The sequence below is a fragment of the Capsicum annuum genome, chromosome 4 (genome assembly GCF_002878395.1).
Source record: "Capsicum annuum cultivar UCD-10X-F1 chromosome 4, UCD10Xv1.1, whole genome shotgun sequence".
Classification (NCBI taxonomy): domain Eukaryota; kingdom Viridiplantae; phylum Streptophyta; class Magnoliopsida; order Solanales; family Solanaceae; genus Capsicum; species Capsicum annuum.
Genome location: NC_061114.1, coordinates 382,056 through 447,515, shown reverse-complemented (window position 1 = coordinate 447,515; position 65,460 = coordinate 382,056). Strand labels below are relative to the sequence as shown.

Sequence of the window (65,460 nt, the reverse complement as noted above, 5' to 3'; positions counted from 1 at the left end):
ATTATGGGGTGGTAGTGATGAATATGAAAAAAAAGTGTTCCGTCTTTTACTTTCTACCACCTGAATATGAAACTTTTCCTGTGCAGACTTCGGAAGATTGTGTTTCTAGGTCTGATGATTCTATTTTTAGAATAACATGGTATGTTACCCTGTCAAGTGCTTTCAAATTATCGGCCAAAGGTACAAGAGAAAGTACTAATAGAGTTGAAAAGTTTTCTTATTGATGTCTTAGTAAGAATTTTTTTTAAAACTGTCTTCTGAGAATGTAGTAAACCAAAAAATTTACAGGTAAATGCGAATGTTGGTTTTCCAAGAGCTGTCAGTTCAAGGAGTTAAATTTCTTCCCTTATTTCACCGAGTTAAATTTTAATCTTCGAGTTATTTTTCCCATTGATTGAGAGATTAATTTTCCTCAGAGTAAAGACTTTAACCTCTTTTGAATGTTACTTTTGCTTTGTTAGGTTACAATAAGCAAAGTGGATGATAAGAGACATGTTAAATTTACTTTAAACTATTGTATATGTTCATACCATAGTTGCACTTTGAGAAGTTGGCATTAATTTTGGCAGTTAGTTAATGCTGTTAGATCCATTCATTTGATTAGATCTGATTGATCCCATTCAATAGTGTATTGGTGGATATTGTTATTGTAGGTCTCTTCGTGTAAGACATTGCTTAGGACCAATGGGTCACACTATAGGAGCACTGCTTGAAGCTAATGTTATGTCTTATTAAGACTTTGGTCTCAACTAACTTTCGATTTCCTGGGATTAAATCTCCCTGGCGATAATCTTGAGGCTGGGGGATTATCATATATATATTTTTACAGGCTTACGTTTTTTGGATTATATTCAAATTTATGTTGCTTTGTTTAGCAATATTTGTAGTTAACCTAATTATATACAATCAATAATTGTGTGTGGTTGCAGTTATGATTTAAAATTCTGAGTAAGATGATGGGCAGTCATGGGTGATTTTGTAAGGATGGTAGTGGCTCATTTTCCCATTTGCTAATAATTGTGATGTAATCTCAAACCACTCCTTGAACACTCCAAATGCACAGTGCTGTGGCTTAACAAGGAAGTAGATTTTACCAGGTAAAAACTATTGCAATAGAGAAAAAAACCACATCTACATTGTTCCAAGAGGTAAATGCTTCAAGAAGGATTCTATCATCGGAGTGCCTTATTGCTTGAAGTTTCAACTGTCAGGCACGAAGTCAATTTCTTGATAACAAGGTGTTTGGGTTCTTACGCTTCAACAGATATTGTTGTCAAGATTTTGCTTAATTATAAGTTCATTCAAGTTAATGTTTAAAGTTGTTCGGGTCATATGGTTTATGCGGCATTGTAACTATTTTTTATATTTTGTCAACATTCCATATTGATTAAGTAAATTTTTATAATGTCGTGACTTAATGGCGATGTAGACATGTCAAGATTTATATGAAATGCCTTACTAATGTTTCTACCATAAACCTTTATTTTTGCTATCTAATAAACTGGATATTAAATTGAACAAGAATGTTACTGTAGACACCTAATTTCGTCCCTCCCCGATAACATTTTTTACCCAATTTTACCCTATCCTACTGTGTACCCTCATCCATGTTATTATACCCTCACAAAATACAAAAATAAAAACTTTAAACAAACCCCTAACCAACTTTACACCTCATCCTAACAACCTACCCTACCCCATACCCCTATCTTCACCTACCCTACCCTCCACGTGACCCTTAACCCCCCTTTCCTTTTTCTTGTCCACAAAGAAAAAAACATGGACTAAAAAAAAAAAAATAAGAGGAACCTTCCAGGAAGGGTAGTACTCATTCTTTCTCCATTATAGATAACAAAGGGGCCCACGTGATTGGGGAGAGAGGGGAAAGTTTCCCTTTTTCTTTATATACCTACACTAATACATACAGAGGGAGACTTTTGGGAAATAAGAAAAAGGAAATAGTGAAGGGGTCTTCTTCCTGGAAAACATATACATACACAGACGCCATTAACCCCCTCACAACTCCCTCTCAATATCGACACACACAGTCTCACCCAAAACCGCACACATACACATAAGGAGAAAAATGATGTGAGAGACTCTGAGAGAGAAGAAACCGTTCAGAGATCGAGTTATCCCAGCCACACTTCATCGAAAATAACTTCACCATCTCTGGTTTAACTCCAAAACCTTTTGGAAACCCAATTTAACCATATCCCCGGCCTAGAACCAAGATCGAACAATGAAATCAGTCTGAAATCTACCTGAACGGGTTGATTCCAGCTGGTTTGGGTCATATTTTAGACGGTTTGGGTTAGACTTTGGTTCGTTCAGGTTAGTTTCAGTGTGTTTGGGTTAGATTTTGGTCCGTTCGGGTCAGCTTCGTCTGTTAAGGTCAATCCCGATAAGATATTAATTAATTTCGATGGAAAAGTCGTAGTTGGACCCCGTCTGTTCGTGTCGCAGGGTATGTGTTGAGTATTCTCAGTCGCTTTGCAGATTTGGTATTCGAATCAAACTTCGAGTTTGGTTTTCCTTTTGTTTCAAGTTGGTTTGTCGTCAAGGTTTCTATTCGGGCTCTCGAATTTGGATTTCTTTAATTCTATATTATCAACAAAATCAATTCTTTGAAGGTCCATCTCTTAACTTTACTCTTTCACTATCTCGAATTTTGGTTGATCTCGTGGTTTTGTGGTTGTTTGAGTATTTTTAGCAAATGTTAATTATTGATGTGGATATGAATGATCGGTATGCTTAAATGTTTGAATCTTTATTGGGGTATGCGTTGTTGATTTTGGATTTTGAAAAGTGACTTGATAGTCGAGTGGTTTAATAATGAGGTTAAAAATGGATTTGGGGGGTGAGAAATAAAAAATTGACAAAAAGGATAGATTCATTTTAATTTTGATTTACTGTCGATATGAAATGCGATATTATCATGCTACGTTGAAACGAATAGGGTAATATAGGTGCGGATAGGCAGAAGTTAGGAGAGATGTGTTGGTTCAATGCGGTGAATGTTGAAATGTGTGTTGAATGGTTTTGTTTTATCACTTTTGGATCAATTGTACTATTTGGACCGGGAATGCCCCGAAGTATCTGTATATCTTTATTCACCGGTGAATGCCTTGAGGTATTTTGTACTCGGAGGACGTTCGTGATGAAGGCTCGAGGCATCAGTTAAAGCACGGGAGTGTAGTTAGTATTAGTGTAGGTTAGATAGGATTTATTTTTGTATTTTTATTTTTGGACTGTATAAATTGGACTGGACATTGTACTATTGATTCTTTTTTATTTTGTTTGTTTGTTTGATTGTTTTACATGTTTTGTGTGGGTTGTACATTCATCGTGTCAAAATTAGCCGATACGCTTCACCAAGCGACCGTGGTCGAACCACGGGATTAACGGGTGCCTAACACCTTCCCCTCGGTCAACAGAATTCCTTAGCTGGAATCTCTGTTTGTAAACCAATTTAAAGAGTCAAATGGTTTTGAAAAGGATTTTCCAATGGTGACTTGGCACACCAGATTATAGCAAGTGGCGACTTTGATATCAAATGTAAAAATAATCCTTCTTCGAAACAAATCATTTTCTTTTGTCACTTAATAATAAAAACTCTTTCAAACCCAAAATGAATCTTTTGGATGTCGAAAAAGGGGTGTGACAGCTCTGACGAATCTGCTATGGAACTGTTCAGAATTCGAGCTTATTTTGGAGTCGTATCAGCTTTGTTTGGCAATATAGGTGAATAAACATTTTTTTTTGTTTTGTTTTGTGTTATTGTTTTATCATTATGGAATGTTTTCGTGCTCTTTGTGTACAGTATTTATCCTATGTGTCACAGCTTTTATATCTGGCATCATGTGTCTACCCCTCGGCCTTCTTTCTGCAACAAGTCCGTAGTACACGTGTTATACATGACCTTTAGTTGAGTCACCCTTATTTTAGGGGGAGGGGGAGCCGTCGGTGTTATGGAGCAGGTGGAAAGCTGTCACAGCCACTATCGACCATACGCTCCCCCAAACAGCGTTGTTAGTGAACCCCAACGTAGGTCAGTCTTTTGGTCATGCTTATGTGCATCATATTGAGACCTAGTGAGGCCCACTTGATCCTTCGTAGGAGAGTCACCTCTAAATCATCCCTATGTGCTAAATGTTGCATCTTTGAGGATAACGTGGTCATTTGACGGACTGATTTGGGAAAAACATGTGTTAGAAGTAAAGTGTATGGGTAATGTAAAAAAAACAAGAACAAAAAAGAGTTTCGTAGTTTTTAGAGTTTTTTATGGCTTTTATTTTTCACAATTCCAAAATTCAAAAGGACTTTTTTACCTTTCGCACTCATTTTCTCAAAAACATCAAAAAGATTTCCCTTTGTCTCGTTTAGCATGCATTCACAATTTGAAAACTTCAAAAAAGATTTTTTCATTCATAGGATGTGTTTATAAAAGAAAAATACAAAAAAAAAAATGTTAGAAATTTTTTACATTTCGTATAACGAAAATACCAAAAAGATTTTTCTTTCATAGTTGTTGATGTCATTTTTCTATGAAGTATCAAAATGAAAACTCAAAAGATTTTATTAACATGGTTCATCGTTTGTCTTTGGTCATATCTCTTAAGTCAGGGTCTAGCCTGTTATTTAATCATTAATTGTCCAAGCTGCCCAAACTACGCAAGATCTGATTCATGTATAGCATGATACGTAGGCAACCTACTTTTGGGTTCGATCTAATCATTTTGTTTTGTTTTGTTGTTTTTTATTTTTTATTTTTTAAAAGAAAAGCAAAAGCCATAAAGAATGATAAAATGAAGGTAGATAGTGAGAGAAGAAAAGAAAGAAAGGATGATGAGACAAGAAAGGGAAAGAACAGAGACTAATACAAAAGAGGGAAATGAAGGCGAAAGAAAAGAGGTGTGGATTTTATAGGAAAGAAACAAATGAGCGTAGATAGAAATAGAGATGATGTTGAAATGACCTCGCTACCCTCAAAGGCTGGTAGAAATGAACTTGAATCTAGGACAATTTTACTAATGTGATTCCTATGCGTGTTGTGTGCCCTAATCCTAACGGATGTAGTCTTTAATGAACATGTTCTTTCAGATAACAGTGGTAGGTTTACAGCACTCTGGCTACTTTCCCGTACTTCAATAGATCTAAAGCAAATCTCGTCATGCCTAGCAGGGAGATTGAAAATTCGCTCATTGACCCAGATCAGGATCCCAGGGAAGAAAGTTCAGAACGAAATGATGAGGTATTAAGCCTCAGGCAACAATTAATAGATTAGCACTGAGCATGGGCTAGTGGCATGACTCCTCCTTCACTCCCTGAAGGTCTTGGGAATATATATTACTGCCCACCGCTCTCTCAAGCGCAATTCAATACTCCCACTGAGTCACCTGAGTATGCGCCAGGATTCACTCTGCGACATTATTATCTTGGAAATTTTAGTGTGCCCTTGGCAGCTCCCCAACCAAGACCCGCTGCTCAGCCGGCGCCATCGATCACTCCGGTGTTCGTGGCTCCGCCACCACTTAAAGCTCCCACATATGTTGTGCGTCTGATAATGGGGCTTCCTCGGTCTGCCAGTGATCTAGTATTGAAGGTTCCAGATAGTCAGTATTATGCCCTGGAGCCTACTTTGAGAATGAATGAACCATATAGGTACACTCAGCTACCTGTATTTACATATGAAATGAAGAAACCTGTCCCAATAGAGGAACGGAAGGTCATAGCACAAAAATTGAAAAGTGTGGGACAGACAATGAAGAATTTGTAGGGAATCGAAGGTTATAAGAGTGTTTCCTATAAAGATCTTTGTATGTTTCCAGACATCAATCTTCCCATAGGTTTTTAAAATGCCCAAGTTTGAGAAGTATGCTGGGCACAGTGATCCTGTAGCACACTTGATACGTTATTACAACCAATTGAGGGCCACAGGGGGAAGGGAAGAGTTGCTTATGGCATTCTTTGGCGAGAGTCTTTCTGATCTGGCTTTAGAATGGTTTGTCGATTAAGATATCGACAAGTGGAATAGCTGGGATGACTTAGCTTCTGAGTTTGTCCAATATTTTCAGTATAACATTGACCTGATTTCAAATAAAAAATCCTTGGTCAACATGAAGAGGAAAAGCACTGAAGGTTTTAGGGAATACGTGATAAGGTGGCGTGAATAGGCCACCAGGGTAAAGTCTCCGATGAAGGAATGTAAGTTGGTAAAGGTCTTCATTCAGGCACCGGATGAGACTTATTTTCAGCATTTACTTCCGGCGATGGGAAAGTCTTTTATTGAAGTCCTCAAAATAAGAGAGATAATAGAGGACATTATCAAGACCGGCCAAATAGTGAGTTTTGCCGTGTTGAAAGCCACCACACAAGGAATTCATAGTGGATCTGGAGCATTTGGAGGTAAAAACAAGAAAGAGGACGTGGCAATTGTCGTAGCTGGAACCCATTCCTATCCCAAAAGACCGCCTCGCCCCTATCCCCAATCCCAAGCCCAAATCTATGCCCAAGCTCTATATATTCCTCCCCACAATTACTACCCTCCATAAAACCCATTATACTCTATTCCACCATCCCCGTACCCAGTATATAGTGCACAACCATATGCCCAAGCCCCTTTTTACCCGCAATGGCATGCGCAAGCTCCACAAAATCGCCCATTAGGTCCGCTAAATTACCAAAACCACTCTAGACCCGGTTTCCAACCCAAGCCTGAGTACAAGAAAGAAAAGGTAGTTAAAAAATCAATTCACACCTCTTAGGGAGTCATATGCTAGCTTGTTTGATAGGCTGAGCAAGATGAAAGTCTTAAGCTCAATTTAAGGAAGGCTTACAAATCCACTCCCGAGGAATCTCGATTATTCATTAAGGTGTGCGTACTGTTCTGACATACCAGGCCACGATATTGAGAAATGCTGGCATTTAAAGAAAGTTGTCTAAGAATTAGTTGACATAAATCAGATACTGGTCCAGGCCCAGAGGCTCCAAACATTAACCAGAATCTGCTGCCAACCCATGCTGAAACCAAAATATTAAAATTTATATATGATGGGAAAGAATCTACAAGGTGTTATAAGCCTATTGTCAAGATAGAGTCCAATGAGGAGAAATCAGTGAATGTAGCAGAGCCTTTAAAATCAATGTTACTGAATCAGGAACGAATAAGAGAAGATAAAGCCCTAGAAAGCACAAAGAAACCACTGATAATAGTGCAAGGTGCCAGAAGAGATGTTGATTCAAGTCAGGATAAGCCTAAGTTAATGGTGGTAGGAGCTCCGGGTAAGCCCATCCTGATAGTGAAAGAAGCACTAGCAGCGCCTATTGTCATCCAACCGGTGACCCATCCTCCGATAGTTGATACGAAAAGGGTTCCCTGTAAGTATAAGCGGACTCTGGTGACCTATCAAGGAAAGGAAGTAGTAGAAGATGTAGATGAGGTAGAGGGTTTGACTCGGTCAGGGAGATGCTACGTGCCTGAAAGCTTAAGGAAGTCCAAGCCAGTGGTGATTTGACCTTTATCTATCAAAAAGCCCTTCACCGAAAAAGAAGCCAAAGAATTTTTGAAAAAGATGAAGTTGCAAGAGTATTCAATAATAGATCAGTTGAAGAAAACCCCTGTTCAAATTTCCCTCTTATATTTGTTGTTGCACTCCAAGGAACATCGTGATATTATACTGAAGGTATTAAATGAAGCATATGTTCCTAGGGAGATTACAGTAAATCAACTTGAGAAAATGGTTGGAAAATCTTTTAAGGTTAATCAAATCAGCTTCTCAGACGATGAATTACCTGTTGAAGGTACAGGGCATAATTGGGCCCTTTACATTACAGTGAAGTGAGAAGATATCTACTTCACTCATGTTATGATTGATGGAGGTTCAGGTGCAAATATTTGCCTTATTTCTACTTTGCAAAAGTTGAATATTGGTGCTGAGAGAATCAGGCCCAACAATGTATTTGTTAGGGCTTTCGATGGTGCAAAATCAAACTCCATTGGCGAAATAGAACTAATGTTGATCATAGGGCCTGTTGAGTTCGCCATAGAGTTTCAAGTATAGAATATAGACTCCTCTTACAACCTGTTATTGGGAAGGCCGTGGATCCACAAGGCCAAGGCGGTTGCATCTACACTGCACCAGATGATTAAGTCTGAGCATGACAGGAAAAAAGTTGTTATTCATGGTGAAGGAGATTTATCCGCCTGCGAAGATTCTCCCTTGTCTCTTATTGAAGCAAATAACGTAGAGGAGACATTTGTCTATCAAATTTTTGATACAGTGCCGGTAAATCATATCCTTGAAGGAAAGGTTATACTGGGACCACAATTGTCTTCCACTTCTATCATGGTGGTGAGTGAACTTTTGAAATACGAATTTGAGCCAAGAAGGGGGTTTGGGAGCATCTCTGCATGGTATAGTTCGTCACATATGTCCAAGTGAGAACATGGGCACTTTTCGTCTGGGATTTGAGCCCACTATTGAAGATCTGAAGAAAGCCAGGGGAAGGAAAAAGAAAATATGGTCACTCCCTCGCCCAATGCCACTACTCAGGGAATTATTTGTTATGAGTGGTATCACGAAGCATGTGGAATTTGAAGTTGAATTGGTTGATAACTTCCAGAATCTTCTTATTGAGGTTGATATGGTCAAAGAAGGAGAGGGTACCAGAAAAGCAGACGTACAATTCATAGGTCCAGCTATTCGGCTCAACAATTGGGAAGCCACTCCTCTCCTTGCCAGGAGGGAGTTTTTGTAGTTTGTTTTATTTTTTCTTTCTGTTTATCCAAGTTATTCCAGGGTTGTAATTCGGATTTTTTTTTGTGTTATGTTGGAATCTATGTTTAAACCCTCCTATCTTTTATTTTAATGAAGTGCAATGTCCCTTTTGTTTGGTGTCTAATATATTTTATTTTTGTTTTTTTCTTTATAAAGTTCTCTTTATGCTGATTCTAATGACATGACATACATGCAGAATTTTCAGCCTGATCTTAAAATCCAAACTAATCAAGATGTAATGAAGCAAGAGAGGGAATATGATGAATAAGAGGCAATAAAAGAAATAAGCAAAGAGTTGGAACAGTTTGAAGACAAACTGAATCCTAATTTGAATGAAATTGAGCCAATCAATCTAGGGAATCTGCCGGTAGTCTAAATGCCCATTGGGGTAAGTAAGTGTGATGTGAGAAAGCCGTATAATTAGATAAGATTGTATGGTTATAATATAAGCTTAAGGTTGATCATTTCTATTACGTGACCTTACCCTTTAACCTTCTTCTCATTGGTAGTTGTAAACTAATACTACTTGTGAGAAAGAATGTAGTATATTTTTGAAGTATTTGGGTAGAATTTCCCAATTTGAAGGGTTCGTATATTTATATTATGTTGCACTCTTCATTGGTTGGAAATGATTGATGCTAGACTATAGGCTTGAATTTAAATGGTGTGGTGGTGAATAGGGGCAAGAGATTGATGATACATGTTTCGTGGGATTAGATTTGTAACCTTGATATGTTGAAATAGTACGTGCTAATAGATTATGACAAGGAAAACTGTATGGTCATGATCGATTATTGTGGTTATGAAGTTGTAGTGTACCAGTGTTTTCTGATGTTTATTTCATAGTTTCTAAGTAAAGATTGTGTGTAAGGTTGGTTGTAAATCATGTTTAGCACTAGACATTAAGTTTGAAACAATTGATGGCCATGGAGGTGGATGTGATGATTCCTTGGTTAAAGATACTAGTTATATGGAAGTGATCTATAGGCTTGAACAGTGTATGCAAGTGCCTAAGTTTATTTGATTTGTAATGAAGTATGACGTTGTATATGTGATGTAGAAGTATGCCCAAGGTGTTATGAAGCTGTAGTATTTTTTCTAAGGCTATTACATGTTGTGTGTGGCTACTAGTACCGTTGAGTTGCTAGGTGGAAAGAGACTAGATAGATGGTATATGGTGTTCTAAATAGCCAAGTTAAGGACCTTTGATTGATAGCGTTGAGACTTTTGATATGAACTTGACTCTCATGGTAGAGAAAAATAAGTTTGAAGTTGCTATGTTGGTAGACTATTATAGAAATAGAGTGGCTCATTTAAGACTTAGTGATACCCATGTTAGGTATTATAATCTAAGCTCGAGTCCTTGAAAGTTGTGCTAATAGAAATAAGAGTAGAGGCACTAGAGGGTGTGCACTTCAACTTTGGGGATACTGATGAAGATTTGAGGTTAGTAAGTGTTCGAATTATAGATGATTACTATTGGGGTTACAGAATGGTAGAGTGTGCCTAGGAGGTAGTATAAGCAGTGGGCGTTCCACTCTCATGTGTGGTCTTTCAGGTTAAGTTTTATTAATTTTCGGTATTGTCATATTTCAGAACCCAGAGTGTAGTGAGTGTAGTTAAGTTTATAGTCTATTAAGGTACCTCCCAAAACTTAGATGATGGCTTGAAGCTAAGGGGGAGATGACTAAGCGAATAACCAAGTAAGACTCTCAAATTCTTGTAGTGATGTCATGATGATATAGAACATCAAAAAGTAAGGGTGAATCTCAACCCATTCCTATCTCAGTATTTATCAGTGATCCTAATACCTACTCATGCTTTACGATTTAGCTCCATAATTAGTTCACGTTCATACATATGATAGAGTCATGTACTCACACTTTATAATGTGCTCTATTTCCATAACTCATGTTTTACGCCTAATGATTGGCGAGAATCAGCTTATCACCATGAATACCCTAAATTCAGAGCGCTTTGGGGAGTCCCTGTTGTTGTTTTGCTATTCCTCAGGCCTCAGATGAGTGTCAAGCTTCATATAGTATCATTCCATTCCTCCAGATCTTATGTTCTACCCTTTTTGTGACTCCTCCTTATGCGATGATAGTGGTGGTGAGTAATTAGTCCTTGTTGATGGAAGATCATAGTACGCTTGTTTAGATAAGGCCATAAGTATGAAGCAAGATTTGGGGCCAAATTTTTATTTATGTGATGGTTAGTGGAATTTTGTATGTGTATGTTCTTGGGGTAGCTTGTGGGAGTGATATTGATAGTGGTTAGAGAATATGTGAAGTATGACTTTATGAGTGTTTGCTTTGAAGTTCATATGTGCTTATAAAGATAGGCTTGAATGACATGTTTGTAGACACGTAATTTTGTCCCTCCAAAAGATTAATTTACCCAATTTTACCTTATCCTACCATTTACCCTCATCCATGTTATTATACCCTCACAAAATACAAAAAATAACAAACTTCCTTACAAATTCTATCCTATCCTAACCCCTTTATATCTCATCCTAACAATCCACCCAAACAAAAATAGACACCTAACCCTTATCCCTCCAATTAAAAAAACGACACCTCACCACCCCTCCATTTCTTGTCCACAAAGGCAAAAAAATATAAAAAAAAAAGTGATGTTTACGCATATGTTTCCCGAACTACGTAAGATATGATTCATGTACAACATGATACGTAGGCAACCTATTTTGGGGTTTGATCTAATCATTTTGTTTCGTTGTTTTTCATTATTTTTCCTCTTTTAAAGAAAAACAAAAGACATAAAGAATGATAAAATAAAGGTAGATAACAAGAGAAGAAAAGAAAGAAAGGATGATGAGACAAGAAAGGAAAAAAGAACAGAGATGGATACAAAAATAAAATAAAATAAAATAAAATAATAATAAAATAAAATAATAATAAATAATAATAATAATAATAACAACAATAAGTGTAGATAAAAATTGGGATGATGTGAAAATGACCTCGCTACCCTCAAAAGCTGGTAGAAATGAACATGAATTTAGGACAATTTTACCAATGTGATTCCCATGCTTGTTGTGTGCCCTAATCCTAACGGATGTCGTGTTTGATGAGCATGTTATTTCAGATAACAGTGGTAGGTTTGCAGCACTCTGGCTAGTCACCCATACTTCACTAGATCAAAATCAAAGCTCGCCATGGCTAGCAGGGAGATTGAAAATTTGCTCATTGACCTGGATCAGGATTACAGGAAATAAAGTTCAGAACACAAGGATGAGGTAGTAAGGCTCAGACAACAATTGATAGATTTACACCGGGCATGGGCCAGCGTAATGCTTCCTCCTCCGCTCCCTAAAGGTCTTGGGAATATCTCTAATTGCCCACCGCTCTCTCAGGCGTAATTCTCTGCTCCTACTGAGTCACCTGAGCACGCGCCAGGATTCACTCCGCGACATTATTATCCTAGCAGTTCTGGTGTGCCCTTGGCAGCTCCCCAATCAAGACCCACTGCTCAGCCAGCACCACCGATCACACCGGTATTCGTGGCTTCACCACATGAACCTCCCATTTATGTTGTGCGTCCGAAAATGAGGCTTCCTAGGTCTGCCAGTGAGCCAGTATTGAAGGTTCCATATAGTTAGTATTATGCCCCGGAGCCTACTTTGAGAATGAATGAACCGTATGGGTACACTCAGCCGCCGACATTTCCATTTGATATGGAGAAACCTGTCGCAATAGAGGAACATGAAATCGTAGCCCGGAAGTTGAAAAGTTTAGAACAGGTTATGATGAATTTGCAGGGAATCAGAGATTATAGGAGTGTTTCCTATAAAGATCTCTGCATGTTCAAAGACATCAACCTTCCCCTCAGTTTTAAAATGCCTAAGTTCGAGAAGTATTCAGGATATAGTGATCCCGTGGCACACTTGAAACATTATTGCAACCAGTTGAGGGCTACAGGAGGAAGAGAAGAGCTGCTCATGGCCTTTTTGGTGAGAGTCTTTCTGATCTGGCTTCAAAATGGTTTATCGATTGAGATATCGACAAGTGGAACAACTGGGATGACTTAGATTCTGAGTTTGTTCAATATTTTCAGTATAACATCGACCTGATTCAGGATGAAAAATCCTTGGTCAACATGAAGAAGAAAAACACTGAAGGTTTTAGGGAATAGATGATAAGGTGGCATGAATAGGCCGCCATGGTAAAGCCTCCAATGAAAGAAAGTAATTTGGTAGAGGTTTTCATTCAGGCACAGGATGAGACCTAGTTTCAACATTTACTTCCGGCAATGGGAAAGTCTTTTATTGAAGTCCTTAAAATGGGGGAGATGATAGAGGACGGAATTAAGACCGGCTGAATAGTGAGTTTTTCCGCATTAAAAGCCACCATACAAGTGATTCAAGGTGGATCTAGTGCATTCAGAGGTAAAAAGAAGAAAGAGGACATGGCGACTGTCGTAGCCGGAACCCACTCCTATCCCAAAAGATCACCTCACTGCAATCCCTAATCCCAAGCCCAAGTCTACACCCAAGATCCATATATTCCTCCCCACCCTTACTACCCTCCACAAAACCCTTTATATTCCATTCCACCACCCCCGTACCCAGTATATAGCACATAGCCATATGCCCAAACCCCTTCTTACTCGCAGTGGGCACGCAAGATCCACAAAATCGCCCATTCGCTCCACCAAATTACCAAAACCCCTCCAGACCTAGTTTTCAACCTAGGACCGAGTATAAGAAAGATAAGACGGTCAAAAATCAATTCACACCTCTTGGGGAGTCATATGCTAGCCTGTTTGATAGGTTGAGAAAATTGAAGGTCTTAAGCCCAATTCAAGGAAGGCTTTCAAATCCACCGCCGAGGAATCTCGATTATTCTTTAAGGTGTGCGTACTGCTCTAACATGTTAGGCCATGATATCTAGATATAATGGCATTTAAGGAGAGTTGTCCAAGATTTAATTGACATAAATCAGATGCTGGTCCAGGCCCCAAAGGGTCCAAACATTAACCAGAATCCGCTGCCAACGCATGCTAAAACCAATATATTATAATTGATATATGATGGGAAAGAGTATTCAAGGTGTTATAGGCCTATTGTCAAAGTACAGACCATTGAGGAGAAATCGGTGAATGTAGCAGAGACTTTGAAAATAAGGTCATTGCACCAGGAAGGAATGAGAGAAGATAAAGCCTAAGAAAGCACAAAGAAACCCCTAATTACAGTACAAGGTTCCAGAGGGTATGTTGATTTAAGTCAAGATAAACCTAAGTTGAAAATGGTAGGAGCTTTGAGTCAGCCCATCTTGACGGTGAAAGGAGCACTGGTAGAGCCTATTGTCCTCAAATCGGTGACCTAACGTCTGATAGTTTATACGAAAAGGGTTCCCTGGAATTATGGGCGGACTGTGATGACCTATCACGGGAAAGAAGTAGTGGAAGTTGTAGATGAGGTAGGGGGTTTGACTTGGTCAAGAAGATGCTTCATGCCTAAAAGCTTAAGAAAGTCCAAGCTAATGGTGAGTAGACCATCATCTATCAAAATGCCTATCACTGAAGAAGAAGCCAAAGAATTTTTGAAAAATATGAAATTTCCAGAGTATTCAATAATAGACAAGTTGAAGAAAACCCCTGCTCAAATTTCCCTCTTATCTTTGTTGTTGCACTCCAAGGAGTATCGTGATATTTTACTGAAGTTATTAAATGAATCATATGTTCCTATGGAGATTACAATAAATCAGCTTGTGAAAACGGTCGGAAAAATCTTTGAGGTCAATCAGATCAGCTTTTCTGATGATGAATTGCCTCTTGAAGGTACAGGGCATAATCGAGGCCTTTACATTACAGTGAAGTGTGAAAATTTCTATGTCACTCATGTTATGATTGATGAAGGTTCAGGTGCAAATATTTTCCCTATTTCCACTTTACAAAAGTTAAATATTGGTGCTGACAGGATCAGGCCCAACAATGTATGTGTCAGGGCTTTCGATGGTGCAAAATCAAACTCCATTGGAGAAATAGAACTAATGTTTATCATAGGGCTTGTTGAATTCGCCATAGAGTTTCAAATATTGAATATAGACTCCTCTTACAATCTATTATTGGGAAGGTCGTGGATCTACAAGGCCAAGGCGGTTGCATCTACACTGCACCAAATGATTAAGTTTGAGCATGACAGGCAAGAAGTTATTCAAGGTGAAGGAGATTTGTCCACCTGTGAAGATTCTCCCTTGTCTCTTATTGAAGAAAATAACGTAGAGGAGACATTATTCTATCAAATTTTTGATACAGTCCCAGTGAATCGTATCCTTGAATGGCAGGTTATACTGGGACCGCAATTACCTTTCGCTTCTATTAGGATGGTGAGTGAACTTTAGAAATACAGATTTGAGCCAGGAAAGGGTTTGTGAGTGTCTCTACATGTATAGTTCATCCCATATGTCCGAATGAGAACATGGGCATGTTTGGTCTGGGATTTGAGCCTACGTCTAAAGATTTGAAGAAAGCCAAAGGAAGAAAAAAGGAAACATGGTCACTCCCTCGCCCAATGCCACTACTTAGTGAATCATTTGTTAAGAGTGGTGTCATAAAGCATTTGGAATTTGAAGTTGAATTGGTTGATGACTGCCAGAACCTTTTTATTGAAGTTGATATGGTAGAAGCAGGAGAAGGTACCAGTATGACAGACGTCAATTCGTAGGTCCAGCTGTCCAGCTCAATAATTGGGAAGTCACTCCTCTCCCCGTCAGGAGGGAGTTTTGGTAGTTTATTTTGTTTTTCTTTCTATTTATCCGAGTTATTTCAGGGTTGTAATTCAGATTTTAGTTTGTTTATGTTATGTTGGCATCTATGTTTAAACCCTTCTATTTTTTTATTTAATGAAATGCAATGTCCCTTTTGATTCGTGTGTAATATATTTTCTTTTTCTTTTTTTTATATACAGTTCTCTTTATGCTGATTCTAATGACATGACATGCATGTGAAATTTTCAGCCTGACCTTAAAATCCAAACTAATCAAGACGTAATGAAGCAGGATGGGGAATATGATGAAGAAGAAGCACTAGAAGAAATAATCAAAGAGTTGGAATAGTTTGAAGACAAAACGAATCCTAATTTGAATGAGACTGAGCCAATAAATCTAGGGGATCAAGAAGATGTTAGGGAAACTAAAATCAGTATACATGCTTTGCCACAGCTAAAAGATGGAATGATTCAAGCATTAATTGATTATAAGGATGTTTTTGCATGGTCTTATGATGATATGACTGGTTTAAGCACTGAATTAGTGGCTCACAAATTGCCAACTGATCCCGCATTTTCTCTTGTCAAACAAAAGTTGAGAAATTTTAAAACTGATGTAAGTATAAAAATCAAAATGGAAATCATGAAATAACTTGAATCCAAATTAATTCGAGTGGCTCGTTATCCCATGTGGTTATCCAATATTGTTCCCGTACCAAAGAAAGATTGAAAAATTTGAGTGTGTGTTGATTATCGTGATTTGAATAGAGCAAGTCCAAAAGATGATTTTCCATTGCCCAACATCCATATTTTGTTAGACAACTATGCTAAAAACAAGGTTGCCTCTTTTGTTGATTGCTATGCCTAATATCACCAGATCATTATGGACGATGAAGATGCGGAGAAGATGTCTTTTATCACACCATGGGGGACCTGTTGCTATAGAGTTATGTTGTTCATTTTGAAGAATGTTGGAGCACCATACATGAGAGACATGACCACTATGTTTCATGATATGATGCATAAAAAGATTGAGGTCTACATGGATGATGTGATTATTAAGTCAAAAAGTCAGGCCGACCATGTTAAAGATTTAAGAAAGTTCTTTGAAAGGATTCGTAGGTATAATATTAAGCTCAACTCAGAAAAATGTGTATTTGGAGTTTCGTCTGGAAAGCTGTTGGGGTTTGTGGTCAACTGTCGGGAGATTGAATTGGATCCCTCAAAAATCAAAGCCATTCAGGATTTACCCCCTCCCAAGAATAGGATGGAGGTAATGAGTTTGCTTGGTACACTGAACTACATTAGAAGGTTTATTGCTCAACTCAAAACCACTTGTGAGCCCATATTCATGTTGCTGAAAAAGAGTGCTACAGTAAAATGGACTGAAGAATGTTAGGAAGCGTTCGATCGAATCAAAAGATATTTGTCAAATTCGCCCGTGCTGGTACCCCCAGAGCCTGGTAGGCCTTTAATCTTATATTTATCAGTGATGGACAATTCTTTTGGTTGTTTCCTGGGTCAACATGATGTCACAGGCAAAAAGGAGCAGGCTATTTATTATCTTAGCAAGAAGTTCACCACATATGAGGCCAGGTATACTCCTCTTGAAAGGACGTGTTGTGCTCTAACTTGGGCAGCATAAAAGTTGAAGCATTATCTCTCATTCGATACTACTTATCTCATCTCCCGCATGATCCTTTCAAGTATATCTTTCAGAAGCCTATGCCGACTGGTCGATTAGCAAAGTGGCAAATATTGCTTACCGAGTTTGACATTGTATATGTGACTCAAACCACCATAAAAGCCCAAGCCTTGGTAGATCATCTTGCTAAGAATCCCATCGATGAAGAGTACGAGCCATTAAAGACATATTTTCTTGATGAAGAAGTGTCGTGTGTCGATGAAGTCATTATAGATGCTGATCTAGGTTGGACGTTGTTCTTCAATGGATCTATCAATATAAAAGGAGTCGGAATAGGTGCGATTCTTATCTCTGAATTGGGATAACATTTCTCTATAACAGCACAACTTTGATTCTACTATACTAACAATATGGCAGAGTATGAAACCTGCATTCTTGGTTTAAGGTTAACTGTTGATATGGGAGTCCAAGAATTATTGGTGATGGGTGATTCGGATTTGCTCGTCCATCAAATTTAAGGTGATTGGGAGATTCTAGATTTGAAGGTCATCCTGTATCGACAATGCTTGCAGGAGCTATGTCAACGGTTTGTGTTAGTAAAATTTACGCATATTCTAAGGATTCATAATGAAATTGCTGATATTTTAGCCACTCTGTCTTTAATGCTCCAACATCCTGATAAAGCCTACATCGATCCAATGCATATATAGAGTCATGATCAGCATGCTTACTGTAATGCGGTTGAATAAGAGCTCGATGGACAACCCTGGTTCTGGATATCAAGCGATACATTCAGTCAGGAGAATACCCAACATATGCCACAAATGATCAAAAGAGGACTATTAGGCATTTGGCTAGTGGATTTTTCTTAAGTGGGGGAATCTTATATAAGAGAACCCCAGATATGGGACATTTGAGGTCTTTAGATGCAAGAGAAGCCTCAGCAATCATGGTTGAAATACACTCTGGAGTATGCGGGTCACATATAAAAGGTTATGTCTTTTCAAAGATGATTCTTCGAGCAGGTTATTACTGGCTTACAATGGAGAGGGATTCTATTCAATTTGTTCGAAAGTGTCGTCAATGTAAGGTGCACGGTGATATGATACGTTCTCCTCCTATTGAGTTGCATGCAATGGCCGCTCCATGGCCATTCATAGCTTGAGGAATGGATGTGATTGGACCGATTCAGTCAAAGGCATCAAATGGACATAGATTCATTTTGGTAGCCATTGACTACTTTACAAAGTGGGTAGAAGCAGTAACTTTCAAGTAAGTGACAACGAAGGATGTGGTAGATTTTGTTCATGCCAATATTATTTGTAGGTTTGGAATTCCTAGGATGATCATTACAGATAATGCTGCCAATCTCAATAGTCATTTGATGCAAGAAGTCTGTCAACAGTTTAAGATCGCACATCAAAATTCTACTCCATATTGCCCAAAGGCCAATGGTGCTGTAGAAGCCGCCAACAGGAATATAAAAAGGATACTACAAAAAATGGTACAAGGGTCTAGAAAATGGCATGAAAAGTTTCCGTTTGCATTCCTAGATTATCGCACCACTATTTGCACTTCAACAGGGGCAACTCTATATTTATTGGTGTATGGGACAGAAGTAGTCATTCCTGCAGAAGTTGAAATTCCCTCTCTTCAATTCATTGAAGAAGCAGAGATTGATGATGACGAATGGGTCAAAACCCAACTAGAACATTTGAGTTTGATTAAGGAAAAAAGGCTAACATCTGTGTGTCATGTCCAGTTGTATCAGAAGAGGATGGCTCAAGCGTATAACAAAAAGGTCCATCCCAGGAATTTTGAAGTTGGTCAGTTGGTATTGAGACGTATCCTTCCTCACCAGGTTGAAGCAAAAGGCAAGTTCTCCCCTAACTAGAAAGGTTCTTTCGTTGTGAAGAAAGTGTTTCCCAATGGAGCCTTATATTTGATAGATATTGAAGGCACAATGACAGAAATGGCCATCAATGCTGATGCGGTCAAAAGATATTATGTATGACATTTGATCCTTTGTTGATTTTATTGCATGTTTAGTACTTGCATTTTTAACGATTGATATGATGAAGGCATTTTATTTTTCTATCCGAACATTGTGTCATCCTTTGTTTACCCATTTGAGCTTCGTTTTATTTTTCATTCATATCCCTCTTTTGGAATCAAAATAGAGTCAAAGATAAATGTCAAGAAAATAAGAATAAAAGAAAGAGTTCGAAAATTAAAAAAATGAAATCAAAACAAAGAACAAGCTGATGGAACTATGTGCGACTTGATTCTCCTCTCTCGGGAGTGAGATACTTAGGATACCCTATTTCGGGCTCGGTCCAACCAAATAAAGATTAAGATTCACCCAATCAACAAAAACTGGGCATGTGTTAATGTGTTGTTTGAGTCGATTCCCAAAGTTGTAAGTCCCACCCCCACTTCAAGGGTCATTTGAACCTCTTGCCATCCTTTTCTAAACTTATCCGAAACCCAAGTTACAACCAAATAAAGTCCTTCAGATCAATTTTTGATAATGTTAAGGCTAAGCACGCAATGGATATGATGATACATCGTGATGTACCACGTGTCTCCCTCAGCATAAGAAATCAGGAAAGAAATACAAAATGAGAGAGTCTTATTGGTGAAAACCCCCGTAGGCATCATAATGTGATGGTGAGTTGAGAAAAATGAAAATGAGAGAGTCTTATTGGTGAAAACCCTCACGGTCACCATAAGGCGATGGCGAGTTCAAGAGAAAAGTGAAATGTGAAAAGAAAGAGATTTGTTGGCGAAAGTCTTTTAAGATGTCGTCAATCGAATGTGATGTATAAGTCCAATGGATTTAAAGAAGCGGCTCAGCGGTAAAGTCACGAACTCAACAACAAATAGGGAGTTTGGATAGGAAGATTAGGTAGCTTAATCCAAAATGCATGTCATACTCATTGGAGTTGGTTGTCGCATTCAGATAAGTTTTCTTTTTGAATATGGGACATTGCCATTTTCTTTCATTTACATATTCATGATTTTTGTCTTCTCATGTCATTTATCAAAATAAAAGTCGCCATCATTTCTGTACATTTTAAGTCAAGTCTGTGTCAAAACAAGTGAGAAAGGATTTCAAAATTTACTACCAGTCTTTTCAATAATATGAGGAAAAGCCAAGGACCAGCACATGAAAGAAATATGATTGTAATTCAACACGAAGCAAAGGAAGTCTATCAACCGACAGGCTATTCGATTCGTGGAAGCATTCAGATTAGGGAAAGAGTGCACCTCAAGGGCATGGTAAAATGGAAACCCATTGTTCGAGTCAGACCTCATTTCCCTCAATCTGGATTCGGGGCAATAACGCGGACAGATAGGGAAAGTGGCAGCGATTTGGAATAAAGATGAAAGGAACGCGTGCTGGGGCAGATACCTGAGAAGCCAAGAGATGTAAGCCACCACTAAGTTTTTAACTGATAAATTTTCTTTGTTGAAATAGGGGCAAATTCGTTTCACTTAATTCAGCTACCATTGGAAATGCACATCCGTGGGATTTTAATTTTTGTTCAGGACACTCCTGAAAAATGGGATTTTACGTTTTGTTCAGGAACCTCCTAAAAATGGGATTTTGCTTTATGTTCAGGACCTCCTGAAAAATGGGAATTTACTTTATGTTCAGGACCCTCCTAAAAAATGAGATTTTACTTTACGTTCAGGACGCTCCTGAAAAATGGGACTTTACTTTCTGTTCAAGACCCTCCTGAAAAATGGGATTCTACTTTCTGTTCAGGACCCTCCTGAAAAATGGGATTTTACTTTATGTTCAGGACTCTCCTGAAAAATGCGACTTTACCTTCTGTTCAGGATCCTCCTTTAGAAAATGGGACAGTGCTTTCAAAGATGAAATATTAATTTACTATAATTTTTGTTCGGGATAATGTTCGTTCTAGTTTTAATTTTGGGTTTCAGGAGCCAGCCTGAAGAATAGGGTGAAGAAATGAAAAGTCAAGCAACAAAGCGAAGCAAATGAAAAGTCAAGCAACAAAGTGATGAAATAGTAAGTCAGGAGCCCGCCTGGAGAATAGGGTGAAGAAGCAAAAAGTCAAGCAACAAAGCGAGCAATTGAAAGCCAAGCAACAAGTTGAAAGAAATTGCAAGTCAAGAGCCCACCTGAAGAATAGGGCGATAAAAGTCGAGTCAAGAGCCAACAGAAGTTGTATTAATAGGATTTTGTAATTTCATTTATGTGTTAACTTGTAATTTTCATTTGTGATGTAATGACAGAGCCGCGGACCGGAACCTCGGTGGAACCTCACTCGACTCTCCAACTCGGTATAGTCCGCTTCTCTTCCAACCCTTTGAGATACTTGTGATTTTCTCATGACTTAGGTAGATAGGGTGTCCGACAGGAGTCAATTGTCCTTCTTTCTTTTACACCTCTCTTTGAATAATGATCGGGACAAAATTCGGTCTCGTTGTTTACTTCTTTGCCTGAAAACACTGCGTGTTTACATTCAAAGGGGGCATGATGTAGACACATAATTTTGTCCCTCCGAAAGTTTAATTTACCCAATTTTACCTTATCCTACCGTGTGCCCTCATCCATGGTATTCTACCCTTACAAAATACAAAAATCACAAACTCCCTAACAAATTCTATCCTCTCCTAACCCCTTTACATCTCATCCTAACAACCCACCTAAACAAAAATAGACACCTAACCCTTATCCCTCCAATTAAAAAAACAACACCTCACCACCCCTCCATTTCTTGTCCACAAAGGCAAAAAAAAAAGGATAATACATATACACGAATAAAAAGGCCCACAGATTTGGCCATTCATATCAATACATAAATGGGGGATCCATTTTTTTAGGGGAAAGAATTCATCTTTTTTTTCCTTTTCTTCTTCACACGACACAGACACAATACAGATTCACAGACTACATAGAGGACTCCATTTTTATTTTCTTTTCTTCTTCACTGGAAATTCGACTCAACACCCATAGATTCACCATGAGTACACACTCACCTCACCAAAAAAACTGATCCCCCAAAGAAGAACAACATACATATACATCATACACGCCAAAATTTCATAGAAGACAATTCCATTCCCATCTTCTTCCATAGACATAATATACGCATAAACACATCGATACATGCACAGCTCGGAGATGGGAGCTGGATGGAGAGAAAAACATATAGAGAGGAGGCACAACAACAATACACACATACCTTGACTGGAAAAATGTCACCCAGATCGAAAAAATAGAGTGAACAGTGAGTGAAAGAGAGTTGAATACCTAAAGGAAGATGTTTGAGATCCGTTTGTTTTCTTTAGGTTTCCATTGAAATATCACACTGACAACTGGTTATTGTTCGTCGAGGGGTTGCTATTCACGTCTAGTTACTGTTCCGGCGATACAGTCATCAAAAAACATCAAAGCATACTAAAATCCATCAAAACAGGTTGATTAGGTCTTCCTCCAGCTGATTTCGCCGGAGCTCAGTTTCTATCGGTTTTGGTTTTCTTTTGCTGGATTTTGGGGGTTTGGGGATCTTTTGTTTCCTGATTCATTATCGACATCGTGCTTTGAGGCCCTCATGATTAAATTGTGCCAATATTCGGAATTTGGGATTTCATATCGAGGTTTTTCTTTAGGTTTGCAACCTGTTCAATTGGAAATTTAGAACACTGATTTGGTTTTGTTCATGGTTGGGGTTCCCGTTCGAGTATTTCGGTTTTTGTACTTCTTTATTATCTATGAGAACATTCTATTGTGAGTTGGAGTTCATCACTGTTGAGGTTCGGTTCGAGGTTTTCGGATGAGGATTTTATCCCTTCATTGAAGTATTATTGAATTTCAAAATCTTTGAATTGATCTCCAATCCTATTCCCTCTTTCTGTTAGTTCATTATTCATTATATTCGGATGTATCAAATTGTATGTTATGCCTTGTTTGATCTGTGTTGGTGGTGAATCTTTAGTTGTTTTTGAATCGTGAATTAATTGGGGGATGGGGTGGGTGAGAATTGAAAACTTGACATAATTGGTGAATTTTGGTTAGTTTGATTCATTGGTTGTTTGATCTGAAATGAACGTTAATATGTGGTTTAGGCAAACATAGTTTGGGTAGGCAAAGTTTAGAATTTGTGGCTTCGGTTGAATGTTGGAAATTCTGTGGAATGTTTGAAATTTTGTTGAATAGTTTTATTTTCCCATACTAAAAATGTATTCATTTGGCCGAGGGATGCCTCGAGGGATTTGTATTGATTTACCCGGGGAATTCCCCGAAGTATCTTGTATATGGAGGACGTTCGTGAGGAAGGCCCGAGGCATCGGTTGAGGCATTGGAGTTTAGTTTAGGATTAGTTTAGAATAGGATTTACATTTTCACATTTTTCATTTTTCGGGATTGTATAATTGGACTGGACATTATAATTTGGATTATTTTGTTTTTGTTTGTTTGAGTGACTATTTTTATGTGCTTTGCGTGGTTTATGCATTTGTAATGTCAATTCAGTCGATACGCTCTGCCAAGCGACCGTGGTCAAACTACGGGATCGAGGGGTGCCTAATACCTTCCTCTCGATCAATAGAATTCCTTAGCCAGAATCTCTATTTGCAAATTAGTATTAAAGAGTCAAAACCATTTTGAAAAAGGATATCCATGGGTGACTTGGAACACCGATTATGCCAAGTGGCGACTCTGAATAAAAATGTAAATAGTCCTTTTTCGAAATAAATTTTCATCTTTGTCACTTTAATAATAAAAACCCTTTCGAAACCTAAATCAAATCTCTTTGGGGTTAGAAAAGGGGTGTGACAATGTTGAGATTGTTGTAAAGGAACGTTATATGAGCTAGCGACTTCATAGTAAGAGTTCAGAGTAGTCATTGAAGTGGTAAGGCATGTTATACTTAGGATGTGATCTTTAAAGGAGATATAGAAGATTGCATCATATGATTTAGAATAATAGCATGGTCTGGCATGTTGTATTTTTGTGACTTAGAGTTAGGCTTGATCACGGCGAAGGGATTAAGTTATTTCCAACATTAGTAAAAAGATTTGTCAATGCTCATATGAAAATTTTAAGTTGAGTTGAATGAATATGATCTTTAAGGAGAATAGTATAGTTAAGTGATATTCGAGAAGTGTTCTAAGCTTGAAATTAAGAAGTTGTAATGCCAAAGGTCTGATAATTCTATCCTAATTTAGGAGTTATATGCCTATGTTCCAGACTGCAGAGTAGTGTCAATGTGGTGATTCCTCAGTTGGATGTCTTGTGTAATCCATACCCAAGATTCATGGCTCCCTATAACTTCTAGAATTTCTTTAGAGAATTGTACTGAAGAGATACTCCAATTAAGTATGAGGGTGTAGTATAATTTAGTCTGTATGGATAATAAGTTAGTTTTGCAATCAGATTTGCATGACTTGTTTTCTCGTCTTTGCACTTATTCATGCTACTCAAAATCTCAGACATGCTACTATTAAAAGATAGAGTATACCAGTAGTTACGAGTATAGCCCAGTTCATGCATCATGCATTAAATTTAGATTCCAGATGTTCAGCTATGATGCAATTCATAGGTGCCCTGTGCATCGCCTCAGTTTTCCGAGTATCTTAGTGAATTGAGCATTCATAGAGGGACATAGGGTACCAAGGAGAACACACCCCATTCAGTTGTATGCATAGATTCTTATTACAAGCTTCACATCAGTTATTATTGCGTATTTAGCCATACTTTCATACGTTAGTTTAGTCAGATATGCATGCATTAAAATGCATGTTCAATAGAAAAGTTTAGCATATCAGTGTATTTAGTCTTGCATTCATGAGAACAACTCGGTCACAGATCCATGCATCATATATGCATGATTCATTATGAGAATTCAGCCTATGAGTAGCTTCAGTTGTGTATTCCATGCCTTGGATATGCATGTCTAGCATAAGCATTTAAAACATCAGTAGTTCCAATCTTATAGTCATGTTTTCGATCAGTGTATTCTTTATTAGGGAACATTTCATGTCCGCTTTATCCCATACCCTTAAGAATTCAACATTCTATCCATCATTCGGGGATGAATAATCCCAAGGGGGAGATAATATAACACCCCGCATTTCGGGCTAGAATAAAAACCATGACTCTGATGCATTGATAATTCCAGAGCCTTAAATCCTATGCCAATTTTGCATGTTTATGTAGAAAGTGAATCCATTTGAGCATGAATTTAGACCATAGAGGTCCTTCAACTCAAGGACGAGTTGAAACTATTTTGATCGATTAAGTTTTAGTGGATGTTGTAATTTGTGTCCGCTTCCATTGACCATAACTCTCTATATATATCGAATTAGAGAGCCTACTATATGTCAAATGATAGGTCTTCGATTTAACTTTCCAACGATACTAATTTTGCTAAAATCCGACACCCGAGAAAGAAGTTGTGGCCTTTCAAAGTGGTATGCATCGCCTAACCAATCGCACATGACCACTGGAAAGAATATGCAGCGCCTATGTAAATATAGGCGATATCATATGTGGCGCCTACGTAAATATAGGTGATATCATATGTGGAACCTATGTAAATATATGCGATATCATATGCGACGCATATCCTATGGTTTCAAGTGACTTAAACACTTTATTTTTGGGGCAAAATGGTCCTTTTCCCACCCTTATTCAGCCATAAACACAAAATTCAGTCCCCAATTCTCCAAAATATGTCCACATTCATCTAAAAATTCTCAAGAACACTTACAAGGTTTTCAAACTAAAAACCCAAATAAATTAAGATTTAACCGTGGGTTTTTAAAATTGATTAGAGATTCAAAATCCCCAATCCACAAGCTTCAAGAAGCACCCATTATTTTCCAAAATAGAGGTACGCGGGATTTTTCTAAATTCTCATGGGTATAGAAAAATCATGTTTTAGAATGGGTTTTTTTAATCTATGTATATATCCATGTATTAAATGTTTTAACATCATTATTTTGGTATTTTGACCTTTCCCAAAATGATTTGAGAATATGAATGTATGTAACAATGTATTTAAGAAAGAATTCTTGTTGAGTATGATTTTCGGTGAATTCCCTCTTATTATGAATTTTTCAGCTTTCTCATAGCATATGAATTTCTTTTTGCAATGCATCCTTGAAAAGCACTATATGAAATGATTGAACTCTTGTTATGATTTAAAGGTGATTTTAAATCACTAAAGAGGGAATCTAGCATGAATGTTTAATGTTCATAATACATGTAATGAAAGAGTGTAGGGATTTGCTAAAGTCACTAGACCACCATATATTGATGAAGTTTTTGCATTATTTTGACTTGAGTTTCGAAACACGAAATCTTCTATATCAGTTGCATGTTTTTGGTGGTCTAAATTATACTTTAAATTAAAGATTTAGCTTATTGTATTATGGCTGAGAAATCATGACTTGCAAGTCTTGGTATGACGATACCAATTCAGACCAATGCCATATCAGACTCAGACTAATAGATATTTCAGACTATTATTATTTTAGACATTCAGAATGTTGCATGTACATAAAAGGTTAAAAATGGGCATACAGAGATGTTTGGTGGTTCCTTGAAGAGGGCTTGAGTTCAAGCAACTCATTGCCTAAAATCGTGGGTTGTCGGCCTAGGTATATTACCATACACTGACTTAAGTGTCATGTGGCGTATCAGATTCAGGAACTCCAACCCTTGCGGCATACTCGGGTTGGATGTTTCCCCGCAGAGTCAATGGAGGATTCCATATCGCCCGTGGAATATCAGACTTGTAGGGGATACCACCTAACTCATAACTAATATACAGATCAGAATTTGTGATTTACAAATAGGTTACATATTTTCAGAAGGTGCCCATGTTTTTTTCTAAAACTATTTTATGCATAATGTTTGATCAACATTTTCTCTAACTTATTATATATATATATATATATGTTCAATTACTCTATCTTGGATTGCTTCGCGTGCCAGTACAATTATGCTGACCCCTCCTTCCTCCCAGGTACTAAGGCGCAGTCTAGGGGTCCAGATCCTCAGTAGAGTCTTCTTTACTTCAGAAGGCCTAGTCATTTAGGTATTTATTTCAGTATGACTTTTGGTCTGCTGGGGCCTTGTCCCAGTTATTCAGATAGTATTTTAGTAGAGATTTGGCAGACTGTTGCAGATGTTTATTAAATATTGTTGGGCATATTTTTAGGAGTTTAACTGCTTTAAATTGTTGACCATGTTTTTGTATTATTGTGTCTATTCTGTATTACTTTGATCATATGAATTATGTGCATGATTACCAGATAGACAGAGGGTGTTCCGGGCCTTCGGGTTCGGGAATGCTCGTCACGGCCAGGGCCCCGGTTCGGGTCGTGATTGATATGCTCTCAACATTAATCATGTTCCGAAAGAAGTTGAGGATAAGATAAATACAACAGTTGAAGTTAAGCTGATAAAGGAGTCCTACCTAGACAAGGGGATTGAATACAAGAAGGGGTCTAACTAACTGATAGAGTCCGATGAAAGAAGACAAAGACATCTGAAGGACTTGATCAGAGTTGGCTTAATAGAGAGGGTGAATTTCACAATCACTCTTGCACTGAAAAGAATAGCACCAATTGGAAAATTAGTTCAACATCTTGAAGAAGTCATAAGTACAACCTGTTCCTTTTACTTAAAGAGTTATAAACTTTATGTAATAGGTTATCAAGTTGTATTGTACTTGAATTCTAGTCTCAGTGAAGTAAAAACTGAGTTAGGATTAGTGTCTTCAAGTTGGGGAACTTGAATACTTGGGAATACTTATCTTGGGAAGATTTGTGTTATTGTAGAAATAGGAGTTAGAGTTTAGTTCATAGTTTACAATATTCTTGAAATTTGTTGATTGTTGAGGCTCAAGAGTTTTTGTAGAATAGGGGTAAATTCCTGTTGAGTGCAGATCGTGGTTTTTTACACCTCTTTAAGCAGGGTGTGTTCCACGCAAAAATACTGTGTCTTTTAGTTACGCAGCTTGAGTGAAACACATTAGACTACATGTTCCTTTAATAGGCAACTACTAGAGGAAAATAACTAAATCAGTAGGGTACACATTCTAACAGTATGCTATACTACTAAAAAAGACTCCTTCTCAACGTGATCAGCAACCTGTTTTCCTCTGCCAACGCTCTGTTCAAAAATTTTATCACCTAATTCTCAACGTGATCAGCAACCTGTTTTCCTCTGCCAACGCTCTGTTCAAAAATTTTATCACCTAAAACGCCTATGTTTCCAGGTAGCTGCTGCCCTGATTTGATATTTGAAGCACCGATCAAATTATTAGCGGCATTATTTTGGACCTTAACATGATTGTGACCCCTAGTAGACATAACCAATGCATCAAATCCTGGAAGATCTTCCTTGTTTGTATCCTTTTCTCCTGAGTATCACCTTGATACTGCTCGAAATCTATAGGATTCTTTGCAACTTGCTTGTTTCTGAGAAATCGAAAATACAATATGCCAATCCACCTTAACCATATCTAAAACTTAAAATAGCTGTGCCTGATCAGACATGATCCATATGCAGGTAAGTCAATTTGTCAAGTTGAAATGCCGTTTACCAGCAACTATCTGTCTTTCCCTTTCAAATAAATCTCGGCCTTACTCCTCTTTGAAAATTTCCACTTTGGCAGGCTTAGCTTTAGAATTCTGTTGGCATCCATTGTGTTAGTGCAGATATGAACGTATCCTAACTTCCATAAGATGTGAATTCCAATATTCGAACTTTACAACTTCGAAAACTTGATGAAGGAAGGACATTGTTTGGATAGTATTGGCCCACTTATTTAAGGTACCCAGGATTTAGTTAAAAGGGAATAGTGAGATTTATTGAAGATCATGCACAAATCAAATGCTAAAAAAACAAGCAATCTATACATGAATCCAACAATTTAGCAAACATTTGCAACAAACAAGTGATTTGGACAAAAGATTCCAACAACATGCTCAACATGCAAGAAGTTGAATCATGATCTTCTGTAGCATCCCAACAACATCTTTCATGTTTGTCCTTTCTTCCGGAGATTCAGTACACAATCTAATGCCACTTCCATGATGGATGCCACAACATCTAGCTCCTTCTGTAAGCAATTATTCGTTGGTGCTATCAAGTTGGCATCTAGAACGTCCATTATTGCCTCTGGGAGTGAATGACTCACCCATTGCTTCAAGCTAAGATCTCCCTCAAAATCATTAGGCTTTCTCCGGGTAAACGTTTCCAGCAACATCATCCCATAACTATAGACATCGCATTTAGTAGACACTAACCCATCTTGCCCATACTCTACAATCAAACAATTAATTTAAAGATGTAACATGATTCTTGGTGGAAAATAAAAAGAATGGGAAAATAACTGTTTCAGAGAAAAATTAAGCGACATACCTGGCGCAATATAACCCAGTGTTGCTAAGGTTTTTGTGTATAAATCACTCTCATATTCACCAAGAAGTTTCGAGATGCCAAAGTCGCTTAGGCGGGCAACCATATCCTCATCCAGCAAGACGTTACTAGGCTTCACATCACAGTGAATGACTGGCAATGAGCACCCATGGTGATGATATTCCAAAGCACATGCCACATCTATCATTATGCTTAGTCTCTGCTTGATGTTGAGGAAGTAGTTGTGTGAATACAAATACTTCTCAAGACTCCCATTAGGCATATAGTCAAGCACTAAAGCCTTAAAATCAATGTTGGAATAACTAGTAATGACTTTTACTAGATTCCTATGGCGAAGGCTGCGCAAAACATCGCATTCTGTATCAAAACTCCTGAATGCTGCATCCAGTTGCAAATTGAACACTTTAACAGCAATGGCAGTTCCACTTCTGAGAATGCCTTTGTAGACTGAGCCAAAACCTCCAGAACCAATCAGATTACTCTCGCTAAGAGCATCAGTTGCTTGGAGCAGTTCATTGTATGAAATTCCTTCTCGTGTTATGGATAAAAATGAATCTGCTTGCTGAGGGGCTCTATTACCTCTTCGATACCTTATCCATACAAACACAACGGTGGTAGGACCAAATAAAAATGTGATTCCCAGCAAAAGAAATGAAAGTAGCAACTTTTTCCTATTTGATCTGTGCTTTGATGAAGTGGGGCATGGTGGGACATTAAATCTTGAAGAACCACACAATGCTTCATTGTCGATGAAAAACTCACTCGAGAGGTTCTTGTAAGGACCCCCTTAGGGTATTTCACCGTACAACTTGTTGACAGAAACATTGAAATACTTTAGGTTCTGGAGTTTCTCCAAAGACATGGGAATAGTTCCCGATATATTATTACCAGAAAGGTCTAGGAATTCCAAACCTACCATGTTGCTCATTGAGTCAGGTATAGATCCTTGCAACTTGTTGTGTCTCAAAGAAAGGTGCACCAGAGTTTGTAATCCTACAATTTCTCTAGGAATTCCATTTGAGAATTGATTCATTGACAGATCTATTAGAGTTGCAGCCTTTAGATTTCCAATTTCTGGAGGTAAAGTACCTACCATGTTGTTTGACGATAAGTCAAGAACCACAAGATCTTGAAGGTTCCCTATGCATGGTGGTATATTGGAACTCAATTTATTGTAACCCAGATGTATCTCCCTAAGGGAAGTAACGTTCCCTAAACAATTTGGAAGAGGTCCTGAAAGTTGATTTTGACCCAAGTAAATAGCACCCAAATAATTCAATTTACATATATGATATCCAATAAATCCTGTAAATTTGTTGCTACTCAAGTTGAACCGCTGAATGTCTCTCAATTTGCCAATTGATGTTGGAATCGATCCGACCAAGTTATTTCCAGAAATCTAAGGTCTAACAAGCTGCTTAAGTTCAAAACTTCATTTGGAATGCGCCCTTTGATTTTGCAATTGTTGGCATAAAATTTTCTAAGAGAGGTGGAAAGGTTCCCTGTGGAGGCTGGAAGCATGCCATTTAGAGGGTTGGAATATAGATAAAGAATTGTTAAATTTCTGTTATTGGATAAGGAAGTCAGGAAGCTTAATGATGAGTCACTGGTTAAATTGTTTCCCCCTAAATTTCGATACTGTAGATGAGTCAAATATCCAAGTGAGTTGGGAATCAAGCCTGTGAGTTGGCTGTATGAAAGCTCTAGAATAGTAAATTTTGAACAATTGTAGATGGAATGAGGAATAGTCCCTACAAGATTGGTTAAGTTGCCCAAATAAAGCACTTCAATGTTGGGTAATATAGAACCTATGTTTTGTGGGAGGCTTCCTGATAGATTGTTGAATGTAAGATCAATTATTCTCAGCCCTGATATGTTGAAGATCTCCATATTAAGTCGACCACTAAAACTATTATACCCAAGAATAAGTACCTCCAACTCAACGAGATTGCTTATCTGTTTTGGTATTTCACCTGTCAACACGTGAAGAAAAAATGAATACGCCTGAGATGAACTAGTTAGCTCAATGCTTATCTATGTGATTCATGCTTTAGTTTGACCTGATGAAAAGGTGTGGACAGGAACTCAAAAAATTGTTATTGATAAAAGTTGTAAGAAGGATGTACATATTATATAATTTTTTCTCCATGAAAACTCTTAATTTAATTTTCTATGAATTTCTGATTGTGCAGGATTGTATTTTTCGATGGACTCAAATATATAAACTGATACTTTATTAGAAGTTAGCTAACTACCAACAGGAGTTCAAATGTACTAGTTATTTCTTTAAACAGATTAATTTTAATTGGTTAAAACAGGAGTTCAAGTTTGTTATTACTCAAGAACAAGCCCTGCAGGTCTCTCAACTTGCCAATTGATGTTGGAAATGATCCGACCAAGTTATTTCCAGAAAGATCAAGGTTAATAAGCTGCTTAACTTCCCAACTTCATCTGGAATTCGCCCTCTGATTTTGCAACTACTGGCGTAAAGTTTTATTAGAGATGTAGAAAAGTTCCCTACAGAGACCGGAAGCAAGCCATTTAGAGAAAGGTATGTTAAATTTCTACAATTGGTTAAGGAAGTCAGGAAGCTTAATGATGAATCGCTGGTGAATTGTTTCCCCCCAAGTTTAGGTACTGTATATAAGTCAAATATCCAAGTGAGTTTGTTGCGTGAAAGCTCTTGTAAAGTAAGTTTTGAACAATTGGAGATGGAATGAGGAATAGTCCCAGCAAAATTGGTATAGGCCAAATAAACGCTTTCAACGTTGGGTAAGATAGAACATATGTTTGGTGGGAGGCTTCCCAATAGATTATTTTTTGAAAGAGAAATCTCTCTCAGACCGGATATGTTGAAGGTCTCCATATCTATTTTTTGAAAGTGAACCACTGAATCTATTATTCTGAAGATCAAGTACCTCCAACTCAATGAGATTGCTTATCGCTTTGGGTATTTCAGCTGGAAACACATAGTGGATTACCTGTGAGTTGGTTTAATCTATTTCTGCTAAGATTTAAGAATTGCATCTTCTTTAAGTTGTGAATCTCCCGTTGTAGAATCCACTAATATTTTAACTTTTATATTGTTGGTGATACGAAAGTATTAAAAGAAAACAAGAAAAAAATACATGTAGAAGATAAATATATGTGAATGGAGCCATTAATCTGGCTTCTCTCCATACCTAATAACACCAAACTTAGCTCACTTGTGCTGCAGTAGATCGACATAATGAAATATAATCCTCAACAACATGAAGCATTCATAAGATTAAAACATACCTGTTAAATCATTTTCTGATGAAGACAATAGTTGAAGCTGTGAACAATTTGACAAGCTTGTAGGTATATGACCATGAAGCTTGTTTCCGGATAGATAAAGCCCTTTGAGTATTGGGAGACCATTGCATAAACCATTGGGAAGACTTCCTGATAAGCTATTCATTGTAAATGCTATATTTTCAATTCTAGAAATATTGAAAACTGTGAATGGTATAGAACCCGTAAGTTGATTTTATTGTACGGATAGCACTTTCATGTTGTGAAGATTGCCGATCCCTTCTGGAATGTTTCCTTGAAGTGAATTATGAGATATCTCCAAAGTCTCAAACCTTGAGGCATTTGAGAGTGACAGAGGAATAGAACCTATGAGCTTGTTACCCCTTAAGTTTAATTCTCTAAGGTTTAGGAGACTTCCAATCACTTTAGGTGTTTGGCCCTCTATGGAATTGTATTTCATATTCAAAATCTCAAGTTTGGAAATATTAGAAAATGAAGAAGGAATGGGACCAGTGAAACTATTATTTCCTATATTTAGAACTTGAAGTTGGTATAAAAACCCAAACCAAGAAGGAATCTCCCCTCTGAAGCTATTAAAACTTAAATCAAGAAACTTAAGCCGACGCAAGTGTGTCATTTCTTGAGGCAAATTTCCATGGAAATTGTTGCTTCCCAAGTCGAGAGAAACAAGAAATGTGAGGTTTCCAAGATCACAGGGAATCTTGCCCGTAAGAGCCATGTTAGAAAGATTCAAGGAATTCCCACGTTTGTGACGAGAGCCACAAGTGACTCCAACCAAATGGCAAATGGACGTAGCGAAAGACCAACTTTCTTCCAAGAAATGAAAGGGGTCTGAAGCGATTTGGGATTTCAGAGAAAAAAGAGCCAATTGATCAGTAGTTACGTTGGTTTTGGTCATCGCTGAACTGGCCATAACATAGTGAAGCAACAAAGATGTTAAGAGAAAAGAGGTGAATGCTTTCTCCATAGTTGCATAAATTATGGCCAATACTGTTGCTGTTTAGAGACTTTAAATAGCAATGTTATCTCCTTTTTAAGATACTTTTCATTCAAAACTCTTTTAAATAAAATGTGTTTTTTTTTTTTAACAATTTTGCATAACATTTTAAATTATCAGCTCGTACAAACTATACATTTATAATAATTTAGGATACAAAGAAAGCAATTCATTAAGAAAAGTATTTTCTTTAAGTATAATTTCTCGTAACAAACTCACTATAATCTGAACTACACGTATATCATCTATCAAGATAGAATTAGAAATGGCTCATCCGTGTCGTCTTGTAACAGTTTGGCTCATTTATGCCGCTGCGGTTAAAAATATGGCTCATCTATGCCTCTGTCATTACTAATTCTAAGCTAAAAAATGGCACATGTCATAGTTGAATTTTCCTGCTATATTAGGCATGGGATGGAGCGAGTTAAGTAATAATCACAACTTTTGCAAAAGTCAATTGTGCGCATTTTTTAATAAAATTCTCCACCAAGACAAGCAAAAATGATTTCTATGGTTAGTGGTAGATGCATCACAGAGATATTAAGTTTATCTAAATCCAGTATTTTTAATGTAGAGACAAATTTATGTGTAAAAAATTATTAAATTGGCACCAAAAGTAAGTTCTAACTCATAGTTTTACAAATACAATCAGTTCAATACAAAATTCTTTAAAAATTAAATTCATAAAATTTTAATCTCGAATCCGCCTATGTCATTAAATGTAAGAATGACATATAGTTGGTATTTGACTTGGCAAAAAAAAACAATTAAGTGGCAGACCATGAAAGAAATACTACATAGTTAGTGCTTGACTTGGAAAAGAGTCGTTCAATAATTTTACAAAGAAATGTACAGTTAGTGCACATGATATGCTGTACAATTTCTAGGAAGTAGATATTTCGAAATGGTAGATGACCCATTCAATTTGCCCAAAATTTTAAGGATTGAGCACAACATATTTTCAAATTGACTGATTTTAGCTGAACCTAACATAACCCACCTCCAAGGGGTCATCTGAACATGAATTATTTTGGGATGATATTTAATTTTTTTTTTCGTTCAGCACTTTAAGTTAAACATAAAATGGCCGAAAATGTCCTTGACAGCGAAAAGTTGTGCCCCAAGACAGTTCTCGTCTTGCCATGCAAAATAGATATTACTCCCTCCATTAATTTTTACTTGTCCACTTTAGACTTTCCACACCCTTAAGAAACAGTGATTAATATGAGTTTTTTTTGTTTTACCACAATATCCATATTAATTCATGTATATGGTGGAAAGGTTTGAAATTTTGCTACCAATCAATGATGAATCTGTGTGAAATGAATATGCCTAGTAGTAGTAGGTGATCTTACAATAAAGTGAGCAAATGGGATCAGCCTAGAGTTGGACCGATAATATGGCAAAAGGCCCCGAAGAGGAAAGAATGCATTTTTAGACTTGTCTCTCACACCATCAACGGTACCAAAAACGGACTGCGAGACATTACTCAAACAGAAGGTAGAAGATTAACAGGAGTCATACCTGGAGATAATTTAACTCACTGCTTAGTGTTAAATTTAGGGGGTCAGGTCGGTTTGGCCATGACAAGGACTCGGTTTCAGCTGGGAAACTTAGTGAGTCAGCATAATGGGGAATCCAGCGAATCGTTGAAAATAACAGATCCCTTCGAACAAACAAAATCCATTTATATTACATGCCTATCTGTATTCATACAGTTAATTCCTCTAAAATATTTTGGTTTTACTTATTAAATTTACAAGTTACCCCCTGTTGCAACAATAATACTAAGAGGAAACAGTGAGAATTATTGCAACCATCTAGCATTTCTGAAACAGAATCATGAACAAATCAGTTGCTAGAATAAAACAATACAAAACAACAATCTTTACATGAATACAACAATTGAATCTTGATCTTTTGCAGCATCCCTACAACATCTTTCATGTTAGTCCTTCTTGACGGAGACTCAACACAACAATCTAATGCAACTTTCAGGATTGATGCCACAACATCTAACTCCTTCTGTGAGCGATTACCAGTTGATGTTACCAAGTGGGCATCTACGACGTCCATTATTGTCTCTGGGAATGAATAACTCACCCATTGCTTCAAGCTAAGGTCACCCTCAAACTCATTAGGCTTTCTCCTAGTAAACGTTTCCAGCAACATGATTCCGTAACTGTATACGTCGCACTTTGTTGAGACTAGTCCATCCAGTCCATACTCTATAGTCAAATAATTCATTTAAAGATGCAATATACTTTCTAGGTGGGAAAAAAAAAGGAATAATCGGCAAAACTAAGAGACGAACCTGGTGCAATATACGCCAATGTTGCTAAGGTTTTAGTGTACAAATCACCTTGATCATCATCCAACAGTTTTTAAATGCCAAAGTCGCTGAGGTGAGCAACCATATCCTCATCCAACAAGACATTACTCGGCTTCAGATCACAGTGAATCACAGGCAACGAGCACTCATGGTGAAGATATTCCAAAGCACATGCCACATCTATCATTATGCTTAGTCTCTGCTTGGTGTCAAGGAAGTAGTTGTGCGAATACAAATACTTCTCAAGACTTCCATTAGGCATTTACTCGAGCACTAAAGCCTTGAAATCAAGATTGGAACAACTAGTAATGACTTTAACAAGATTCCTCTGGCGAAGGCTGCACAAAACTTCACATTCCGTATCAAAACTCTTGAATGCCACATCCAGTTGCTGGTTGAACACTTTAACTGCAATGGCAGTTCCACTTCTGAGAATACCTTTTGTAAACAGAGCCAAAACTTCCAGAACCAATCAGATTACTCTCGCTAAGTGCATCAGTTGCTTGGATCAATTCATAGTATGAAATTCTTTTTCTTGTAATGGCAGACAAAGAATCAACTTGTTGAGGAGCTTTTTTACCTTTTCTATACCTTATCCAGAAAAAAATAAAGGTGCTAGGAACAACTACTAGTGAAATTCCCAGCAAAAGAAAAAGAAATAGCATTTTTTTCCTATTTGGTCTGTGCATTGATGAAGTGGGGCATGGCGGGACACTAAATCTTGAAGTACCACACAATGCTTCATTGTAGATGAAAAACTAACTCGAGAGGTTCCTGAAAGGACCTCCCGAGGGTATTTCACCGTACAATCTGTTTACAGAAACATTGAAATACTTCATGTTTTGAAGCTTCTCCAAAGACTTAGGAATGTTTCCGGATATATTATTACGAGAAAGGTCTAGGAATTCCAAACCTACCATGTTGCTCATTGAGTCAGGTATAGATCCTTGCAACTTGTTGTTTCTCAAAGAAAGGTGTACCAGATTTTGCAATCCTCCAATTTGTCTTGGAATTCCATTTGAAAATTGATTCATTGACATATCCATCTGTGTCACAGCCTTTAGATTTCGAATTTCTGGAGGTAAAGTACCAACTATGTTGTTTGACGATAAGGCAAGATCTATTAGATCGCTAAGATTTCATAAGCTTGCTGGTATACGGGAACTCAATTTATTGGAACAAAGTTGTATCACACTAAGGGAAGTAACATTTCGTAAACAATTTGGAAAAGATCCTGAAAGTTGATTTTGATCCAAATAAATAGCGCCCAAACCATGCAACTTCCAAAGAATATCACCAACGACTCCTGTAAGTTTATCGTTATTCAAGTTAAGGCGCTGAAGGTTTCTCAAGTTTTCGAATGATGTGGGAATTGATCCAACCAAATCATTTTTCGAAAGGGAGAAGTCTATTAAGTTGCTCAAGTTCCCAAAGTCATTAGGAATTCGCCCTTTGATTTTGCAACTGTCGGCAAAAAAATCTGTAAGAGAAGTGGATATATTCCCTGTGGAGACTGGAAGCACTCCATTTATAGGGTTCAAAGTTAGTCCGATAAATCTTAAATATCTGCAATTAGTTAAGGAAGTCAAGAAGCTTAACGAGGAGTCGCTGGTTAAATTGTTTCCCTCCAAGTTTAGGATTTGTAGATGAGTCAACTATCCAAGAGAATTGGGAATCAAGCTAGTGAGTTGGTTGTTAGAAAGCTCTAGAATAGTAAGTTTTGAACAATTGGAGATGGAATGAGGAATACTCCCTACAAGATTGGTTAAGTTCCTCAGATAAATACCATTAAGGTTGGGTAAGATAGAACCTATGTTTGCTGGGAGGCTTCCTGATAGATTATTGTTTGTAAGAGAGATCACTCTCAGCCCTGATATGTTAAAGATCTCCATATTAAGTTGACCACTAAAACTATTATACCCAATATTAAGTACCTCGAACTCAACAAGATTGCTTATCGCTTTGGGTATTTCACCTGGAAACACATGAAGAAAGACTTGTGAGATTAACTAGTCTAATGGAATTATCCCTGCAATTGACAGTCATAAAATAATTTACACAAAACTGTTAAATGGTTAGCTCCGAGATACAATTGCTGCAAGTTACTCAGTCTTCCAATTTCACTATGTATTGGTCCATCAAACTCATTTTCCGATAAAGACAAAATTTGAAGTTGTGAACAATTTGATAAGCTTGTGAAAATATGACCATGAAGCTTGTTTGTGGATAAATAAAGCCCTTTGCGTATTGGGAGACCATTGCATAAACCATTGGGAAGATATCCTGATAAACTATTGCCTGTAAATGCAATGACTTCAATTCTTGAGATATTGAAAATTCTGAAAGGTATAGAAATCGTAAGTTGATTATCTTGTATGCCCAACAACTTCATGTTGTGAAGATTGCCGATCCCTTCTGGAATGTTTCCTTGAAGTGAATTAGAAGATATATCTAAAGTCTCCAACCTCGAGGCATTCGAGAGTGACAGATGAATGGAACCTATGAGCCTGTTTCCCCTTATGTTTAATTCTCTAAGGTTTATAAGACTTCCAATCACTTCTGGGATTCGACCCTCTATCGAATTGAAGTTCAGATTTAAAGTCTCAAGTGTGGACATATTAGAAAATGAAGAAGGGATGGAACCAGTGAAACTGTTATTTCTAATATTAAGAGCTTGAAGTCGGTGTAAAAACCCAAACTAAGAAGAAATCTCCCCGCTGAAGCTGTTGAAACTTAAGTCAAGAAACTTAAGCCGATGCAAGTGTCATTTCTTGGGGCAAATTTCCATGGAAATTGTTGCTTCGCAAGTCGAGAGAAACAAGAAATGAGAGGTTTCCAAATTCATGGGGAATCCTTCCTGTAAGAGCCATGTCAGAAGGATTCAAGGAATTCACTCGTTGGTGACGAGAACCACAAGTGACTCCAACCCACTGGCAAATGGACCTAACGGGAGACTTTCATCTAATAAATGAAAGTGGTCCGAAATAATTTGGGATTTTAAGGATAGAAGAGCTAATTGATCAGTGGTAACGTTGGTATGGGTAATGGATGAACTAGCAGAATTGTGGCATAAATGTGGTGGCAAAAAAGTCCTCTAATCAGCCAAAGACTTGGCAAGTCATCCAAATCTTGCTTTATTTTTTGTGGCAAAAAAATCCTCTTATGCAAATTTTCTTGCTTTCATAGATACTGTAGAATTGTGTGGTGAAGAGCCTTCCTAATGAGATAATACTATAGTAGATCAATGAGAGCCTTCCTAAATAGTCAAGTTTTGTCCAATGAATTACTTTCTATATGATGAAATGAATAATTCATTCAAAAAATATTTTATTCATAAGAAAATGCCCTTTTATCACTCACTTATACCATGCTGATGGCTGATTATATTATCTAGCTCTTATGTTATGAACACATCTCTAACCAACTAGTGAACATAAATAAAACTTGTTATTTGGTTGCTCCAAATACTGATGTCTAATGCTGATAGATGTGAGGAATTAAACAAATGATCATTGGTGTAACTGGTAAAGTTGTTGTCATGTGACCAAAAGGTCATTAGTTCGAGCTGTGGAACAGTCTCTTGCAAAAATGTAGGGTATGGCTACGTACAATAGATCCTTAGGTTTCAGTCCTTTTCTAGACCCCACGCATAGTAGGAACTTAATGCACCGGACTGCATTTTTATTAGCCTCAACAACAACTTTCCCTTTAAATATCTTGATATCCAAACTACTTGTGAAGAAAAAAGGTGGCATCCTTAGGGAACTTTTCCAGCTCGTGTAATTTGTTATATTAGATCTAAAAGGATAAGTTGCATTGAAGTTGATAATGTTTCGTGGAGTTCGTAATTGTGTAAAAGGACTTAAAGTAATGGCTGCAACACTTCAAGGCTCTTCTTTAATAGTCCTTATACGCTTGCCAGACTGCTCCAAAGAATTCATGATTTATGTATATTTCAGGAAGGTGAGAGGAAGTGTGGATTGATTTTGCATAAGGTGTAGAATAAGTTGGAACAAAGTTTGGGAAATTTTCTGTGTCTATATTCCTTGTCAATGACCTTTATTTATACAAGCTAAACTAAAGAAAGAATCTTCTCTTCTAAGATAAACAATGAAACTAGAAATACTAAATATAAAAGAAGAAGCTCTCTTCTAAGCTAAAATAAATTAACCTTCTATTATAAGTTGGCCCATGTTCCTATTTACTACTGTAAATGTTTATTTCGGCCCAAATGTTTATTCCACCTAACAAATGAAACTTTCTTGTTTGGATCGAATGAAACTCTTCCTTTATTCTCAAAATCCCCCTCATGACGGAGGGGAACGAAGTGAGTCCCATCGAGGCAAGAAGACGGTGGTGCGATGGTCCAGAAAGGGACTTTGTGAATATGTCGACAAGTTGATCCTTTGAAGGGAGATAGTAAAGATAAATGAGCCAGGAAAGAAATTACTGCCGAACGAAATGACAATCTAGCTCCACATGTTTTGTGTATTCGTGGAATACGGGATTCCTAGCAATATGAATCACTGCTGGACTGTCGGAATGAACGAGTATTGGCAAAGTCGGTGGAACTGATAGATCAGACAGTAAGTGAGTTAACCAAGTGAGCTGCATAACTAATTATCTCATCGATATTCTGCTTCAACTGAGGAAAGAGACACAGATGCTTGCTTTTTGGATTTCTAAGAAATGGGAGAACCTCCCATGGAGATAAAAAACTCACTGATCGATTGACAAGAATTTGGGCAAGATGCCTAATCCGCATCGCAAAATGCATTGAGGGAGAAAGATGGAGAGGTATATAAGAAGATCCCTCGACAAGAATTTCATTTCAGGTAATGCAGAACCCGTAAAGATACTGTGAAATATTTTCACGACCCGAACTGGGGCGTGTCCATGACGAGCATCCCGAACCATGGAGGCCCGGACACTCTCCTAACTTGAAATCATATAAACCATTCATGCACAAAAAGGAAATACGAAAATATATGTATCAACGGAATCATGGTCATAAGTCTGACATAAATTAAAAAGAAAGACAAAATTCAGAACTATCTAACAACATCTAATAAACGTCTGTGAAATCTCTACTACATGATCACTAACATAATCTGAAAACTGGGACAATGCCCCCAGTAGACCAAAACCATGTCTAATAATGATTTTCTGAAAATAAACAGGCCTTCTGTAACAAAGAAGGCTCACCAACTGGACACTGCAATCCTGTCTGATCAAAATCTACTTCTTTCTGGACCCCTAAACTGAGCCTCAAAACCTGGAGGGAGGAGGTCAATACAGATATACTGGTACGTGAAGCTATCCAAAATAAAGCTTGTATAAATATATATATAAAATAGTTGGAGAGAGATTTTTCAAAATATCATGCATGAAATGGTTCTAAAAAACATGGACACTTTCTAAAAATCATAAATCATTCTTGTCAATGTAATGTCTGATCTTTGTATTACTTCTGAGTTAGGTGCCACTCTCGTACAAGTCAGATATTCCACGGGCTATATGGAATCCACCATTGACTCAGTAGGGAAGCCCCAAACCCGAGTGTGCTGCAAGGGTTAGAGTGTTTGAGTCTGATACGCCACAAGGCTCTAGGCCAGCGTAATATAATAAACCTGGATCGACAAATCACGATTTTGGGCAATGAGTTGTCTGAACCCATGCCTTATTTGGGGAACCACCTAAGATCTCTTTATGCCTAATTTTATCCTATTCTAAATCATCTGTTTTTCTAGTTTAAACATCTGTAAAGTGTGATTTCAAATATGCATTCTATTCTGTTTTGAATTAACATGGCATTATCTGAGTTGGTGTCATCACACCAAAACTTGAAAGTCCTATTTCTGAGCCATAATGCATCATGCATGATACTTTCATTAAAACATAGTTCAGACCACCTAAACATGAAAACAGTATAGAAAATTTTATGTTCCGAAAGCATAAGTCAATACTATGCAAGAACACTTCAAACATAAGGTGGTCATGTTCTTTTGTCAAAGTTCATGCACTCTCTCATTATATGTATTTTCATCAGTTTTCAATACAAACAACCCTCTCTTTGGAATTCAAGAATCATAACCAAAGCATTCATAAATCAAGACACTTTGTAACATGCCTTTCAAGATGCATTTATAAAACAATCCATATCATATGATAAGAAAGGAAAATATTAACAAGAGAGGGATTTTCACATGAATCATTCTCTCAATTCAATCATAAACATTAAAATGCGTACATATATACATATATCAATTCAAATCAATTTGGGGGAGGCCTAAATAGCAAAACGATACCGTCAAAACTTCTAAAACATGAATTTCTTCATAAATCTGAAATCCTTTTCTTAAGAATATGATTTCTATGCCCATGAGATTTCTAAGAAAACCCCGTGTACCTCTATTTAGAAAATTAAAGGATTCTTATTGATGCCTGCGACTTGGGAATTCCAAATCTCCAATTTGTTTCGAAAACTCACGGTTAAATCTTGAGATATTTAGGTTTCTAGTTTGAAATCCTAGGGTGAATTCTTGTGAATTTTTGAGGAAAATATGAGTAATATGGTCTCTTTGATATATAATCCCGTGTTTAAGATGATAAGGGGGTGGAAAATACCCAATATACCCTTAATGAGATGGAAAAAAAATAATTGGGTGCTCGATTTTATGGGCCACCGCGACGAATGGGAATTGACCCACTCCGTGATGCGCCACCATCGCGGAGTCTCACTGGAAATTGACCATTGTTATTTACACTCTCTTCGTGATGCGCCAAGTATAGTAATGATGGTGTTTTATGAACAGGGCTTAAATTAACCATAACTCCTTCACTGAGTGTCCTTTTTGGACTAATCTTATGTCGACGAAAAACTTATTCGATCATCTACGTAATGAAAAGTTAAAATCTAAAGAATTCCACAGGGAATTAAGTATAAATCACTCTAGTAGCCCATTCTTGATACATTAGTGAAAATTTTGGCGAGGAATACTTCGGGGCGTTACAATATACTCCCTTGGGAACATTCGTCCTCGAATGTTGACGCGGGACAGAGAAAAGCATAATTTCAAGCATACTAAGGCATAGAAAGAATAAGGCAAGGATTGTACCTTCGAATAAATCATCCACTGGGTAAAAAAGGTTTGGGTATATAGGTCTCATGTCAACTTCTGATTCCCAAGTTGCTTCTTCTATTTTATGGTTTCCCCACAACACTTTAACTAATGCTATATCTTTGCTCCTCAATCTTCTAACTTGGTGATCCAAAATTCCTACAGGATTTTCTTCATAGGATAAAGATTCTGTCACTTTGATTTATTCGACAGGCAACACTAAAGAATGGTCTCCAATACACTTCTTCAACATAGATATATGAAATACTAGATGGACAGAACCCAAACTTGCAGGCAATTTTAACTCATATGCAACCCCACCTATCCTTCTCATAGTATGGTTTAGACCTACAAAGCGAGGACTCAGCTTACCTTTCTTCTCGAATCGCATGACTCCACGACCACTGGACTTGTGAAAGAGAGCTCTTCTTCGCATAGAGAATCGACTGTTTACCCTCTCTTCTTGCATCTGTGCATTTCGGGCCTTGGGCAAGCTCCCGACATTCCTGGATCAGGCCTCTCTTTGCCGCTGTCCAATCCAATGTCTACTTCATCAAATTCCCTGGGAGAAACCTTGAGAAACATCCAAGCTCCAACTTAAAACTCTAGATCTCTTCTCCTAATATCGGTGTAGGATTTCTATCGACTCTAAGCTATCTTAAGTCATTCTCTGATAAGTTTTACATCTTCTATTGCCCGGTAAACAAGATCAGGCCCAAACATCTGTGTCTCACCTACTTTATACCATCCTATTAGAGACCTACATCTTCTCCCATACAATGCATCAAATGGTGCCATCTTAATACTGGAATGGAAACTGTTATTATATGTGAACTCTATCAATGGAAAGTGCTCTACCCAACTACCTTTAAAATCAATCACGTAGGCCCTCAATATATCCTCAAGGGTCTGGATGGTGTGCTTAGCTTGCCCATGTAGGGTGGAAAGTCGTGCTCAAATTTGCTTGGTTACCTAAACCCTTTTGAAAAAATCTCCAAAACTATGAAGAAAACTGTATACCTTGGTCAAATATAATGGACATATGTTCCCCATGAAAACGAACTATTTCTACAATGAACAGCTTGGCATAATCCTCTCCTGAATGCAGAAAGTGGACAGACTTGGTCAGCCTATCTACAATTACCCAAATGGAATCATACTGGTTTTGAGACTTCGGGAGTCCTATAATGAAGTCCATATTAATCATCTCCCACTACAATAAGGACAAAGCTATCTTTTGGGAAGAACCACCTAGCCTCATATGCTCTACTTTAACTTGTTGGTAATTCAAACATAACGCTTCATATTATTCCACCAATACATAGATTTCAGACATGGTACATCTCAGTAGAGCCTGGGTGAACAACATACCTCGAAGTGTGAGCTTTGCCAAGAATTCTATTCCGTAAACCATCAATATCTGGTACACATAAGCTACCCTGATATCTCAAAATAACATCACCTTCTACTTACCCACATCATTTTTAATTTTCATCAAGATGGGATCTTCGGCCTGCCTTTCTTTAACTTTTGCCCAAAGGGATGATTTAGCAATCTCATGCACAACCACCCCTCCATCTTCAAAATCTAAGAGTCGCACTCTAAGATTTACAAGTTGGTGAACATCCTTAACCACTTCTCTATTCCCTTCCTCAACATAATAAAGGCTGCCTATAGCGGGCGTTAGCTACAACATTTACCTTACCCAAATGATACTACAGGATTATGTCATAGTCCTTTAGCAATTCCATCCATCACCTTTGCCTAAGATTTAATTATTTCTGCTAGAAAACATACTGCAAACTTTTATGGTCAGTGAAAATGTCTACATTTACCCCATAAAGATAGTGCCGCCAAACTCTAAGCGCGAACACCACCGCCGCTAACTCCAAATTATGGGCAGGGTAATTGCGCTCATGCACCTTCAACTGCCGAGATGCATAAGCTACCACCTTACCATGCTGCATAAGTACACAACCAAGTCCCACTCAGGATGCATCACAATACACAACGAAACCCTTTGTACCTTCTAGAAGGGTCAAAATAGGAGCAGTAGTCAACTTGTCTTTCAACTTTTCAAAACTATTCTCACAAGAGTCAGACCACAAAAACTTTACCTTTTTCTCAGTCAACTTAGTAAGTGATGCAACTATGGAGGAAAAACTCTCTACAAACCTTCTGTAATAACCTACCTAACCCAAGAAGCTCCGAATGTCGGTTGGAGTCCTGGGTCTGGGCCATTTTCTCACTGCCTCAACTTTTTAGAGATTAACCTGGATCCCCTCACTAGACAAAATATGCCCCAAGAAAACAATAGCATTCAGCTAGAATTCACACTTGGAGAATTTCGCATAAAACTTATGATCTTTGAGAATCTGAAGAATAATGCAGAGGTGATTGGCATGGTCCTCCTCACTTTTGGAGTAAATCAAGATGTTATCAATAAAAACAATGACAAACAGGTCTAGGAACTAACGGAAGACCCTATTCATTAGGTCTATGAAAGCTGTAAGAGCGTTATCAACCCGAAAGACATTACTAAGAATTCATAATGACCATATCTGGTTCAGAAAGCTGTTTTAGGAATGTCTGAATCCCTAACTTTCAACTAATATATCCCGGATGAAGGTCAATTTTAGAAAAACACTTAGCACCCTGAAGTTGGTCAAAGAGGTCATCAATTTTAGAAAGAGGATATTTATTTTTAATAGTGACCTTATTCAGCTGACGATAATCTATGCATATACGCAGGGAACCATCTTTCTTTCGCACGAAGAGTACAGGTGCACCCTAGGGTAAAACACTAGGTCTGATAAAACCTTTATCTAGGAGATCTTCTTGTTGTTCTTTCAACTCTTTTAGCTCTGTAGGAGCCATTCTATATGATGGAATAGAAATTGGACGAGTATCTAGCAACATATCAATGCCAAAATCTATCTCCCTATACGGTGGAATTCCTAGAAGATCATCTGGAAAAACTTATGGGAATTTATTTACCACTGGGACAGACTAAATGGGAAGACTTTTGGTGTTAGAATCTTTAACCCAAATAATATGATACAAGCAAACCTTAGAGATAATTTTACAGGATCTAAGATAAGATATGAAGTGCCCTCTAGGTGCTAAAGAATGCCTTTCCCTCTCTATTGCGATCTCACTTTAGAAATAAAAAGGTAACATTTCAGGTTCTATAGTCTAGTATGGCATAATACTGATGGAGCCAGTTCATCCCTAGGAAAGCAGCAAAAGCAACCATATCAAGTTCTATGAGGTCTGCCACAGTATCCCTACTAAGAATAGACACAACACAATTTTTATACACCCTTCTAGCCATAATAGAATCACCCACTGGAGTGGAAATAGAGAAAGGTTCGGCAATCATATCAGGCTCAAACCCAAAACCAAAAGCCACATACAGGATCGCATAGGATAAGGTAGACCCGGGATCAAGTAAAACATAAACATCATGGGAAAAGATTTGTAACGTACCTATGACAATATCTAGTGAGGCTTCGGCCTCCTAGCAGTTGGTCAAAACATATAACTAGTTACGATGGCTCCCAACAGCTGAATTGGCACTTTCTAAGGAGGTGGTGGTGCAGAAGAGTTTGCCTAAGACTTACCTCCACAAACATTCCTCTTATTGGAGGGACAATCTCTCTAGAAATGACCTATGTGGCTGCATGAATAATACACCAGCGAGCCTAACTGACACCTTACTGGATAATGCCTACCGCAAGTCTTGCACCATGGAAAAGTACAATGCTGCTAAGACATACTGCCCTATGACTAAGTATCCTGAGCTCTAGGTCCATGACTAGTCTGAAAAATATGAGATCGTTTATCAACTGGGGGTCTGGGCACTAGGGCATAAGCTGCAATCTGCGCATTACTCCAAAACTTCATGGTTTTCCATTTACCGCCTTAGTTACCGCTCTGTGGCTGACTGCGGTTCTGATCCACTGTTTTGGCTCTCTTTGCCTTTCTGTCCTTCTCTCTAGATTCAGATATTTTCTTTTTCTTCTCTTCTACCTACTGCATATAGACTGACAGTCTAGCAAAGTCCATATCCCTATTTAGCATCACCCCTTGGGATTCAAGTGCTAGATCATTGGAAAGGCTGGATACAAACTTTCTCATCTAGGCTCTCATATTTTTTATCATTTTTGGTGTATAACGAGCTAGTTGGTTAAACTTCAGAGTGTACTCCGGGACACTCATGTTTCGCTGCTTAAGATTCATGAATTCTTCTACCTTGGCTTCCCTCAACTCCAGAGGAAAGAACTAGTCAACAAATTTGCTGCAAACTGTAAGCTCAACACTCTCACCCTTCGCCTCTTCCCACTTACTATACCATTGGTTCACTACATCTTTAAGTTGGTACACTGCTAACTCAACCCCTTCCACATGATCCACACTCATTACTCCAAAAATCTTCTCCATTTCATCCATGAACTCCTGTGGGTCCTCATCTACCTTAGTGATAAAAAATTTAGGTGGGTTTATCCTTATAAACTGGCCTAACCTAGTAGCCTCCAAAGTAATAAATGTAGACCCAGTATCCTCCAACCTCTGAGTCCGTGTGGATACCAGTGCTGCAAGCATATGAATAGATTGTCTGAATTCTGCATTTGATATATCCCTCAGAGAAGACTGAGGAAGGTTAACATTTGTCTTTGGGGATCGAGGAGGACTGGCTGGGACTGGAGGTACTCCCAGAGTAGGGACAGGTTCTTGGGTGTGCGCTCTATTACGGGTCCACATCCCATAGGTGGGGCAAACTTCATCATCCTAAGCATCTTGGTTGTTGGAACAATGATGAGGCATGACTGTTTTCTGAAATACATTAGATCACTGATTAGGGGACAATTCTAACTGACACTCTAAAGCACGTACTAAGTAACAAAGAGGGGAAACATTCCTAAATGCCTAGTAGCCTCTTACTTATAAGTGTAGCGTGCTACACACCTATAAACAAGACTCTACCTGACGCAATTTCACAGACACCTTGGGACCATGAACCTTTTTCTGATACCAAGTTTGTCACTACCCAAACTGGGGACCTGGCCGTGATGAGCATCCCGAACCATGAAAGCCTGAACACTCTCCTAACTTGAAATCATATATACCATTCATACACAATAAGGAAATGCAAAAATATACAATGAAATCATGGTCATAAGTCTAACATAAATTAAAAAGAAAGACAAAATCCAGAACTCTCTAATAACATCTGATAATCATCTAGGAAATCTCTACTACATGATCGCTAACATAATCTGAAAACTGGGACAAGGCCCGCAATAGACCAAAACCATGTCTGATAATGGTTGTCTGAAACTAAACAGGCCTTCTGGAACAAAAACGGCTCTCCAACTGGACACTGCAACCTTATCTGATCAAAATCTACTGCTTTTCTGGACCTTTAGACTGAGCCTCAGAACCTAGAGGGAGAAGGGGGTCAATACAGATGTACTGGTATGCGAAGCAATCCAAAATAAAGCTTGTATATATATATATATATATATATATATATATATATATATTAAATAGTTGGAGAGTGATTTGTCAAAATATCATGTATGAAATGGTTCTAAAACACATGGGCACTTTCTAAAAATCATAAATCATTCACATCAATGCAATGTCTGATCTTTGTATTACTTTTGAGCTAGGTGGCACTCCCCAACAAGTCTGATATTCCACAGGCTATATGGAATCTGCATTGAATCAGTGGGGAAGCCCTTTACCCGAGTGTGCCGCAAGGGTTGGAGTGTTTGAGTCTGATACGCCCCAGGGCTTTATGCCAGCATAATATAATAAACCCATACCGGCAATTCACTATTTTGGGAAATGAGTTGTCTGAACCCATGCCTTCTTTGTGGAACCACCTAAGCTCTCTTTATGCCCAATTTAATCCTGTTCTAAATCATGCATTTTTCTAGTTTCAACATCTGAAAAGTCTGATTTCAAACATGCATTCTATTCTGTTCTAAATTAACATGGCATTATCTAAGTTGGTATCGTCACACCAAGACGTGCAAGTCCTATTTCTAAGCCATAATGCATCATGCATGATTCATTCATTAAAACACAGTTCATACCACCCAAACATGCAAACAGTATAGAAGATTTCATGTTCCGAAAGCATAAGTTAAAACTATGCAAGAACTCTTCAAACATATGGTGGTCATGTGCTTTTGGCAAAGCCCATGCACTCTCTCAGTATATGTATTTTCAGCATTTTTCAATACAAACAATCTTCTCTTTGGAATTCAAGATTCATAACCAAATCATTCATAAATCAAGACACTTCAGAACATGTTTTACAATATGCATTTCAAAAACAATCCATATCATATGATAAGTAAGGAAAATCATAACAAGAGAGGTATTTTGATGTGAATCATGCTCTCAATTCAATCATCAACATTAAAACACGTACATATATACATGTATCAATTCAAATCAATTTGGGGGAGGCCTAAAGACTAAAATGATACCTTCAAAACTTCTAAAACATGAATTTATTCAAAAATCCAAAATCCTCTTCTTAAAAACATGATTTCTATGCACATGATATTTTTAAGAAAACCCTGCGTACCTCTATTTTGGAAATTAAAGGATGCTTCTTGATGCCTACGTCTTGGGGATTCCAAATCTCCAATTTATTTTGAAAACCCACAGTTAAATCTTGAGATATTTGTGTTTTTCGTTTGAAACCCTAGGGTGAGTTGTTGGGAATTTTTGAGGAAAATATGAGTAATGTGGTTACTTGAGAATATAATCCCGTGTTTAAGCTGATAAGGGGGGTGGAAAATACCCAATATACCCTTAATGAGACGAAGTAAAAATATAACTGGGTTCCAATTTTATGGGCCACCGCGATGCGCCACAATCGCGGTGGCTCACTCGAAATTGACGAATGGGAATTTTGCCTACTACATGATGCGTCACCATCGTGGAGTCTCACTAGAAATTGACCATTGTTATTTACACCCTCTTCGCGATGCGCCAAGGACAGGAATGATGGTGTTTTACGACTAGGACTTAAATTTACCATAACTCCTTCACCGAGTGTCCATTTTGAACAAATCTTATGTCGACGGAAAACTTATTCGATCATCTACATAATGAAAAGTTAAAATATAAAGAATTCCACAAGAAATTAAGTATAAATCACTCTAGAAGTCCATTCTTGATACATTAGGGAAAAATTTAGCTAGGAAAACTTTGGGGCGTTACGAATATATATTGTAGGGAGTTTGCATGTATTGATTCAATGTTAATACTGCATAGCATAGATCTGTCCTGGTATGATTTAAATAATTTAACTTGCCAATCAAATGCCTGTAAACAGAAGGATCTGACATTGGTGTTCTTGATGATTTAGAAAGTTTGCAAGAAGGATCTATCGGAGATGATACAAGATGCAGATGAGAAATGTCAAACTCTTAAAGCAAATCAAAGGTATGTTTCCTTTAAACGGTGATAATTCCATGATCTCTCCCTAAAATTTCCATTCCCAGAAAGTAATATAGAAGTCCTAGGTCTTTGATTTTGAATTCAGAATGAAGAAACTATTTTAGACACTCAATCTCTTTGGTGTCACTATCTGTAATGAGGATATCATCAACGTAGACAGCCATAATAGATATCAAAGAACCACTTTTTTTGAAAAATAGATATCAAAGAACTACCTGTATTGCTCGTATTTTCTCTTATTTTGGAATTCTCTGATATTTATTGTTATTATTTATTATCTCTTATTTCTGTTTATGTTATCCACCATGACTCATGTTTCATTATGGCTTTCATATACTATTATCATTCTTGAGGTGGGGGTCTATCGAAAATAGTCTGTTGTTGTATGGACTGGGTACATTTTACTCTCCCCAGACCTCCCTTTGTTGGAATACACTAGGTCTGTTGTTGTTGTAGTTGTTGAGAGAAGCATTGTAACCTTTGAAATTAAGAGCACCTACAAGTTTGGCCTACCGTTGCCTAGAAGCTTATCTCAAACCATAAAGCGACTTGTTGAGTTTGCACACCAAATTAGGATCAAGAGAAGACAAACTAGGTGTAAACTTCATATACACTTTTTCTTGCAAATCTCCTTACAATAAAGCATTTTTAACATCAAATTAAGAAACATCCCAATGCCTTTTAGCAGCCATAGAGAAAATACATTTGATTGTAGTCATTTTGACTATGGAGGAGAAGGTTTCATTGAAATCTACCCCTTCCTTTTGGATGTCCCCCATTATGACTAGTCCAGCTTTTAGCCTCTCAAATGATCCAACTGCATGATGATTTACCTTGTAAACCCATTTTCAAGGTAAAGCCTTCCTTCCAGGTGGAAGTGTAACCACATCCCAAGTGTGGTTGGACTGTAGAGCTGCTAGTTCATCATCCATACCACTGCACTAATCTGGATTAGTAGATACCTAGTGATAACTAGTTAGTTCTTTGAGTTTAGACACTGATTCAAGAATGAGTTGATTTGATAAAGAGAGTCGAGCAAAAGAAATAGAATTATGTGCAACAGAAGATGAAAAATAAGACTCTGGCTAAAAAAACTGCCGGAGAAAAAAGAAAAAAATAGTTGCATTCTTAAAGCAACTTTCAACAAGAATCCATTAAGATTGTTCCTCGACAGTGAAAAAACTTGCAGCACCGAGATATTGAATATGGAGATTGGGACTGAGTCGGTCATCTGGTTTTCCTCCATCCATAACTCCATTAAATTAACAAGATTTCCAATTTCGTGTGGAATTATCCATGTAGTTAATGTGTAATTAATTTTTTTTTTGGAGTAAATAGATAAAATATTACTAGCATTCATAACAGAAAACATACCTATGAAATGGTTAGCAATTGCTGTAAGTTACTCAATCTTCCGATTTGACTATGTATTGGTCCATCAAATTCATTTTTCGATAAACCTAATAGTTGAAATTGTGAACTATTTGACAAGTTCGTGGGAATATGACCATGAAGCTTGTTTATTGATAGATAAAGACCTTTGAGATTTGGAAGACCATTGCATAAACCATTGGGAAGACTTCCTGATAAGCTATTTCCTGTAACACCCCATAACATTTGTGCATGTGTTAGCTCCTGATAAAATCCTCAAAGAGTTGAAAAGACTAGAAATTTTTTCTACGTGTCAAGGAACTTAGTCTTATTTTGAGCTTCCTATTTTTTTTTGATGAATTTATTTTCGACCTTTCTGACCTTTGATATTTGATATTTTAGCCAATTCTTGATTCAGAAGGTAAATAGGTGTTTTCGGACGAGTTTCTGATTTTTCGGAGCGTGTTTAGACCTCGTTTGGTGTTCCAAAATAGTGGACCAATGCGATCTTGGCACGCCGCGTCGCCCATCGCGTTGGTCAAATTTTGTGAAAGAAATGCTAGGGAAAAATAATGAGGCTCGATGCAACGGTGGAGCGACGCGTCGAGTATCGCGTTGGTCAACTGACGCGCCACGTTACCCATGGCATCAATGCCCAGTTATTTCAACTTTTAAAAATCCGCGTCTTAAAGGGCATTTGGATAATTTTTCCCTTATTATAATATGCCCAAACATGGGATTTTTATCCCAAGAGACCACTTTACTCACTTCTTCATCAAAATCCATCAAGAACACCCTTAGGGTTTCAAACTAAAAACCTAGATAACTCAAGATTCAACCGTGTGTTTCAGAAATTTATTGGAGATTCGGAATCCCCATACTATAGGCTTCAAGAAACACTCATTGAACTCCTAAATAGAGGTACGTGGAGTGTTCCTAAAATCTCTTAGGCATAGAAATCATGTTTTAAGAAAAAGGGTTTTAAATTTATGAATATAATCATGTTTTAGAAGTTTTAACGGTATCATTTTGGTCTATAGAGCTTCCCCCAAATTTATTTGAAATTGTATACATATGTAAGAAGGTGTTTTAAAGATTGATGATTTATTTGAGAGCATGACGCATAAAGAAAATCCCTTTCTTGTTATTATTTTTTCTTTACTCATGATATGCTAAGGATTATTTTGAAATGCATCTTGAAAAGCATGTTATGAAATGTCGTGACTAATGTTGTATTTGGATTATGATTTTGATTTCAAAAGAGAGGGTTATGCATGTTGATAAATTTTTAAAATACATATGATGAAAGAGTGCATGGTTTTGCAAAATGTACATGACCACCACATGTTTGAATTATTCTTGCATAGTATTGACTTGTGTTTTTGGAACATGAAATCTTTTATAATGTTTGCACGTTTGGGTGGTCTGAACTGTGTTTTAATGAAAAGAAATATGCTTAATAAATTATGGCTCAGAATTATGACTTGCAAGTCTTGGTATGACGATACCAAAATAGGCAATGCTATTACAGACTCAAACAGACGTAGAAATTAGATTTTTTTATGAAATATGATTTCAGAATGATATACGTTTAGAAATGGATAAAATTGGGCAGAAGGAGACATTAGGTGGTCCCCCGAAGAGGGCGTGAGCTCAGATAACTCATTGTCCAAAATTGTGATTTACCGATCCGGGTTATTATGTCCCCTAGAGGGATTTTACGCTGACCTAGTGCCCTATGGAGTATAAGAATCAAACACTCCAACCATTGCGGCACATTTGGGTTGGGTGTCTCCCCGCCGAGTCAATGGAGGATTCCATATAGCCCATGAGATTTTAGACTTGTAGTGGTGTACCACCTAACTTAGAAGTAATACGAAGATCAAAAATTGGATTGACAGAAAGGTTTTTCTTGATTATCAAAATGTGACCCGTGTGTTTTTGAAACTATTTTATGTATTATGGTTTGTAATTTTCTCTCATCTATTTTTATATACAAATACACTATTTTGGATTGCTTTACGTGCCATTATATCTGTATTGAACCCCCTCCCTCTAGGTTCTGAGGCGCAGTCTAGGGGTCCTAATAAGTAGTAGATCTCATCAAATAGAAGTGCAGAGTTCAGACTGGTGAGCCTTCAATGTTTCTGAAGGCCTATTTATTTTTAGATATTTATCAGTAGTTGTGGTTTTGGTCTACTGGGGCCTTGTCACAGTTTTCAGACAGTTGTTATTAGTCTTATATTAGAGATTTCGCAGACGGTTTTCAGATGTTAATAGATGATTTTGTATTTCATTTTCCATTAAGATTTATATTAGACTTATGACCATGATTCCATTGTCTTTCATATTTCGATAATTTTTTTATTGTGTATGAATGATGTATATGATTTTAAGTTAGAAGGGTGTCCTGGCCTTCATGGTTTGGGATGCTCGTCATGATCAGGGCCTCGGTTCGGGTCGTGACAAACTTGGTATCAGATCACAATTCATGGTCCCAGGGTGTCTGCGAAATCGCATCAGGTAGAGTCTTATTTAGGGGTGTGTAGCACGCACACTTATAAGCAGGAGGCTACTATGTCCATCTTTCTTCATGTTTTAGTTCATGCAATAGGGCCAGAATGTTCCCCTTTCATATTCTAATTCATGCTATGGTGTCGTCCATACGAAAGTAAATTTATCCCAATGCGTTTCTTTCTTTGATATGCTCAGATATGTCTCATTATTGAGGTGAATCTAGTGCAGAAGTTTAGAGTTTAAATGGTATGGTCCTTTTTGAGTGAGCCATATAAGATTTTAAAATTGTGCAAGGACTTGTGAAAAGTCCATTAGTGCTTCAGGGTGTATTGATTCTAGTGTGAACTTCTATTTTGATGAAATCATGCTTTTCAGTTTGAGGTGTGTAGCAGAACGTTGGAACTGTATTTCCACCGGAGTAGTAGTATATGTTAAAAGGTCGGTGTCGAGACCTATTGGTAGCGAGAATAGACCAAGAAGATGATGTTATGAAGTCATAAAGTTAAGAGTAAGAGTAAGGGTGAATTTTGTGTAAATAAATATTTTAGTTGAATAACCAATGTTTGAGGATGATTTATCCCTTTATAGTGATAGACTAATGTGGTAGCTAGTAGCATGTATGGATTGTATGGTAGTCTGTGAAGGAAGTGTTTGACTCAGATTTTTTTATATATACAGAGTAAGATGTGTATTCTTAGATCATTGATTATTGTGTGTCAAGTTTCTATCTCTTGTAATCTTGTTATCATCTTGTTGTTGAAACTAAAAGTCTAGTGAAGCCCTACGTGGCTCTTTTGATTCACTAGCATAGTTGCCTTGTCATTCATCTTATTTTCTTGTTCAAAACACAAAAATCAAAGTCTAGTGAAGCCGTGTGAGGCCTATTTCGATTCACTAGCAACTTGTTGTTCAACTTATTGTTCTTATGTTGGTTGAAATTATGTATAGTCAAATCTTTTCTCATAAGATTGAAATGGTAATGAAGTGAACCAATGCGATCTTGGCGTACCGCATCACCCATCGCGTTGGTTATATTTTGTGTAGGAAATGCCAAGGAAAAATACTAAGGCTTGACGCGATGGTTGAGCTATGCGTCGAGTATCACGTTGGTCAACCGACACATCGTGTTGCCCGTAGCATCGATGCACAGTTATTTCAGCTTTCAAAAATCCATGTCTTAAAGGGCATTAGGGTAATTTTTCCCTTATTCTAATATGCCCAAGCACAAGATTTTTATCCCAAGAGACCACTTTACTCACTTCTTCATCAAAATCAATCAAGAACACACTTAGGGTCTCAAACAAAAACCCCAGATAACTCAAGATTCAACCGTGTGTTTCAGAAATTTATTGGAGATTTGGAATCCCCAGACTGTAGGCTTCAAAAAACACCCATTGAACACCTAAATAGAAGTATGCGGGGTTTTCCTAAAATCTCATGGGCATAGAAATCATGTTTTAAGAAAAATGGTTTTGGATTTATGAATATAATCATGTTTTAGAAGTTTTGATAGTATCATTTTGGTCTTTAGACCTTCCCCCAAATTGGTTTGAAATTGTATATATATGTAAGCATGTGTTTTAAAGATTGATGATTGAGTTGATAGCATGACGCATGTGTTTTAAAGATTGATGATTGAATTGAGAGAATGACGCATGTGTTTTAAAGATTGATGATTGAGTTGAGAGCATGACGCATGAAGAAAATCCCTCTCTTGTTATGATTTTTTCTTTACTCATGATATGATATGGATTGTTTTGAAATGCATCTTGAAATACATCTTATGAAATGTCGTGACTATTGTTATTTTTGGATTATGATTTTGATTTCAAAAGAGAGGGTTATGCATGTTGATAAATGTTGAAAATACATATAATGAAAGAGTGCATGGTTTTGCCAAAAGTACATGGCCACCACATGCTTGAAGTATTCTTGCATAGTATTGACTTGTGTTTTCGGAACATGAAATCTTTTATACTGTTTCCATGTTTCAGTGGTCTGAATTGTGTTCTAATGAAAAGAATTATGTTTAATACATTATGGCTCAGAATTATAACTTGTAAGTCTCGGTATGACGATACAAAAATAAACAATGCCATAACAGACTCAGACTGACGTAGAAATAAGTTTTTTTCATGGCATAAGATTTTCGAATGATATATGTTTAGAAATGGATAAAATTTGACATAAAGAGACGTTAGGTGGTCCCCCGAAGAGGGCACAAGTTCAAAAAACTCGTTTCCCAAAACCGTGATTTCCCGATCCAAGTTATTATGTCCCCTAGAGGGATTTTACGCTGGCCTAGTGCCCTGTGGCATATTAGACTCAGACACTTCAACCCTTGCGCCACACTTGGGTTGGGGGCCTTCCCTGCCCAGTCAATGGTGGATTCCATATAACCCGTAGGATTTTAGACTTGTAGGGGTGTACTAACTTACTCAGAATTAATACAAAGATCAGAAATTGCATTGACAGAAAGGTTTTTCTTGATTGTCAAAATGTGGCCTATGTGTTTTGAAAACTATTTTATGTATGATGTTTTGTAATTTTCTCTCATCTATTTATATATACAAATACACTATTTTAGATTGCTTCGCATGCCAGTACATCTATATTGACCCCACCTCCCTCCAGGTTCTGAGGCGCAGTCTAGGGCTCTTAATAAGAAGTAGATCTCGTCAGATAGAAGTGCTGAGTTCAGACTGGTGAGCCTTCTATGTTTCAGAAGGCCTATTAATTTTAAGACATTTATCAGTAGTTATGGTTTTCATCAATTGGGCGCCTTGTCCTAGTTTTCAGACAGTTGCTATTAGTCTTGTAGTAGAGATTTCGCAGACGGTTTTCAGATGTTGATAGATGGTTTTGGATTTCATTTTCCAATATCGATTTATATTAGACTTATGACCATGATTATGTTGTATTTCATATTTCCGCATTTCCTTATTGTGTTTGAATGGTGTATATGACTTCAAGTTAGGAGGGTGTTTGGGCCTTCATAGTTTGGGATGCTCTTCATGATCAGGGCCTCGGTTCGAGTCGTGACATTGCCAGTAAATGAAATGACTTCAATTCTAGAAATATTGAAAACTGTTGATGGTACAGAACCCGTAAGTTGATTCTATTGTATGGCCAACCAGTTCAGGTTGTGAGGATTGCTGATTTCGTTTGGAATGTTTCCTTGAAGCAAATTTCCAGTTAATTCTAACCTCTCCAACCTTGAGGCATTTGAGAGATACAAAGGGATATGACCTTCTAAGGAATTAAATGCCAAATTAAACATTTCAACCTTTGAAATGTTAAAAAATAATGAGGGAAAGGGGCCGGGAAAACTATTATTCTTAAGGCTTAGAAATTGAAGTTCGTGTAAGAACCCAAACCAAGAAGGAACCTCCCCTCTAAAGTTTTTGAAACTTAAATCAAGAAACTTAATCCGACACAAGTGTGTCATTTCTTAAGGAAAATTTCCATGGAAGTTGTTGCTTCCCAAGTAAAGAGAAGAATGAAATGAGAGGTTTCCAAACTCCAGTGGAATTTTGCCTGTAAGAGCTGTTAACACCTAATTTTTTCCCTCCACGACTAAATTTAATCCTGAATTTCTTGGATTTTTAATAAAATTAAAATATTTATTTCATCCGAATAAAAATTTATTAAATATATTTGTACATAATTTTGTCATTTTTAGTAGTGATTATAATTTATCGTATTCAATTATACGAGATTAAAATGATTAAAATTTTGATTTAAATATAATTTACCCTCAAAAAATAATTTATTCGGATAAATATGTATTTTATTTTATAATATCAAGAAGCCCGAGATTAAAGAAAGTATTAATTTGCATCGAACATCAATTTAATTTAGTCAATCTATTAGATTTAGCCATAATTGAAATCAAATTGGCCATAATTGTAATGCAATCCATCAATTGATTTCTAATTTTGTCAAAATTAAATTAATATGGATAAATTTTAAATTCCAATTGGGGTTATTTTTTAAATAACCCCAAAATTCTCAAAAACTCTAATAACTTCTAACTAATTCCACAAAAAAATAATTTCAAATTGTACCACATTGTACTATTTCCCCCCAACTTTGTCTTTTCCCAATTTTGAAATTCAAAAGTTGTACTACATTGTACAATTTTCCACCACATTATCTTCCACCTTACCTTATCTTAAATTTTAAAATTTCAAAAACACCCTTAATTGCTTTTCTTCCACATTGGTGGATGACAAGAAATAAATCTTCGTCCTTTCCTATAAATACTTTTCTCCCACATTGGTGGAAGAGAGGAAAACAATCTCATTCTCTCCTATAAATACTACCACTACTTTGGTAAAAAAGGAGAAAAAGGAAGAAAAAAAAAAGAGGCTCGAAAGGTGAAAAAATCCTTTTTGAGAAAAATAGTTATTTTTATTTAGTAAAAATTTTTGTTTCTTGGTGGTGCTTGATTCCGACGAAGCTCGTAGTCTCGTTTTGCTGGCCCCAAAAAGGTAAAAAAAATGTCTCGAGTCCAAATGGATTCCTCTCCTCTTGCATTTCGTAATGCGTCAATGAGGTTTACCACTTCGAGTCAAGTACGAAGTTTAAACCAGAAGTCCACTACATGGCGTGCGGGTGCTAGAAGATAGACGAAGAAGGAAAATTGGTCAAAACCATTGTTGAGGTCATTAAGAGACTTGAAAAGTCTCAATTTTTATTATTGTCTTCTTTTTATTTATTTATTTTGTCATTTATTTATTCATTCATTTCGGACTCGAAACGAAAGTTGTATTTAATATAGGTAGAGCAAGACTCGAGCCAAAGGCTCAAAAAATAGTTTAGGACAGGTGAAATGAGTCAGAATCCCAACTAGACTAGGACAGGTCTCGTTGATTTGGGCTCAATGGCCTAAATCCTTTACTTTCTCCTACCTTCCCCTTTTATGTGTTTATTTGTTTATTAGTTTTGTTTAGACATAGTTAAAATCCCTACTAAGTCGCCCAAATCTATTTTACACAAGTACTTTTTATTTTAAAATCAAATCACTATTTCAACAAATTAATCTTTTCAGAAGTTAATCAAAAGATGTTTTCAAACAGTCCGTATAACAGCAAGTTAGCGGACGTTTTAGGTGCCTCACCTTCCTAAAACGTTAATAGGAACCACTTACTCGGAATCTTCAAAACTTACAACGATTTTTTTTGTTTTGAATCGTTTGAAGTAACTCTCTAAAGGTTTCTTAATTCCTTATCAAAATTAAGTGGCCACTCTCAAAAAGTCAAAATTTCCGCAAAACAGAAATGGCGAATCTTCTGGGCATTTTTGTACTAGGTTCTAACCAAATGTTTGATTTCATCTTTTGATCAACTATTTATGTGATTATATGTTTTGATTCTGTAAAGTTTAACTACCGCATCTTATGGCATATTCCTGCATTATTTAAACTGTTTTGGGGTTTCGTGGATGTCCCGAACCCTGTTGTTCAATTCCAAAATGTGTTGGAAATACAAAGGGCTTATTAGCACGTGTGTCGTCTGATGGCTGTTCATATTTTCAAACTCAAGTTGTCTTGAGAACCAATGTTCAAACCTACTCTAGACAACTAGGACAGAATGAAACCAAAACCTTATTTTAGGCATGAGCCTAGGATGACCCAATACCCGAGCGGGGTATTGGGCCCATTACAAAATCTGGCTTGCGTCTGTTGACCATGAGTCAATTATACACAAACCATACTTATGTGTTGAAGAAAATGTATGACTGTCTAATTCAATTTACTATCCTTTGGGGGTAGCTAAAAAGTTTGATTTGCTTACTTTCATTAGAAGAATTGAAGCAAGTTAAGCAAGAAATTGATCGATTTAGGAGCTTTCATTTAAGGAACAGTTTGAACGTCAATGGATGTCACCAATATAAGAAATGGATGAAGCTAAGAAGAGGAAGGTTGATAGAAGAAGGACTCAGGAATTAGTATTTTTTATCCCCTATGTGGGAACGTATCTTCTTTCATGTAATTTCGCTTTCCCTACAGATTGTATCCCTCTTTCGTTATCTTTTGTAGGCATTTATGCCCTTTTAGTGTCTATAAAAGTTGGGGGATAATGGATTGACCTTAAGCAAGCATATATTTTTTCTTCAAAAATCGTTAGGCCCAAACCCTTTGCTAAAAAAGGTAACCTAATTAGGATGAACATCTATTACAATATGTTTGTGTAATATAACTATTTATGTTCTTATACGTTTTATGTTGATTCGAATCAAAGGCGAACTAATCCAATCCCATTTTTTATAGAACATCTCTAGGCAGAAATATACCCCACTATACAAAAGTCCGACTAAAAGTACTCCAAGTCTCCTAAGTTTCTCAAAAAAGTCCGTAGTCATTCTTAAAACTTCCAAAATAATCGCTACCATTTTAGGAAAGTTGACTTTAGAATCAGAAAAAGCCGTTATAGTTTCGAACTACGTAGGGCCTGATTTCTCCTCTGTGAGATACGTAGGCAGTCTTTAGGGCCGACCCATATCTCCAAAAGCTATGTTGTCCTCCACTTTCTTGAAGGAAGAAGAAGAGTTGAACCTTCCTGACAAATTCCACCTATATCCTTGAGTCATCATTATTTCATGGATCAATTCGTATGAGATGAGAAACAACTCTATGTGTTTACTTCCTACCTTATCATCTTGCTTTACTTATTACTAAAGGAATCTAACATGTTAGTATTTGAGTTGTTTTTACTTTGCAGGTATTAGAAATTACTCTGTGTTAGCACAAAATAACCTTACTTCAGCAGATCAAAATGAATAAGAGATCTGCTTCTTGACTATAACTTTGTTATAGGAAAAGAAAAATGACTAGTAGTAAAACTGGACTCTACCAATCATTTTTCAACCCTGTAAGCGATAGTCTTGAGGATGGAATAAGGGAAAATGTGAGGGAAGAATTTTCTAAGACAATCGGAATCATGGAAGATTAATTGGAGGAAACATTATTAAATTGGACCTCCACTCCAGTCATGACTCATCGCCCGTCGTATAATAGTAACTTAAAACCTGCCATTGTCATGTCATGTCAAGAAGAAAAATAATGGTATACCTAGAACAGTCAACAGAAGAGTCAAAGAGTTCGAGAAACAAAGAAGCGTAATCTAGAGGAAACCGAGGTGGTTATCTAGGAAGGCTATGACTCCATTGGACATTTGATCCTTTGCTGTATCAAGACAAACACAATGCAAACGTCATGTCATCCATCGAAGTACTTCTTTATATCCTAGTAAGATGGGTAAGAGTATTTTTAGGGCCATTAAGAGTTTATGTACGAACTACGTTTGACCTGAATTCCCAAAAAAGGATACGTAGGCGGCCAATGTTGTCTTCGATCAACCCCTTAGGAAAATTTATCATTTCCTTTTATGTATGAACTACGTTTGACCTGAATTCCCAAAAAGGGATACGTAGGCGGCCTATGTCGGCTTCGATTAACCCCTTAGGAAAATTTATCATTTCTTTTTATGTACGAACTATGTTTGACCTAAATTCCCAAAAAGAGATACTAGGTGGCCTATGTCGGCTTCGGTGAACCCCTTAGGATACTTTATCCTTTCCTTTTATGTATGAACTACGTGATGACCTGAATTCCCAACAAAAGGGATACGTAGGCGGCCTATGTCAGCTTTGGTCAACCCATTAGATTTTTCTATATATCCTTAGTGTAGTCTTGAACTACGTTTGACCTGATTCCTGCTTCAACGGGATACGTAGGTGCCCTAATGGATAGGTCATATAACCCTAGAAAATGGAAACTGGGGCAGAATTTTCGATAAGGAATCTCAAAAATTCACAAGGGAAGATCGATATCCAACAAGGAGAACAAAGACCAACAAAGACTTTGGATCTTCTCGAGATGATATCATCTCAGACTACTTTAAACTGGGGCAGAAATTTTGAGCAGGTACTTAAAATTTCCACTAATATTTTGAAATATATTTCAAATTCCCCAACACTAGAGGTCAAAGTTTAGATTTGAGAATCACCACCTGTGATAAAGTCTAGGAAGACTGAATCTCTGCCTTTCATAAAACTTCTGGTAGAGAGCCTCGACAATGCTGAATCCCTAGCAATCCTCCATCAAACGTCGGACATTGTCAGAATCAAGAGAAAGATGGTCGTTGAGCTAACACATGATATGACTGGCAGAGATTTTCTAAAGTTTTGCAGGAGTTTTTGAAACTATTTTCTAAAAAATAAGACTACTTTCAAAAATCCATATAATCTTTTACTTAATGATTGCCTAGACATCAATTAGGATGAGGAGTCAAGGGTGGAAATCCCAACATGACGGAGTACCCAAAAGATGGCGTAGAGCAAATGGAGAATCGAAGAAAGTCAACATGGAGTAGTTTCACTCAAACTAATCATTTTTCAGTGAATGCTGGGACCAATACAAAAAAATGAAAGTCTCTTTCAAAAATCCCCGAGCAAATTGGGAGCCACACCAGAGCACTAATGCTCAAGAACGGTATTTTTGGGTAGCCCTAAAAATGGGTTTAATACCCATTTATTGAGGACCTTTTGAATTGTCCATCTCATTTCTTGAGATCATGGAGGACAAACAAAAGTGTCTTGTCTTCTTTACAAATATTGTATTTAGAATTTTTCTATAAAAATAGTCTCTAGAAAAAGCGACTTTATGTCTACTAATCATCTACCTTGAGTACAGGTACATGTACAAAGCAAGACGCAGACCAAAAAACTTAGGTGAAACTATTTTCAAATTTCCAAGAGGGCCATTCATATCATTGCCAAGAGGGCCACTTCATAGCATTGCCGAGAGGGCCATTTCATAACATCATCGAGAGGGCCATTTCATAGCATTGCCGAAAGGGCCATTCACATCATTTCCAAGAGGGTCAGTCATATCATTGCCAAGAGGTCCATTTCATAGCATTGACAAGAAGGCCATTCATTTCATCGCTGAGAGGGCCATTGAATATTATTACCGAGAGGGTCATTCACATCATTGCCAAGAGGACCATTCATATCATTGTCAAGAAGGTAATTTGATAGCATTGCCAAGAGGGCCATTCATATCATCGCCGAGAGGGCCATTGAATATTATTTCCAAGAGTGCCATTCAATATCTGTTGACACGTAAGACATAAACGTTGGCGTCGAGGATATCATCAATATTTTATATCTATTGACACGCAAGACATAAACGCTAGCGTCAAGGATATCATCACTATTCAATATCAATTGACACAAAAGACATAAACACTGGCGTCGAGAATATCATTAGCATTCATTATTTGTTGCACGCAAGACATAAACGGTGGCATCGATGATATCATCAGCATTTCATATCTGTTGACACGCAATACATAAATGCTGGCATCGAGGATATCATCAGTATTTCATATCTGTTGACATGCAAGACATAAATAATGGCGTCGAGGATATCATCTGTATTCAATATCTGTTGACACATAAGACATAAACACTGGCAATGAGGATATCATCAGCATTTCATATCTATTGACACGCAAGACATAAATGCTGGCGTCGAGAATATCATCAGCATTTAATATCTATTAACACACTAGACACAAACGCTGGCATCGAGGATATCTCATCATTTTATGAATTAGCATCTGAATGCATCAAAAGCACACGATTTGAAGGGACGCCTTTAAGTCGGTGTATAAAGTCGGATGATGTATGAGATTTCCTAGAAATTGACAATTTGAGGGTAATCTGTAAGACATATTATTTGAAATTGGATTGTGTGCAATATCACCTATAAGTTGATAGCCTGTAGGTTATCCATAAGCCACAACAACATCCTAACTAGATAGTGTCCAAGATTACCCAAAATTCAATAGTTTGGAGGTTATCCATAAGTCGCAACTAAATCCTTACTGGAGAATACACGAGATTATCAAATTGATACGTCCAAGGGTTCTCTATTAGCCGTGTCATATCCAAGATCGATTATATGCAGGATTACCTAAGGACTAGCAATTTGAGTAATATCTATAAGTCATATTGTCTCCAAGGTCAGATGATGTGAAGAAACACCTAAAAGCTAGCAATTGGAGGGATATCTGTAAGCCATCTCTTATCCAAGGTTGGATAATGTGCAGGATTACCTAAAAGCTAGCAATTCAAAGGATATTTGTAGGTCGCCTCATATCCGACATCAAATAATATGCAAGATTATCCAAAGATTGAAATTTAAGGAAAATCTATAAGCCGTATCGGTACAAAAGATGCGCAAAACTTACCTGAGATCATATGCAAAAAAATTACTGTCAATAACCGGAGATGTTATCATACCACATACGTCAAACAATATAGGTGACTCAAAAGGGTTGTTGTATTAGTGCAAGATTAAGCGATTGCAGGGACCGTTCTTCATAAAGTATCATTGATGTCCAAGAGAGACACCTCTTTGAAGACATATTTAATCGATAAATAAGATAATTATGTAACAACCAAGAGAGTTGTTATGCCTATTATTGCAAGTTATTTCCTTCTAAATAGGTACATGAAAGGGATGACTTTGCTCTTCAGGCAATAACTCATATGGAGATATGGTAAAGACTATATACCTTTTCGTGAATTATGTTTAACACTAACACTTTTTATTTGAAACATTGTTGAGAGCATCCGAGAGGATGAAAATATCAAATCAAAACAACAGGTGCGGACAACTCCAGATAGGATGCAGCACAACGTGGAACTCTTTCTTAGCAACAAAATGGGACATAGTCT

At 37.2% G+C, this 65,460-nt stretch overlaps 3 protein-coding genes across 5 annotated transcripts; all 3 read right to left on the bottom strand.

The window, feature by feature from the left end:
* Positions 1-28,548: 28,548 nt before the first annotated feature.
* LOC124885236 (receptor kinase-like protein Xa21) lies at positions 28,549-33,962 on the bottom strand. 3 transcript variants are annotated; one of them, XM_047410468.1, is made up of 3 exons: positions 32,868-33,962; positions 29,571-31,561; positions 28,549-29,471 (listed from the first exon to the last, which is right to left on the bottom strand). In XM_047410468.1, the coding sequence occupies exons 2-3, from the start codon at positions 29,848-29,850 to the stop codon at positions 29,188-29,190; spliced, it is 564 nt and encodes a 187-aa protein (XP_047266424.1). In that variant the 5' UTR covers positions 29,851-31,561; positions 32,868-33,962; the 3' UTR covers positions 28,549-29,187. The 3 variants fall into 2 exon arrangements, 2 of the variants coding, with proteins under 2 accessions (XP_047266424.1, XP_047266423.1); XM_047410467.1 differs by having other exon boundaries at positions 28,549-31,561.
* LOC107868391 (receptor-like protein 35) lies at positions 33,100-33,852 on the bottom strand. The gene has a single exon (XM_047410822.1). The coding sequence runs from the start codon at positions 33,850-33,852 to the stop codon at positions 33,100-33,102; it is 753 nt and encodes a 250-aa protein (XP_047266778.1).
* A 2,656-nt stretch (positions 33,963-36,618) lies between the features above and the next one.
* LOC107874501 (LRR receptor-like serine/threonine-protein kinase RGI3) lies at positions 36,619-38,831 on the bottom strand. The gene is made up of 5 exons (XM_047410821.1): positions 38,305-38,831; positions 38,190-38,243; positions 37,488-37,780; positions 37,022-37,334; positions 36,619-36,805 (listed from the first exon to the last, which is right to left on the bottom strand). The coding sequence occupies exons 1-5, from the start codon at positions 38,829-38,831 to the stop codon at positions 36,619-36,621; spliced, it is 1,374 nt and encodes a 457-aa protein (XP_047266777.1).
* Positions 38,832-65,460: the final 26,629 nt, after the last annotated feature.

What these genes read in the sequence shown, in the direction of transcription:
- LOC124885236 (XM_047410467.1), bottom strand. Translation starts at nt 33,030, where the DNA reads ATGAATAGCTTATCAGGAAGTCTTCCCAATGGTTTATGCAATGGTCTC. An exon ending in ATCAGAAAATGATTTAACAG is followed by an intron (nt 31,562 to 32,867) that starts GTATGTTTTAAT and finishes ACGTGTTGACAG; the next exon opens with GTGAAATACCAAAACAGATA.
- LOC107868391 (XM_047410822.1), bottom strand. Translation starts at nt 33,852, where the DNA reads ATGGAGAAAGCATTCACCTCTTTTCTCTTAACATCTTTGTTGCTTCAC.
- LOC107874501 (XM_047410821.1), bottom strand. Translation starts at nt 38,831, where the DNA reads ATGTCCACACTTGAGACTTTAAATCTGAACTTCAATTCGATAGAGGGT. An exon ending in CTGAGTAACTTGCAGCAATT is followed by an intron (nt 38,244 to 38,304) that starts GTATCTCGGAGC and finishes TGTCAATTGCAG; the next exon opens with GGATAATTCCATTAGACTAG. An exon ending in AATGTTTCTGTAAACAGATT is followed by an intron (nt 36,806 to 37,021) that starts GTACGGTGAAAT and finishes TTTCTGGATAAG; the next exon opens with GTATAGAAAAGGTAAAAAAG.